This window comes from Peromyscus californicus, unplaced genomic scaffold (genome assembly GCF_007827085.1).
Source record: "Peromyscus californicus insignis strain IS unplaced genomic scaffold, ASM782708v3 Scaffold_2__1_contigs__length_46816999, whole genome shotgun sequence".
NCBI lineage: Eukaryota > Metazoa > Chordata > Mammalia > Rodentia > Cricetidae > Peromyscus > Peromyscus californicus.
In genome coordinates, this window is record NW_026294540.1 from 28376729 (window position 1) to 28443007 (window position 66279).

General features: G+C 46.0%; 3 protein-coding genes and 1 pseudogene across 4 annotated transcripts in view; all 4 read right to left on the minus strand.

Annotated features, from left to right (window-relative positions):
• The window catches only part of LOC128120298 (paired immunoglobulin-like type 2 receptor alpha), a 23408-nt gene extending 3589 nt beyond the window's left edge, over positions 1-19819 (minus strand). Inside the window, exons 1-7 of the mRNA XM_052754109.1 lie at positions 19640-19819; positions 18924-19325; positions 8774-8974; positions 5678-5708; positions 3889-3926; positions 3644-3675; positions 1-3274 (exon numbers count right to left, since the gene is read on the minus strand). The exon at positions 1-3274 is cut by the window's left edge and continues 3589 nt beyond it. Coding sequence (XP_052610069.1) covers positions 3149-3274; positions 3644-3675; positions 3889-3926; positions 5678-5708; positions 8774-8974; positions 18924-19325; positions 19640-19688 — 879 coding nt within the window. The 5' untranslated portion in view covers positions 19689-19819 and the 3' untranslated portion in view covers positions 1-3148. The remainder of the gene's footprint in view (positions 3275-3643; positions 3676-3888; positions 3927-5677; positions 5709-8773; positions 8975-18923; positions 19326-19639) is intronic.
• Positions 19820-33311: 13492 nt separating this feature from the next.
• Positions 33312-37054, minus strand: LOC128120677 (paired immunoglobulin-like type 2 receptor beta). Of its 2 annotated transcripts, XM_052754829.1 has the most exons (3): positions 36433-37054; positions 35731-36117; positions 33312-33505 (listed from the first exon to the last, which is right to left on the minus strand). In XM_052754829.1, the coding sequence occupies exons 1-3, from the start codon at positions 36479-36481 to the stop codon at positions 33312-33314; spliced, it is 630 nt and encodes a 209-aa protein (XP_052610789.1). In that variant the 5' UTR covers positions 36482-37054. The 2 variants fall into 2 exon arrangements, 1 of the variants encoding a protein (XP_052610789.1); XR_008221928.1 differs by lacking the exon at positions 35731-36117 and having other exon boundaries at positions 33393-33505.
• A 699-nt stretch (positions 37055-37753) lies between these two features.
• LOC128120789 (paired immunoglobulin-like type 2 receptor alpha) lies at positions 37754-47540 on the minus strand (annotated as a pseudogene).
• A 1976-nt stretch (positions 47541-49516) lies between these two features.
• On the minus strand, positions 49517-57665 carry LOC128120790 (paired immunoglobulin-like type 2 receptor beta). Its single transcript, XM_052754998.1, has 6 exons — positions 57578-57665; positions 56877-57263; positions 54558-54747; positions 54486-54504; positions 53197-53253; positions 49517-49633 (listed from the first exon to the last, which is right to left on the minus strand). Exons 1-6 carry the CDS (start codon positions 57663-57665, stop codon positions 49517-49519), a joined length of 858 nt encoding a protein of 285 aa, XP_052610958.1.
• Between the last annotated feature and the right edge of the window lie 8614 nt (positions 57666-66279).

The window sequence follows — 66279 nt, forward strand, 5'->3', positions numbered from 1 at the left end:
CCAGTGAGTCGGGCTGGGTGACCAGCTCAGTCTCTTGCTCCTCTCCATGAAGTCTCCCAGCTTCTGCAGATAGCCAAGGCCAGACACAGAAACTCACAGGTCACTGAGCTTGAGGTCACAGAAATGGAGAAACGCCCAATTTCCTCTTCAACATTATATATATTATTTAAAAGAAAATATTAATTGTCACAGAATTTGTTTATGTGAATCTAAAGAGAAAACTGGTGACGTCTTCAAGTTCTCTGTCTCCAACCAAAGTGAGCTAATGGATGACCAGCCTCCATGACCTCTCTGGATTTTTATGAGATTTGCTGTTTGTTTGGTTTTGAAACAGAGTCTCACGTAGCCCAGGCTGGCCTCTAACTCAGTAGGTACTAATGGAGCCTCCAATTCATGGTCTTGCTATCTCTACAGTCAATCATTGGGATTACAGGAATATGCCACTTTGCCTGGCTTCTTCTAGTACTTCTTTTAATCGCCTGGCTCTGGCCAGGAAACACAAATCCCCAACACTGGTAGCCATGCTAGAAGCCATGTCTGCTCCCCATTCCAACAGTGATGTTCCTTCACCCTAAGGGGATTTGACCTAAACGTTGTTGAGAATGTTGGTTCAGTGAAGTCTTTGCTGTGGGCTCCTTTGCTGTTTGTCCTTTTTGAACATTGGAAACTGATATGGCAAGTCACATGACCCCTGGAGTAACAGCTTTGAGGCTCCTTACCTGTGCCCAGTTGTCTGGAGGGAGGAGATGATGAATGGACACTCCCATAGATGACTGGCCAGACCATTATCCTGGTTGTCGGCTTGTGTGAACACCCCAGGGATGCTCAGAGGAGACACCACCTCAGCTGACAAGATCCCTGTGACCGTGGCTGCTTCTGAGTTCAGCTCTCCTGGTCCTTTGCCCTTGTCCATGTCCTTCTCCCTCTGCTTCCTTCCCCTGCCTTGAACTCATGTCTCCTCCCTGCTTTCCCTGCTCTGCACTCACCAAGCCTCCCTTTTGTCTCCCTAGAAACTGGCTCTCTAGCTTTCCCTGTGAGTGCAGGCTGCTGCCACCCTGCAGATTCAGCCTCAGGGTTTGAATCCCAGTCGGACTTCTGCTGCCTCTCAGGCTGCTGCTCTCCAGCTCTCAGATGCTGCTCTTACCTCCTGGAGGGCTGAGCCCCTAGGAAAAACTGGGAACTTATATTTGATTCATATGTATCCAGGCAAACAGCCGTCCACACAAAATAGAATTATACCTTTTGTAAACAATGCCAGTAGCTTCTCAGCCTGTAGTGAGATTTCATGCCCTTTCCACACTGAATTTTATCTGTTTAAGCTTGTGTAGATCTTATACCTGCTGTCACAATCACTGTGAGTTCATTTGTGCAACTGCCCTGGTGTGTTCAGAAAATACAGTTTCCACTACCTCTGGCCCTTATACCGCCTTTTGTCCTGACCCCCCTCTTTTCTTAACGATCCTTGAGCCTTGGGAAGAGGGATGTGGTATGTCCCTATGAGGACTGAGGTGCCACAGTCTCTCATTCTCAGGACGTTGACCAGTTGAGTGACTCTGTTAATTGTCACCTGCTGCAAGGAGAAGCATCTCTGACAAGGTTGAGAGACGCACAGATCTGTGGGGACAGCAGTGAAGTTGTTAGAGTCACTTTAATTCTATGTCCGTTAAGTAGAGGATGGGAGTGGATTTTCCTTAGGGCCTAGGATTTGTCTACACACAGGTTCTTGGACCTGTTAACAGTGCCAGGTGTGGGTTCCAGTCTTTTATAAGAGCAGCAAGCTGTCCCAACTGCTGATCCATTCTTCCAGGCCCTTGACATTTCAGATAAAAATGTACTAGGTAAGGCTCAGAAGTGTTCAGATTTGTTCAAGACCCATGTTGAACACACAGCTAACACAAAGCTGGAGTCCAAGAGTGACATGAAAGTCCATGTTCCTCATTCTATCCTTTCAGACGCTTTAAACATAAGAATCCAGAAATCTGGCTTGTAAAACATCAGGATAGGTTGACTTAAAGGGACTCTCAAAATGTCCTTTGTTCTCTTTAGGCCCTAAAAAAATTTAAGTCTCCCGAAAGCAAGGCCTCAGTGACCAACTTACCTGAGGAGAAGGAAATTAAAATTGTATCAAAGTGCCCTGGTCCACCAGCTCCACACGGGGCTTGTCCATGGGGAAAGGAAGGTCCTGGACCTCAGGAGCCCCTGACACAGGAGGCAGCAAGGATCCCCCCTGAAGATGATGGTCCCAGTGACCTGGACTTGGAGCAACTCATGGGAGACATTGGAGAGGCAGAAGAGAGAGGGGAGTCGCAGCAGGGGGATGGCTCAGAGGAGTTCCTGGCGGGCCTCTTTGAGGAGTAGTGTGCTCTGGTCCTTCTACTGCTAACTACCTCTCAGTGATCCTGAGCAGATGTTGAATGTCGGGGTTGGTGACCTGCTCCAGGCTTCAGGTCAGAGCTGTGCATCCTGGGTAATAAAGCAGGTCTATGGGGCCACTGCTTAGGCTGGGCTTCCTTTCATGTCCCTGTGGCACCCTGCTTTCTCTGGAAAGTATAGGAGGCTGGGGACAGCAGCAGGACCCAGGCCTGGGGAACCTTCAGAAAAGCATGTCTGTGAGTCCTGGCTCCCCAACTTCCTGGGAGCAACATGGACTTAGGAAAGCATTGTGACCATTTGCTGTTTAGTTCCCTGTCTCACACATCTATCTAGGGTTGTTGCCGATGTCCAGTGTGGTGGTCCATGGGAATCAGTCACTGTGTACTGGTTATTACCCTCCCAGATGTGAGTGTACATCATGTAGACTGGCTGCCAGCATTTGGGGCATCCCCTGCCTTGGGCAGCTAGAAAAAAGTGATAGAGGAGGGGATCTTAGAGGGCCAGAAGTTAAGGGTCATGTGAGTGACTCTAAATTAGATTCATTTAGGCTAATTCTGTAGATTTTTATTTTTGTGAGAAAGGTCTAGGAAGTTAAAAAGGGAACTGAGAATTTCTCATTTTCTCTCAGCTCAAACGTCCTGACCTGTGAATTTCTGTCTCTGGCCATGGGTATCAGTGACCCAAGAGATTTTGTCTCTGGCTGTGGGTATCAGTGGAAGCTGGGAGTCTTCCTACTAGAAACAGAGGTGACTCTGAGATGGTCACCCAGACCCACTCATTTGGCCTTTACGATGGAGTACACAGTCTCTTCCTGGGGGTTCCCATGGACGGGCTGGCAGGGTGGTGTTCCCTGAGAGGCTGAGCTTGAGAGGGCAATGGAGGCGTACACAATGTTGTTATCCTGTGGGGACAAGAGGTTAGATGGCAGCAGTGCAGCTGTGGCCACCATAAAGCAGCAGCTGCAGCCTGAGTGTCCTGCCCACACCTGCAGCAGCTGCAGCCTGAGTGTCCTGCCCACACCTGCAGCAGCTGCAGCCTGAGTGTCCTGCCCACACCTGCAGCAGCTGCAGCCTGAGTGTCCTGCCCACACCTGCAGCAGCTGCAGCCTGAGTGTCCTCTCCACACCTGCAGCAGCTGCAGCCTGAGTGTCCTGCCCACACCTGCAGCAGCTGCAGCCTGAGTGTCCTCTCCACACCTGCAGCCTCCCCCCTTCTGCCTCCTTCTTCAACATCCCTTTAACTTCCCTCAGGCCTGAGTCTGAGTGGCTTACCTTGGGGTTCTCTTTGGGGTCCATATATTGCCCTAGAGAAAAAAGAACATGGAGTGCTGAGGTCAAGCTGTGACAGGAAGGGAGACAGATGGCTGGGAGTTCCAACAGTGAGCCGAGGACTTTGGTTATGTGAAGGGACAGGGTGAAGGAGGGAAAAGATAAATATGAGGGTGCTTATGTAAATGTGGAGTCTTAGGAGAAGAAGGCAGAGCCCAGTGGGGATACAGGAAGCTGGCAGAATTTACCTTCAGGTTCAACATTCTCAGTGTTTGCAATGAGGTCCCTGAATAGGAACAAATGGACAACATATCAGAATCTGGACAGGAAAGAGTTAAGACACCAGGTGCTGGGCTGCAGAGATGGCTTAGTTAGGAAAGTAAGTGTCACATAAACAGAAGTCCTGATTGCAGACCCAGGACCCACAGAATGCTGGATGCTGGAGAAGCAGAGACAGGCAGATAAATCCCTGGAGTTCACTGGCCAGCCTGGACTAACAGATGAGCTCTAGATTAGGTGAAAGACCCTGTCTCAAAAAATAAAGTGGAGGGCTGGAGAGATGGTTCAGCTGGCAAAGTGCCCACTTCCCAAACACGAAGACACAGATTTAGATCCCTAAGGATCCATGTGAAAAAAGCTGGACACGATGTGCCTGGAGAGTGGGGTGGAGAGAGGAGGATCCCTGAAGTTCATTGTCTGGGCAGCCTGGCCCAACTGATGCGCTTCAGGTTAATGAGAGACCCTGCCTGAGGGGAGTCACCACATAGACTCTGGCCTCCACACACATGCACAGGTGCACACACACACACACACACACACACACACACACACACACACACACACACACATACACACACACACACACACACACACACACACACACACACACACACAAAACAAACAAACAAACAAAAAAGCAAACCATTTATGCAGGAACACAAAATAGATTGGAGAGCAATTTAGGAAGACACACCATTGATCTCTGGTTCCTAACCTCCTGGGCACATGTGGATGTGCACCTGCACATGTACTCACACAGGAACATGTTAAAACATACACAGAACTGGGCATGGTGGTGCATGCTTGTAATCTCAGTGCTCAGGAGGTGGAGACAGGGGACTCCTCTGTTCACTGACCAACCAACCTGGTCTAACTGTGAGTTCCAGACTAGTGGGAGACCCTGTCTGAACAAAACAAAACAAACCCCCAAACAACCTGAAGTGTGTCAGTAGGACTGGAAGAAGGGCATCTGGTCAGAAAAGCCCCAGGGAGAGGAGAGATGGGGGAAGCTGGGATGTAGTGTGGCTAGTGGATGCTTCAGTTATACGCACAAGGCCCTGGGTTCCATCCCAGCATGTCATATACCTGGTGTGGTACGTTGCCTGTCCTTCCAACAGTTGGGAGGTGGAGGCAAAAGATCAGAAGTTCAAGGTCATCCTTGGCTACAGAGTGAGTTCGAGGCCAGCCTGGACTAAATGAGACCCTGTCTCAGAAAAAAGGGGTTGGAGGAGGAAGGGTGAGAGCAGGCCATGTACAGTAGGAAAAGAAGAGGCAGGAGAGAAGGGTGGAGAGGTTGGGAGGCGGAGAGAAAAGGGCAGAGATGTGGAAGATCTGGAACAAAGGATTCTGGGGCAGTGGGGCTCACTGACCATAGAGACAGACAGACAGAAGAAAGGAAAAGGTGGGAGAGCTGTTGAATCCAGGCGGATGTTCAAGGCTGAGAGGAACCAGAGACAGAGAGGGAAGCCCAGGAAATGGAAGGAGAGAGGGAGGAAGTCTGAGGCCTAAAGGGGGTGTTGTTCTGGGAAGGAGACTCCTGAGACCCTCTGCACTCCTTGTCAGTGAGAATCTGGTGCCCTGAGGAGCCTGAGGTCATAGAGGACAAGGAGGGAGCAGACAGGATGAGTCAGTGATTAGGGAGGTGTGAAGAGTCCTGAGTGTGGTTCTCCTTTTTTTATGTTATTTGAAGGGCCTGGAGAGATGGCTCAGTGGTTAAGAGCACTGGCTAGTCTTGCAGAGGACCCGGATGTTGCTCACCTGGCTGGGGTTTCAGCTTTAGTCCTCTGTCCTGTGGGGAAGAAACAGTGTCAGTGTGACATCAGTGCTGATCCTCCATCATCCCTCTCAGCTGTCCTGTGTGTTCAGACCACCTTCAGAGGACAGGGGAGCAGAGAACCTGCCCCAGGCAGTCAGAGAGGAGCCTGAGCTCCCTCTGCTGGGCTGTGTCCTACACAGCAACCCTCCCCAGATCTCTGCTAGGTCCATGTCCACCCCTGTCTCCTCTGCTTCCTTCACCAACCTTGAGTTCCCCTCACTCCACCCCTGCCTCATCTACTCTGCATTCACACAACTTCCTTTGTGTGCCTTTAGAGACCGCCTCTTTCTGGATTATATTTCACTCTACTGATCTATTTGTCTTGGTGCATACTTTGCTGTTTTAATGACCACAGTTTTTTCCCACTTATTTATTATATGGTAGGGGGTGTGCCGCAGTTTGTATGGAGGTCAGAAGGCACTTGCAGTAGTCGATTTCCTTCACCATGTGGCTCCCACGGTTGGACACTGACACCTTTTACCCTCTGAGGGCTACCGTATTCTTTAGAAAAACTTATTATTCATTTATTTATTTAGCTACCATAGCTTTTAAAGTTTTTTGTTATTGTTTTGTGTGGTGGTATTGTGTTTCCCAAAATATTGTGCACCCTAAAATTAATTTCTCTGGGGCCAGAGAACAGACAGCTACTAGATACAGAGGCCAGAAAATGGTGGCACTCACACCTTTAATCCTAGCATTCCAGAGACAGAAATCCCTCTGGATCTCTGTGAGTTCAAGGCCACATTAGAAATAGCCAGGCATGGTGACACTCACCTTTAATCCCAACAAGTGAGCTTTAATCCCAGGGAGTGATGGCAAAAACAGAAAGATATATAAGGCGTGAAGACCAGAAAGGAGAAGCATTTGGCTGGTTAAGCTTTTAGGATTCTAGCAGCAGTTCAGCTGAGATTCATTCCGGATGAGGACTGAGAGGCTTCCAGTCTGAGGAAACAGGATCAGCTGAGGAACTGGTGAGGTGAGGTAACTGTGGCTTGTTCTGCGTCTCTGATCTTCCAGCATTCACCCCAATAACTGGCCTCAGGTTTCATTTTATTAATAAGAACTTTTAAGATTCTTGCTACTTTTTGTTTTTAGAATTTTAAATTTATGTGCCATGAGAGTAAAGCCTGTGGGATTCAGGAGAGGGCTTCAGACAGGCCTGCAGCCAGAGTTATAGGGGGTTGTCAGCTGCCTGATGTGGGTGCTGGAGCAGAACTCGGGTTCTCTGCCAGAGCAGCCAGTGTTCTTAACTCTCTGTGTTTTCTCTTTTGACTTACAAGTATACTTTTCTTTTTGTTCTTTTTTTTTTTCCTACAACTCCGTGAGATCCACACAGCACTTCAAATACAACCGAAACTCAGCTGGTCATCCCATCCATGTGCAGGTTTGAGTGAAAAATCTTCACCACAGGCATACCTATTTGAAATCTTTGTCGTAATTGGGAGGTTATGGACCATTTAGGCGGTGCAGCCTTCTGGAAGAGTTATGTGTCACAGGAGGTGAGTTTTGAGAACGTATTGCCCCGCCTCACTTCCAGCTTTCTCCCTGGTTTTCTGCATGTGTTGAAGATGTGACTTCTCAGTGTCCTGCTTCAGCTGCCCCTCCACTATTAACCTTCCTTCTGGACCACAAGCCAAATCCAATTCTTCCTTCCACAAGTTACGTTTGATCATGATGTTTTATCACCACAGTGGAAAAGTAACCGCCATTACACACTCTCAAACACACTTCCTCTTTCAGTCCCTATATGGCTTGGTGGTTTCACCAGAGTGTTTCTCAACACACTCAGACTTGTTCCTGTTCTCTGTCCCCATGTCATCCATCTAATCACTGAGTGTTTGTTTGAGGACTTCTGCACCCAGGGATGACTTTGAACTACTGATCCTCCTGCCTGCCCCTTCCACACACTGGAGTTACAGACATGCACTACCACACCAGGCTCATCACAAAGTCTGAAAGCTTTTGCCTCAACATTTTCCTGGTTCTGGCCATTCATCCCCATGTGCAGGTCTACTGTGGCAAAGTGACACAGCCTGGCCCCCTCCAGTCTGTTCTCTACACCCTAAGACTGTAATGTCAGAACCAGCTGCTGCTCAGGCCACATCACCGCCCTTCACCTCTCACAGAGACACTGTCCAGACACTGTTCTCTCCAGCTGACCTGCTTCCATCCAGGTCCCGGGTTTCTCACCTGGGAGTGATTTTAGTCAATGATGGTATTAGTGTCCACACATACTGTTCCCTTTCCTGCCTCCTTCCTGGTTCAGCTTGTGCAGTGAAACCACCCCTATCCAAAGCAGGATATAAAAAGAACCCCTCTTTCCTCTTTGGAGTCCTTGCCATGTTGGTGAAGCCTGAAATCTCCTTAGAGTGCCCTACCATGTTGGTATCTACATTTCTGTCTGTCCATGGCATCGATAACTTTTAGTAAACTCCTTCCTCCCTGGTTATCTGTCCCAGTGACCCTCTTGAATCCCCATCTGAGACCTTTCACACACACTGATGTCATCATAGCACTTCATTTGTCCTCTTGTATCAGAGGCTTGGGGACCTGATTTACCAGTTTCCCTCTGGTCATCTCCTGCCTCCTTTACCAGCAGGACACTGCTCTCGAGTTCCTGAGATGTTTTCCCTTTCCTGGAAGGCCAGAGAGTGTCCTCTACACCACTCCCAGCCCTTTCTGAGCTATTTTGTAGAAGGAGGAGGGTTGAGATAAATTCTTATATAATCCAGGTTAGTCTTGAACTCAAGATCCTCCTGCCTCCACCTCCCAAGTGCACTTACTGAGGTGTGGATCACCATTGGCTGTCATTGTTTTCATTTTTTAATTGTATTAGATTATTTTATTCACTGTGTATGTGAGTGTGCACACTCCAGTGTGTTAGAGGACAATGTCCAGGACTCAAGCTCTTTCCTGACTCAGCTATCCCCTGACCCTCCCATCTGGGCTGTCGTCAATCCCCTTCCAGGACTCTGGTGTAGACTGTTCTGTGGAAACACTCACGAAGTGTGATGGGGGTATAGTCTTGGACCACTTACCTTTCCTTCTCCTCCACCCGAGGAACACTATCAACCCCAAAACCCCAGCCAGGAGCACAGCAGCAGCCACTGCCAACCCAACTGTGGTTCCCAGACCCAGGGGCTGATTCTTCCCACTGTTCTTCCCTTCTGTGGCTGTAAGAGCAGTTCTGGTGAGTGCAGAAGTTGCAGTGGTGGGGCTTGGAGAGGTGGTCTTGGGGGCTGGGAGGAGACAAAGGAAGTTAGCATTGAAGGTGATTGGGAAGTGTAAGCCATATAAACCTTTTCCTCCCTAAGTTCTTTGGTCATGGAGTTTTTCACAGCAAGAGAAACTCGAACTAGGACACCTGCTGTTCCCTGAATCCCAAGTCATGGGCTCTGTTCTAGTTTCAAGTCCTCTGTTGAATCCCCATAGGGACCTGCTGTGGGATGATTTCTGTCCAGGTTGGTGCCATCAGTCTCCTACAGTGCCAACTCCATTTCCCCAATAGCGGTGACTGTACCCTGCAGCCATGCTGCTATCACAGGTGTCGGGCACTTCCATGGAAGAGCAGTGTGGGGCTTTGGTGTAAGTGGAAGTTTCTGTCCCTTCAACAACTCCCTAAACCTGGCAGCTACTTCCCAAATTACCACCCAGAGACTTATGTAATTAATATATATTATATTATATATTAATATAACTATATATAAATGCACTGCTGGTAGCTCACGCTTATTACTAACTGGCTCTTACACTTAAATTAACCCGTAATTCTTATCCATGTTTAACTTGGTACTTTTTCTCAGTAGGGCTGTCTCATCTTGTCTCCTCTGCATCTGCCTGAGGACTCCTGACTCAACCCTTCCTCTTCCCAGCATCCCCAGGGACCTGTGTGTGTTGCCATGCACTTGTAATCCCAGCACTTCAGGGGAAAATAGGCAGATCTCTGTGGCTCACTGCCAACTGTCCTAGCCCACTTTGTGAGTTCAGCTTAGAGAAAGACCCATCAAAGGAAAGATAGGAAGAGAGGGAGAGGGAGAGAGAGACAGAGAGACAGAGAGCTAGAGAGAGGGAAAGAGAGACAGAGAGAGAGAGAGAAATCTATCACTAGGGGTCTCTTTGCTTAGACATAAAATAGAAAACGTGCAAAGGAGAGTACTATTGAATTGGCTATAAAATTAAAATTATGGAAATAGAATTAATTTGTCAATCACAGTGTTCTTTTCAATACTTGTTGCAAATATTTCTCCAGGTGCGATATCTTTGCCCTAAATGAGGATATTTTGCTTGGATAAAACATTTCTTTTGGAGTCTGTGGATGCAGCTCAGTGGTGGAGTGCTTGCCTAGGGTGCACAAGGCCCTGAGTCCATCTCAAACAGGGGACACAGAAGTGGTAAAATAACTTTTGGTCCCAGCCCTTGGGAAAGAGTTCAAGGCCATCATAGGTTATATAGCAATTTGAGACCTGCATGGACACATGAGACTCTGTCTTAAAGAAATGGAAAAAAAGAAAAATGTGTTTTTATTGTTAATTTTAATATTTTTAAAACAAGGGGCAGGAATATTCAGTTAATGAATTAATTTTTAAAATGCTGATTGAAAAAAATACTGGTGGAAGAACTCACAGTGGAGATGAGGAGTAAGTCAATGACAGAGCCCTTGTCTAGTGTGCACGTGGCCCTGGGGACAAGAAAAAAGACATAGTGGTTCAAGGATGAAGCTAAAAACATAGAAAAACAATGGAGGGATAAAGGAATACAAGTCTGCCAGGATCAGCTTATTGGAGAAGGTCAATATGCGTTTGCACAAACACAATGTTTATATGATGTCCAAACCCTAATTTTATGTTGAACGGCAGCCTTGAATGCATGGGACAGAGTTGAGGAACCAGGAAAAAAACTGAGTCATTTACAAAGGTTATACAAGGCCCAAAAGAATCTTTCACAGATTTTTTACAAAGACTGGCTTCAGCAGTAAAGAGAATGGTCCTGGATTCAGAAGCTAGTCAGATAATAATTGAACCTTTGGCCTTTGAGAATGCAAATGCAGCATGCAAAAGAATAATCAGGCCATTAAAGGCAAGATCTGCACCTTTGAAAGATTGGATTAGAGACACGGTTAATGTTGAAGCTCATGAGCATGATGCTATGTGGGTAGGAGAAGCAATTTCAAAAGGTTTGAGGAATGTTAGATGTTTTGGATGTGGAAAGCAAGGACATTTGAAAAGGGACTGTAAACAGGTCATTCTTGAAACAATGTTTCTTCAAGGAACAATGGCAACAGAATGCCCCTTCCTTCTGGAGTATGCAGAAGGTGTGGTAAGGGAAAACACTGGACCAACGAATGTAGATCAACAAGGGACAGACAGGGTAATCCTTTGCCTCAGTGTTCGGGAAACTCCCAGAGGGGCCTCATGCAGGCCCCAATAGCAAATCCAGTTCAAACCTTTCCTGCAGTCATAGATGAAACCCCTACTCAGAGCAATTAAATAACCAAATGCCTATTGGAATAAGTCATGCTGGTCAGGATGATGAAACAGAGAGAATAGAAAATTCAGGAGAAAACATAAAGAAAATTTTTTGGCAAACTTCTATTAATGAACAAAGACCAAAATTATCAATAAAAATAAATGGTGTTTTGTTGTCTGGTCTGGTAGACACAGGTGCGGATGTTACCATAATTGCACCAAAATTTTGGCATCTAACTTGGCCTGTTCAGGAGGTAAATGTTCAACTGTTAGGAATTAGGACATTATCGCAGGTGAAACAGAGTGCAAGATGGCTCGAATGTATAGGTCCAGAAGGACAGAGAGCAAAATTAAAACCATATGTGGCTAACATAGCTATGAACCTGTGGGGTCGAGACTTGTTGCAACAATGGAATACTCAGATTAACATCCCTCCAATCTCAGAAACAAATCATAAACTAGCACATGTTTCTGAGAGAAATATTAGAAGGCATTATTCTGAGTGGTCACCAGCCATCCATATTATACAAGAACAGGGCACAACAACTGATAATCTTCCAAAGACACCAACAGCTCTACCTTTAAAATGGTTAACAGACAAGCCTGTATGGGTCCAGCAATGGCCTTTAACAACAGAGAAACTACAGGCTTTAGAAGAGCTGGCAGAAGAACAGTTAAATGCTCATCATATTGAAGAATCAACTAGCCCTTGGAATTCTCCTGTATTTGTTATTAAAAAGAAATCTGGTAAATGGAGAATGGTACCAGACCTTAGAGCAATTAACAAAGTAATTCAGCCAATGGGCTCTCTACAATCTGGAATTCCTTTGCCTACTCTGTTACCAAAAGGATGGCCTCTCATAGTTATTGGTTTAAAAGACTGTTTCTTTTCAATACCCTTACAAGAAAAAGACAGAGGAAGATTTGCTTTCACAGTGCCTACTTATAATAATTCTCAACCAGTTAAAAGATTTCAATGGAGGGTCCTCCCACAGGGAATGTTGAATAGCCCAACTCTGTGGCAATATTTTGTACAACAGCCATTGGAAGTGATACGTAAAAAATTTCCTAAATCTATAATTTATCATTATATGGATGATATTTTACTAGCTGACTCAAATGCAGATACTTTAGAAAGAATGTTTGAAGAAGTAAAGAAAATTTTGCCTTGCTGGGGATTACAAATTGCTCCTGAAAAGATACAAAGAGGAGATTCTATTAATTATTTAGGATATAAAATAGAGTTACAAAAAATTAGACCCCAAAAGGTGCAAATTAGGAGAGATAGACTACAGACTCTTATTGACTTTCAAAGATTATTTGGAGATATTTCTCATCTACAAACTATTGTTGGGGTAAAAAATGATGAACTGCATAATTTGTTCAAAACCTTAGAAGGTGACAAGGACTTAAATAGTCCAAGAGAATTATCACCTGAAGCTGAGAAAGAATTGGCCTTGGTAGAAAAGAAAGTACATGAAGGGCACGGGGATTGTATTGATCCAAAGCTGGATTGCATTTTCGTTATTTTACCTTCTAGGCATTCTCCTACAGGAATATTAATGCAAAGGGAAGATATTATATTGGAATGGATGTTTTTACCAATTAAACCAAATAAAAAATTAAAAACTTATGTGGAAAAAATCTCTGACTTGATTTGGAAAGGAAAATTGAGACTTTGTCAATTAGCAGGAATAGACCCAGCAGAAATTGTCGTACCTTTAACTAAGGAGGACATTGAAAAATTATGGACAGAAAGTGAACCTTGGCAAAGAGCTTGCAGCAATTTTTTGCGAGAAATTAACAGCAAATATCCCAAAAGTGATAGAATTGATCTTATAAAGAGAGCTGATAGGATCTTGCCTCGAATTGTATGGGGAAAAAACCCATATCTGGAGTTCGTACAGTTTATACAGATGCCAACATACAAGAAAAGGCAGGTTACAAATCAGAAAATTTAAGTAAAGTGGTTCAAAGTCTTTATAATTCAGTTCAAAAATCAGAATTGTATGCTATTCTGTTGGTATTAATGGATTTTTCAGAAACTCTGAACATAATAACTGACTCTCAGTATGCTGAAAGAGTAGTATTACATATTGAGACTGCAGAATTTATCCCTGATGCTTCACAATTAACTTCACTATTTATTCAATTACAAGATACAATCAGGAAAAGGAGTCATCCTTTATATATAACTCACATTCGATCCCATACTGGTCTGCCAGGCCCTGTAGCACAAGGCAATGATGAGATTGATAAATTATTGATAGGAAGTGTGCTGGAGGCCTCAGAATTTCATAGAAAACATCATGTCGATAGTAAAGGTTTAAAAAAGGATTTTTCCATAACCTAGCAACAAGCCAAAGAACTAGTAAAGAAATATCCTACTTGTTCCTTCTACAATCAAACGCCGTTACCAGCAGGATGTAACCCAAAGGGTACTCAGAGGAATGAAATCTGGCAGATGGACGTGTTTCACTTTGCAGATTTTGGAAAATTGAAATATGTACACCATACCATCGATACTTATTCAGGATTTCAATGGTCAACTGCTTTGAGTTCTGAAAAAGCTGATTCTGTAATCACTCCTTTGCTAGAAGTTATGGCCATCATGGGTATACCTGCACAAATCAAAACTGACAATGCTCCATCATATGTCTCTGTTAAAATGAAACAGTTTTTTGCTTATTACAATATAAAGCATATTACAGGCATACCACATAATCCTACAGGTCAAGCAGTTATAGAAAGATCAAACAGAACTCTAAAGGATATGCTAAATAAACAGAAAGGGGTAACAAAACCCCCCAGAAATAGACTGCATAATACTCTATTAACTTTGAATTTTCTCATTGCCAATGAGAAAGGAACAACAGCTGCAGAGACATTGGATAATAGAAAAAACTACAGAATTAAATCAACCTATATACTTTAAGGATGTGCTGACCTCAGAATGCAAACCAGGGTATGTGTTATGTTGGGGACGAGGTTTTGCTTTTGTTTCTACAGGAGAAGATAAGCTGTGGGTACCATCAAAATTGATAAAGGTTCGATTTGAACAAGAGAAACCTCTTAATTAGAGGAGGTGATAGTTCTTCAACCAGCATGAACATCCAATTTAAACTAACTTATACCAGTAACACATGCCTTTTCATTCAATCAGATAATAACTTGCCAAAAAGGAACATCCCCAAAATTAGTCTTGGGGAAAGGTTTGTGTTTTTGTCTTTTAGGAGAATGAAGGTTAAGGAATTTGAAGAACACTGGACAAATGAGACAACTGAAGAAAAGGGACAAATCATCTATTCCAGGAAACAGAGTGAAACGGCTTATGCATATATATTATCTAAAAAATTTTATGTCTTCCTAAATGTTTGTTTCTGCTTTTCTTTATAGATTTAACACTATTGGTCTTCTAATAGTCCCAGTTCAATTAAAATTTAAAGCTGACTTTGGAGTTGGGAATGGCTCTCTCCTTCTTTAAATTCAAGCATGTTGTTAAAACGAAAATGCAAACTCCCTGTATCATGCCAGAATAAAAGAGCCATCTTCTGCTATGGGACAGGAGAAAAGCCAAATTAATTAAGGGACTATTCGATTACTAATCTCAACTCTTTGATTCTATTCTGATTCTTTAAACTTTTCTTAAAGTATGAATTTTATATCAAAATTTATAAGATTAATATATATAGATATATAGTTATATATACATTTTAAACTTTGTTAAGATATGAATGGTCATATAGAGTACTAATTAATTCTAGAAAAAAGGCTTCAATTAGCTGCATATATATGTCTTTGTGTTCGAGTCTCTTATCAGTTTTCTGCAGGAATTCACGGCCAGGCCTAACATCAACTGAAGTCTCCAGGAAGACGATGGGGCCCCACAACAACAACAATTCCACATGGACAATAATAATATCACTAAGCTGTCAAACATCATCTACAGATCAGCTTTGAACTACAAGGTGCTTAGAGCAATTTTGAGATGACTAGCTGAGATGATCCAGTCTCAAAGACTACTTGAATAAGGACTTGAGATAAACCCTGAACTTTGGCATTATACACAGACTGGATAATGAAGGATATAGTTACCTTTCCTAGAATTTGACAATTAATCCAAAATTTTTCTTTCAGGATAAAGATAACTTCGCCCATACCCAGCAGGAAGCAATATTAAGAATACGACTCCCACATTCCCAAAGAAGTGGTGTGGGGTGGGTGGTTTTTTGGTCTTTTTAATGGGTTTTGGTTCTGGGATAATTTTCATTGTTTAGGGGGGTTGGTTACAAGTTGTTGTCAAGGGTTAGAAAAAGGCTAAGCAAAGGAGATTAGATTTAAGGTTCTTGTTTTGAAAAAAAAGAGAGAGAAAGAAAGAAAAGAAAAGAAAAGAAGAAAAAGACAATTACTAGTTTTAAATACTTTACATTGGATTGGATTGTTTTATATTGTATGCAAATTATATTGAAATTGATATTGTTAGAAAATGCTATATGTATATTTCTAATTGTACTTATACTGTTCATTTAACAATGCAATTTTCTGATCCTTGAATGTTATTATTACCAACTATTAGGATATAAAGAAATGAAAGTTAGTAGTTAGACATTACAATAGAACTTGTATTCATATTAGATATGTTTTAAAAATTGAGCAGATATATTTTAGACAGGTCATCTTCAAACCCTTCAGAGATCTGCAGAATATGGCATTTAAAACGTTTTAATAACTTAGAAAATTTTTCTTTTTTGTTATGACTATGAGACATGTTGGCTCCTGGCAGTACCAATCTACTTCAGAGAAAATATGGGCATTGAAGAAACTGCATATGGAGTTGACTTTCATTGTGGCAAAAGTTAGCCACTGGACAACAAAGTATCCTCAAATCAACAGGACAAAATGGACAGACAGGACATGAAACAAAGGACTACTGATTTTTGCCAAAACAAGTGTGGTTATGGCTTTATCAAAAGGCATCTTCTGAGGCCAGGACAATATGGCACCATCCCTGAAGTGGCCTTCACAATTCAGAAAAGGTACAGTGCCCTTTTCTTCGAAGGCAGCTGAACAGGCAGTGGGCCGATGGCTTCTGATGTGTTATGGAACAGCAGCTGAAACAGTTATTCTTGAAGAATAACTAAGCTCATGCCTCTCAATAGTAGACTGGCATTTGATAGAGGGATGTGGAGAAGAACAGAATGCTGAGATGAAGCCATATATACACAGCCAAGAAGAATGGACAGCTGAATTAAAAAAACATCAACAATTTCCAGAATTTAAAATCCTGAATCATGACATGATACTAGTGGAATTCAGGTGTTTCTGGTACATGGACTGCTCTCACCCAATGTGAGGTTGAACTGTTGACCTTGTGTACATCCTACTTCACAAATGAGTCTGTCAGATGCGCTAAGCCTATAGGCTGAAGATGATGCCCCAGCACTGTGGAGAAACCTCAGGTGACTGTCCAGAAAGCTGGCTGTTTCTGTCAACTCACAAATTTTTTGGAAGTTGCTTGCATGCACTTCCTGTTTTTATTTTTGTTAGCTAATATTATTTCCTTCTTGGGTCTCTGAGGGAGTTGAAGATTAGTTAGTTATAGTTGAAGGTTAGTTATAGTTGAAGATTAATTAGGATAGAAAGTGAATTAGATACATTTTGTACTTACCAAAATAGGATAGATAATGAAATTATTTTCTCTGAATTTGTCAAATACAAATGGACTAGACATTGTTTAAGTATTTATTACTTGTATATATTGTATATAGTTATTGTACTTTTGTATATAGTTTTTTTGTTAGTTATAACCTTTTTCTTTTTTTCTTTTTATTAAAATAGAAAAGGGGAAATATGGTGGTATTTTACTTGTACTGAAATGTGATTTTAATTGTACGTTAATAAATAAAGTTGCCGGGGGGTCAGAGTTATTAGAGCCATATCAAGAGTGTGGCGGTGGTGGCGCACGCACTTAATCCTAGCACTTGGTAGACAGAGCTAGGTAGATCTCTGTGTGTTCAAGGATACAGCCAACATTGGAGACACACGCCTTTAATCTCAATACCATAGAGGACCTGGAGGCCTGTACATACAGGCAGTGACGAGGCAGTCATGTGTTTGGGTTTACAACCAATGAGAAGGCAGAACAGAAAGACTATAAAGACAAACACACAGGAAGTAGCTCCCTTTCGGAGAGCTCTCTTGGTTGAAGAGGATCACTGAAGCAGGAAGGGTGAGGCTCTTAGCTCTGACCCCTTAGCTTTCTTCTCTGAATCGGCTCTGTGTTTCTTATTTAATAAGACGGTTGTTTACATCTACACATGGCTGCCTTAAATTGATCATTCTACAAGCACCTAACAGATTACCGCCAAGGCTGGAGACATTGGTAAAGGAGGAAGAGGGAGGAGGCTGGAAGAACAGAAGCCATTTAGGAAAACATGTAGGAGACACAAGAAATGCAGATGTAAGGTGCCTGTCAAGTCTGTCTGTGGAGTTTATCCTGAACCAGTACAGGGTTAAGATGAGGAGTGGTTTGCCAGGGGCAGGCAGGTGGGTCTAATTTGGAAGGGACAAACCCACATTTCACTGGAACTTCTGACATTGGACAATGTAATTAATGATAATTGATTATTTGACTATTAATTTCATATTTTATTTTCTAAATTTTTTTATTAAATTTTTGCATGTGTGTGTGTGTTTGTGTGTCTGTGTGTGTGTTTGAATGTGTGTCAGAGGTTAACCTTGGGTGTTCCTTCCTCAGATGTCATACATCTTATTTGTAAGACAGACCATGTGAGCACCTGTAACCACAACACCATGGGAGATGGAGACAAGAAGATCAATGGGGGGCTTCACAGCCCATCAGCCTAGCCCTAAACAGTGAGCTCCAGGTTCAGTGAGAGACCCTGCCTCTAGGGAATAAGGTGGGTCTAATTAGAGGAGGACTCCCAATGACTATCCACCTCTGGCATTCCCAAGCACAAAAATTAAACACCCCCCCCCACATGAACCTACACAAACATACATGCACACACATGCACATATATACATGCTTACACCATATATACATGCTCCACATAATCAAGACAGAAGGCAGGCAAGCAATAGTGTGAAGTCCACAGAGGCCACGTGTCTACTGCTTGAGAGATGTTTGGAGGTTCATGAGGGTCTGTGTGGGAAAGGTGAGGGATGGGGAGGAAGGAGAGGAAGAGGGAAATGAGGGAGGGAAAAAGAACCTGGAGCAGGGAGAGGTGAGGGATGTGTCTAGAGACTGGTGAAGTGGGGGGACCCAGAGGAGGAGGGGTTCACGTGACCAGAAGGCACCTACTGTGGAAGGCACGAGATATGGTGTAAAGTCTAGATATAACGGAGACCCTGACATGGGACCAGGTGAAGGCCGCTCCATCCTGGAGAGGTCAGATCCACGTGGATTTGTGTCAACGAGGGTGGGGTGGGCAGGGCGGTAGTCAGTTTGGAGAAAGGAGCAGGAGACTGGGCCATCTGGGAAGAGCTGAGGCTGGGGGTGGGGTGGATCTGAGGCCAATGAGGGGCAGCTCAGAGAGAGCAGCTAAGGTTTGTGGATGGTTGTGGGGAAGAGGAAAGGTGGAGTTGTCAGAGCTCTGGGGAGAGGACAGAACACATGAGAGGAATCTGAGGAAAGGGTCAGAAGTGTAAGATCTCTAATGACATGTATGGTACAAGGAAGCCAGGGCTACCAGGGCCTGACCTGGGATGTGCTCACCAGGAGTGATGGTGAGTTGGGTCCCTTCAACTGGTTGCCACTCCTCCACGCCATGTCTTGTGTTCAGACTAACACGGCAGAAGTACTTTTTCTGGTCCTTCTTCTTCAAGTTCAGGATTCTGAGGACTCCAGATGTCTCAGGCTGTGTCCAGTTCTGGATGAGCCTGTTCTTGAAATGTTTATGTATGAAAGGTGGCGTGGAGTTGTAGATAAATTCCCCACGGAAGTTCTTCCATCTCCAGAGAATTCTCATCTGTGGATCCTCTGCCAACTCCCAGGGATAGTAGAAGGAGAAGGGGATCTCGATGGAGCCGCCCTGGACACCAGAGAGTTTTGCTGGTTGGTCGACCCCAAAGGCATTTACTCTGTTAGATCCTGCAGAGTTACCTGGGAAGTACAGAGAGAATCTGAAGCTGCTGCAGGGATGGAAAGGACAACCCAAAGCTTCCTGAGCCTTCACCCACAGGCAGGTGTGGGGCACAGGGCAGGACTGTCCTTATGTCCACTGTCCCATATGGACAGAACAGACAAGGAAGGGTTGGGATGGACCCACTCTGAGGATGAGCTCTCTCTTGGGGCACAGAGGACTGACTGGCTCCTCCAGCAGACATCTGTCCACATGACAGCCTGCTCTTCCCAGCTCCACTGACCCCTCCTGTGGTTAGGGCAGAGTCCCTGCTAACAAGGTCCCCACCACTCACCAGCTTGCAGACATGCAGCTGACAGCAGCAGAAGCAGGATCCAAATCATGGCCTGATTCCCTCCCAGAAGTTAGACCAGCAGAGCCATGGGGAAGGAGAGGAGCCCTGTGCAGGGACCCTGGGGTACTCAGGAGTCAGGAGAGAATCAGGGTAAAGTGGAACACAACCCTTGGGCCTTCTCATGTGGAGGACTGAGTCGGGGAAGAACCTCCCCATCTCCACCTCCTTGTGACCAGCAACTTCCTTCATGATTCTGGCTTCTTCTTTCTCATGTTACAGAAGATCCGCCCTGTGGTCACAGACAGGATGGCCATGCCCTTGAGCCCAGATCCCATTTTTGACAGAAAGATATGGAACTAACCTCACCATGCCGGGTACTCCTCTCTTCCACCTTCAACTCCTGTCTTACCCAGTCTTGTCCATTTCCCATGTGGTCTGTCATCACTGTTTCCTCACCTCCAGATTTCCTCCACTCCTGCCTTCGCCCCATCAATCTTTTTCTCAAGGTATCTCCAACCATACTGGTTGTCTGTCTGTCTGTCTCTCTAATAACCTCAGGCACAGAAGTGGTCAGTTTCTGCTCACTTCAGACACAGCGAGGATGGAGGTGATGAGGAAATACATTCCGTCCCCAACCCTAGCTCGGTGTCCCCACCACCATCTGCTCTTTGTCCTCTTCTTGTCCTTCAGGGACTCTTCACAGCACCCGGCAGAACCAAGGCCCAGAGGACACTCTCACCCTGGCCTGCTCTCTGCTGCCGAGTCTGTAACCACCCTGGGTTTCCTGGGTGATCGTCTCCCTTCCCTAGACAGTGACTCCAAACTACTCCAGTGTCTGAAGGAGCCTTTCTACATCCCACCAACCTTCATACACCTCAGAAGAGGATGCCAAGGATCAGAGAAGCCCTGGCACATGTCACATGACTGCCACATGGCAGGTTGACTGGACTTCATCCCATCAAGTACTTGTAGTCCTCCACTCCACACAGACTTCAGCCTGCCTGCTCCATGCAGCATTTGAAAACCCCTCAAAGTTGACAGATCTGCTGCTGTGCTTCCATGAGTCTGTTCTCACAAAGCACTTGAGTGACTCCTTCTAGCTGTGGCTGTTCTAGAACCTTCTTTGGATGAAGTTGGCAAAGAAGGCTCAGAGCAGCAATGTGTCACTCATGACATGCTGCCTGGGACATCTCTGACAGTGGACACACTGCCCCGTGACTGGGGTGGAGATGTGAGGGGTAGGGGTAGAGGCTGTGGTGACCTCAGGGCTGGTCCTGTAGGAGGGTCATCCTCCCCTTCCTCAGACAAGGTTCCTTCAGTTCTGTGGAGGACAAGATTGTACCAGAGGAAGTGGCATCATTCTCCCTGAGTGACATGTGCAGAGGCGACTTCCCATTTCCTTAGATTCCTGCACTGAAGGCCTTCTCCATGCTTCCCTGCAGGGGGCTGTGCAGCCGCCTCTGTCACATCTGCTGTCCCTGCCGTCCTCATAATCCTCACAGTCCCCATGGTCCTCAGATTCCCTGATCTGAGCCAGGCACAATCTCCCAGGGCCTTAATTCCCACTACACAAGGACACACATCTGTATTCATTGAACCTTTGGATAGGCCAAGGCCAGAATTTTTTTTTTTTTGGTTTTTCAAGACAGGGTTTCTCTGTGTAGCTTTGGTGCCTGTCCTGGAACTCACTCTGTAAACCAGGCTGGCCTCGAATTCACAGAGATCCGCCTGCCTCTGCCTCCCGAGTGCTGGGATTAAAGGTGTGTGCCACCACCGACCAGCAAGGCACAGAATCTCAGAGATGAATTGGCCACAGTTGTACAGTCAGTCAGGACAGGGGACAAGGCTATTGTACGTTTCCAAGGATTTTTTTTTTTTTTGCAAGGAGGATGGAGTCTCATGCAGCCCAAGCTGTGCTCCCAAGTGCTGGGTGACAGGTGTGCCCTGTTTGTGCCCCGTTATCTCCTTCTGGATATAAAACCTAGGGTTGTGTGTGTGCCAGGCAGGTAAGCACTCTACCAGATGAACCACATCTTTATCCTCAGTGAGGTCTGAGAGTGTGTCCTCCTGGTCATGAGTACTCACCTCTAGGTTTTATCTGGCTCTGCCCTACTGTCTGGGGTCTGTGAGTAAAACTTCACCAGTTTCTAAGTCACCAAGGAGGGGCTGGACCTGACGAGGCGGCCATGTGTCAGCTGCTGGTCCCCAGCTTTTTTACACAAGTGGGTCTGGTTGGTCCTTCAGGATCCCAGCTGCCCCTTGTGCTCAGTCTCACTGCTGCCACCTGCTGGACCCTGAATCCTAAGTCATGGACTCTGTTCTAGTTTCCAGTTCTCTGTGGAATGCCCATAGGATCTATGCTGTGGGATGATTTCTGTCAAGGATGCTGTAATCAGTCTCCTGCAGTGCCAACCATGTTTTCCCCAACAGCAGTGTCTGGGCCCTGTAGCCATGATGCTTTCACAGGGGAGGGGCACTTTCTGTGGAAGAGCAGCCTGGGCTGTGGTGTGCACATGTGGGTCTTCTGCACACATGCGACCATGGGAGTGTCAGACTGCAGTGTGAGAACCTGACTGCTGCTCGGGCTGTAGCACATGTGTGCCCTGCTCCCACAGAATAGGTAAGTGTAATTTTAAATATTTACACCCAGGGTGGGCTCAACATAGGGATGCATGCCTTTTATTATAGTTTTTGGGAGGCAGAGGGAGAGACAAATGGATCTTTTTGACTTTCAGGCTCTCAAGGTCTACATATACAGTTTCAGGCCTTCAAGAACTATATAGTTAGATCTTGTTTAAAAAAAAACAAAAGCAATCAAACAAGCAAACAAAAACCAAAGCAAAGAATATAAGCCTACAAAAAAGAACCGAAAACCACAAGGTGAATGGTGTCCTGAGTAGTAATGCCTGAGGTTGTCCTCTGGCCTCCACATACATGAGTACACACTCAATGCACACACATGCACATGAACACAGACACACATAATCATGCAAGGTACCTTTCACAGCTGATCTGCCATCACACCTTTACCCAGTCCTCATTCTGAGTAAACATGGCCTCTCCAGGCATGGCTGTGTGACCCTTCAGACTCCAGTTCCTGACAGTGTCCCCAGCATTCAGACTCTGATTTTATACCCAGCTGTGTTTACCCTTGACAGTGGTGGAAGAGAACAGGCTCAACCCTTCCTATTTCTGTCAGAACCATCCAATTCCAGAAACTTCTCTCAAATAACCCACAATGCAGGTCCTGTAGTTCCTGACTCAGCAGATAAACTCACTGATGAAAACTGTCCATCTGTCCACCCCTCCTGTCACACCACCTACCCTCTCCCTCATGATTTGTTTACCCCAGTGACAACATACAGACCCAGAGTAACCTGTGCAGACTGTGTCCTGAGGAGAGTGGAGGAGATGCTAGAGAGGGTGGAAGGATGGTGGCTGGTGGTGTAGACAGGACACTCAGGCTGCACCTGAGACTTTACATTAGCACAGTTGCCCCGCCCCTGTCTGACCTCTTCTTTCTCCCCTAGAATGACATCATCATCTTCATCTCCCTCATGTACTGCCCAACCTTGGCATGAGCAACTCCCTGCACCCCTGCCAGGGGAGCCCCAAGAAGAGACTCTATACTGTACTAAAGGCCCAGTGACTGGGGCTGGGTGACCAGTTCAGTCTCCTGCTCCTCTGGTAGGAAGACTCCCAGCTTCTGTAGCTAGCCCTGGCCAGACACAGGAACTCACAAAACACTGAGTTTGAGGTCACAGAAACAGAGAAACTATCATTTTCCTTTTCAACATTAAATATTCTGCTTATATGAAACTATTAATAGTCACAAAATTTGTTTAAGTGAACCTAAAGAAAAAAATGGTGACATGTTCAAGTTCTCTTTCTCCAAACACAGTGAAGTAACAGATGACCTGCCTCCATGACCTCACTGACTCTTTGGAGCTTTGGTTATCTTTGCTGTTGGTTTGGAATTGAGACAGGCTCTCATATAGCCTAGACTGACCTCAATTCAATAGGTCCTAATGACAGCCTCCAGTTCATGGTCTTGCTATCTCTACTGTCAGTCATTGGGATTACAGGCATATGCCTCCATGCCTGGCTTCCTCTAGTACTTCTTTTAACTGACTGGCTCAGGCCAGGGAACACAACTCCCAAAGAGTTAGCTAGGCTAGAACCCATGTCTGTCCCCATTCCAATAGTAATCTTCCTTCACCCTGAGTATATTTGACCTAAACGTTGTTGAGAATGTTGCCTCTTTGTGAAGTCTTTGCTGTGGGCTCCTTTGCTGTTTCTGCCTTCTGAACAGTGGAAACTGACATGCAAGTCACATGACTATTGGAATAAGAGCTTTGAGGCTCCTTCCCTGTGTTTAGCTGACTGCAGGGAGGAGATGATGAATGGACACTCCCATAGATGACTGGCCAGACCATCATCCTGGCAGCCTGCTTGGGTGAACACCCCAGGGATGCTCAGAGGAGACACCACCCCAGCTTACAAGATCCCTGTGACCATGGCTGCTGCTGAGTTCAGCCTCAGGAGGCTTGGATCCAGTTACACCACTGCAGACATCTCACAGCTGCCTCAGGAGACTTCACTTCAGCCATGCGAAGCCTGGGTCACTTCTCCATGACCCCTCCTATCTTCAGCTAGCCTCATGGTGTTGGGAACAGTTTCTTCACAGACTCTGCAAAGCTTCAAGTCTATACACAGTGAGTCATGTATTAAAAAGTATTATAGCCGGGCGGTGGTGGCGCATGTCTTTAATCCCAGCACTTGGGAGGCAGAGCCAGGCGGATCTCTGTGAGTTCAAGGCCAGCCTGGGCTACCGAGTGAGTTCCAGGAAAGGCGCAAAGCTACACAGAGAAACCCTGTCTCGATAAACCAAAAAAAAAAAAAAAAAAAGTATTATTAATGGGCAGACAGGAACAGTACCATTGTGCTATCAGGAACAGAGAAAGGCAAGATGACCTCAGTTCCAAGGAGAGGAAATCAGAGCTTATGTTAGGGTCCTGGAGAAGTCCCATGTATACAATCAGCAAGAGCATTTTTATTCCAGCATGCTGGGACCTGCCATCCCACACAAAGGAAAATGGCAAAGACCACAAGAGGGATATGTGGGCTCATTTTAAGCACAGCTGAAGGGGCTTTCCTAAGGCAGTTAAGTCATTTTAGGTATGATTGGCTTAAGTAAGTGGCAATCATATTAGTATGTTCTAATTGGCCAGGGCTAGTCAGGGGCTGGTTAAGGCTACAGCTTTTCCATTTTAGGGCAGGCTTGGACACCAAAGTTTTGTCCTTATTTGGTTGTCTGCTGACTGTGGAGGCTGGCTGACCTAGTACTGCAATTACCAGGCTTCCTCGTCCTTGCCTTCAGGGATGATGGAGATTGCTGGTCCTTTGCTTGTGACTCTTCCTCAAAACCTGCCTGCTCACTTCCAAGAAGGAGGGACTGAAGCCTAGTTCTTAATTGAGTTATAAGGGCATACTATGATGATGTTTTCTTGTCCATCTAACCCACATGGGTTCTCTACTTACACCTGTCCAAGGACAGGATGTTTCACAGCACAAGACTGCAGCCATGTTCTCTGATTCCCAGGCGGGAGGCATAGAAGGGAGTGAGATGCAGGATATGTGGTCATCAATCCCTATTTTAATGTAAACTGACCTCCCTGGTAAGAGATCCTGAATTCTGGAGGTTTATTAGCTGGGGACTAAAAGACAAAGTCTATCCCTAAGAAGGGGAGGATGATTTTCCAGAGTCAGTTTTCTCCTTGCACCATTTGGGTTCTCAGATTCAAACACAGGTCATTGGCCTAGGCTGCAAATACCTTTTCTCCCTGAGCTATCTATCTGCTCCCCACTTTTCTTTTGTTTATTAATATGTAATGTTGAAATGCTTCATTTAAAATAAATTTGGAAAACGATATGATCATGATTTATCCCCTTGAGGAATCCACATTATTTTTTAATGACATGGTCTCTATTGTTCTGGATCTCAGCAATAAGACTAGACTAGCTGGACAGACAGCTCCATGACTCTGGCTGTCTCTTGCTTGTACAGGGCTTCCCATCACCTGCTTGGCTTATAATGTGGGTGCTCCCAATCAAACTCAGGTCCTCCAGCTTGTATACAACACTTTTCTGATGGAATTATCTCTCTAGCTCCCTGGCATGATTCTTATAAAAAAAATTCCCCAAATAGCCTGTCTTAATCAAAGTTTCATTACTGTGAAGAGATATCATGACCACAGCAACTCTTATGAAGGAAAAAATTTAATTGGGGTTGGGTTGCAGTTTCAAAGGTTTAGTTGATTATCATCATGGTATGAAAGGTTGATGGTATACAGGCAGATATGGTGCTGATGAGGTAGCTAGGTAGTTGAGCATTATATATCCAGATTGGAGGCAGCAGGAAGAGAGAGGGAGACACTGGTCCTGGCTGGAGCATTTGAAAAGGGAAAACCCACTCCTAGTGAACCACATCCTCCAACAAGGCCATATTTCCTATCGCCATTGCCTGGTGACAAAACAGACAAATCCATGAGTGTAGGGGGGCCATCCTTATTCAAACCACCACACAGCCCCTCAGCTGCTCCTTGGGATGACAGGCTCTCCCCTGACTGGGGTTCACCTTTAGTCGGCTGGCCTGTAGGAGAAGAAACAGTGTCACTTTGGCAGCCATGCTGATCCTCCATCTGCCTCTCAGCTCTTCTCTGTGTTCAGACAACATTAGGAGCCCAGGGCAGCAAACAGCTCTGTAGCAGCCATCCAGGGACAGCTCTGAGAGTCACCAGGACCTGAGGACAGTCTTCAGCTGTCCTTCTGTACAGCACAGCCAATCAGAGGACAGCTCTCCTGGTCCTTTGTCCCTTGTCCATGTCCTTCTCCATCTGCTTCCTTCCCCTGCCTTGAACCCATGTCTCCTCCCTGCTTTCCCTGCTCTGCACTCACCAAGCCTCCCTTTTGTCTCCCATTGGCTCTCTAGCTCTTCCTGTGAGTGCAGGCTGCTGCCACCCTGCAGATTCAGTCTCAGGGTTCGAATCCCAGTCAGACTTCTGCTGCCTCTCAGGTTGCTGCTCTCCAGCTCTCAGATGCTCCTCTTACCTACTGGAGGGCTGAGTCCTTCGGAAGACCAGGGGCCACATCTTCAAACTTTAGTTCTGCTCTCTCTATTACACTCCACTTGTCTCTGTACCTTTCCTGCAGTCTTCTTCCTAACATACCATTAAATCTGCTCTGAAGCCAGTCAACACTTGTTTTGGTGTGTGTGTGTGTGTGTGTGTGTGTGTGTGTGTGTGTGTGTGTGTGTGTGTGTGTATGAGTGTACAAGGTCTCATGGGTCCAGGTTGGCCTTTAACTTGCTGTGTAACCGCAGATGACCTGAACTCCTGAACCCCCTCTCTGTATTTCCGTAGTGTTGGATTAGGGTGTCCCCCCACTGTGTCCCCATCTTTGCTTCTTCCAAGCCTTAGGAATTTTAGAAGACAAATCATGTGTCTCTACAAAAATGCAATCAGGGGTTGCATTAAATTTTTAGAGTGTTTTGCACTTTAAGGACTTATTGTATAAATTTTTCCATTCTGTCAGAGACCAAACAAGGACCATGGAAAAGTACTAGCTAAGCCAGAGAACAAGCCCCTACCCTAAACCGGATGCCCCTGAAGATAAAGAACAGGTCAGGCAGGTCAGGTAGCATAGCAACAGAACAATGGGCCCTGACCAGTGACCTTACCACCTAGCAGCCTCACGACTTGCACGACTTGCACGTAGCCCCTCACCTGCATGTCCCCCTTCACCTGCACGTCGTGCACCCCTTCCCTCCTCCCCTCCCCCTCCCATACTATATAAGCCTTGCTGAGGAGAATAAAATTTGCAGCTTGATCAGAACACACTATCTTGCTGTCTTCTCTCATGTCTCCCCCATCCCTCTCATTCTCTCCCACAGGTGGGTCACCCCTGTTGACACCCCGCTGGCCGGGGCAACTGGCGCCCAAGGTGGTGGCTCGACCCTCGCCTTGTTGGGAGTTGAATGTCCTTCTCCAGGAAAGCCCAGAAGTCTGGTGGAGATTTTTGCTCAAACTAAATGGATCTAAGGACCAACTTGAGCCTAAACTTCTAAATTGCTAACTAGGAGCTCACTCCAGCAGCCATCATTTAAATAACAATGCAAGGGCCACAGCCAGAGCCAGTTTAAAAACTAATGGCAACTCCCAGCTCTCCTAAAAACGTGTCTTTTTCTCTCTCTTTCCTCTTTCTGGGTTGACTTTTAAGTTCTTGGTAATTTACAAAAATCTTGGCCAAGTACAAGAACTTCAGTTAACTCATTGCAAAAACAGGTCCTGCTTAGGGGACGCCCTGCTACGACCTGTATGGATTCAACAGACCCCCAAAGACGTTTGGGGGTTGGAATCCCAAACATCTGCCTTCTTCCCTCTGAACCTAACTATCTGCTATCTGCATCTCAGCTCACTTCTGCCTGTGAGTCATCTCCACCCTTCTCCTCACCTTGCCATTTCCGGTGGCTATCTGGCTTGATATAGACTGGGTGCAGCTGCTACAAAAAAAAAAAAAAAAAATCCTCCTTTGTTTTACTGTTTTACTATGCTTATCTCATTTCTTGATACTCCTTAAAGGATTTATTAATGTGTTACTCTCCTCATATATTATATTTTTGAATAAGAGTTCCTGTTTCTATATTAAAATAACTTCAGTTCAAACTTAATATTTTTAAGGCTAAACTGATGGGCATATCAATTCATTACTTAGCCCCCTAGCATTTAAAATGTTTAAGCTTTGGATAAAACTGTCATAACCCTTATTGTAGGGGTTTTGTCCAAACTATGCATTGAGATCATTTAGATTATATCCCCATTTACCAGGCCTAAAAGATAATTTGCCTTGCTATCCAAATTCATAGAAAAGGTAGCTTGCCAAACAGATTTCAAAATAAACTTTGACTGTTCCTTTGTTTAAAGGAATTCATCACATTGGCTGCTCTCAGTAATCAATCACCTATATCTCCTGATGAATTAAATACAAAAATGCTTTTAGATGTAAAGTTTTTATAAGGATATAAATGATTAGATATAAAGAATGTTTAAGAACAAGCCGGGCGGTGGTGGCGCACGCCTTTAATCCCAGCACTCGGGAGGCAGAGCCAGGCGGATCTCTGTGAGTTCGAGGCCAGCCTGGACTACCAAGTGAGTTCCAGGAAAGGCGCAAAGCTACACAGAGAAACCCTGTCTCGAAAAACCAAAAAAAAAAAAAAAAAAAAAAAAAAGAATGTTTAAGAACATTAAGAAATAGTTTATTATATGTGTAATGCAAATAATTGGGATAGAGAAATATAACATATAAACATCTAGATATGTTATAAATAATACATAAATCTCAATAAGTAACCCAGAGATACTGAGGATGTATGCCTAAGTTAGATCTATGGATAAGGTTTTTATTGAGGTCTGAGATAGATATATAGGCTTTAAAAATAAACTTATGTATACCTTAATACAAAAGTCTATGGACCTCCTCAGAAGGGACACTGGGGCTAATTATAGGCCGTAGCTCCTCGACTGTACAAGCAAGGTTGCCCTAGGGATGTGCTATTCTGACTTTACTGGAGAGATTAAGATCATTGTACAATTCAGATTCATATAGGGCAGCGCCTAGGGGAGCTGCTGATGTGGATTCTAGTGATATGGCCTTCTGGGTTCAGGAATTTAAATATTCCAAACAACTAAACACTTAAAATATAGGGAAAGAAGATAATTTGCTTGCTAGACATAAACATAGATGTTTCTTATATTTCAGAAAAAGATTGGCCAAGTACTTAAGACGACTATTACCTCTTTGTCTCTTACAGGCGTAGGTCAAGCTAATAATGTAGCCAGAAGGTCAGGAAAATCTAATGCTCCTATCTGGATCAAACAATGGCTTTTAAATGCTGAGAAAATTATAATTGCTACCTGTCTGGTGGAGGAAAAACTTAAATATTGGGCATATAAAGTCCCCACCAGCCCTTAAATTACCCCAATATCTTTTTATTTAGGAAAATCAGGCTTATAGACTGTTACAGGTCCTTAAAAAATTAAATAAAATTTATTAAAGCCAAGGAAAGTCTCACAGCCTGGCTTGCCATCTCCCAGGGCCATCCCCAGAAATAAAAAAAAAAAAAGTCATTGATATACAGGATCGCTTCTTTACCATACCTCCTCAACCTAAAGATTGTCAGCATTTCAAATATTTTTAGCTTGCCTACTCACCCTACCATGATGGAGGCCAAAGCTGACATACAGAGCAGAAAATGCGAGTTCTGTTTATCCAGGACTAATTCATTGAGCAAAGTTCCTCATTATATATACAGATTAACTATCAAAACTAACTGTCATTTATAGCTTCCTCACAGTCCCCCAACCCATATGTATGTATACATGTATATGTATATACATATATCTTATAATACATTTATTGTACAGATGATATATTTATATCAAACTATGAAACTTGTGAGTCTATAGAATGGCAGCTAGCTCTACAGGATACACCTTTTCATATGTCTGTTCAACAATTATAAATTCTCTCCCTATGGAAGCTTACCCACGAGGCTTATGTCCTTATGATTTATAGTTATAAAATAAAAAAAAAGTAATACACCATTTCTTTCACTGCCTTTTAATTTTAGGAATGCCTGGAGCTCATATATAGACAACAGCCTTACATATACTTCAAGAGCTCTTAAGAATTGGTGCTTGATTTTTCATATCCCCCACTACAGGTATTCCTCATCACCACCAGGCCAAGTCACAAAGTTACACCTAAGCCTCTATGATCTCCTCACTGATATTTAAAAAGGCCCTGATGTTTTCATAATGTCGGGAGGAGGATACATGTCTTTATAGGACACTGACCCGCCTTTATGAATCCTGGTTTGCTTGGTCACACCATATATTGGCAGCTGCAGGACAAAGGCGCTCTAAAGCTGCCAGTCTAAATACAGGCTGTTATTTACCTCTAGATTCTTAAATATTGAGCCTTAAATATAAATAAATTGATACAATTCCAGATCCTTTTGATGAACTGTTCATCAAAACTTATAGAAATATGATTAGAACTAATCTGTTCTAAATGTATTTTATTAATTTTTGTCAAAACATATATGAGACTTGAGAGATATATAAATGACACATTTCAGATTTCATTTTCTGGCTATCCTGATGTTTTGTTGAGGCTCCAAGGACTCATAATTTTGCTCTGATAAAGTTCACCACTGTTATATTGCTAACATGTCTAAGATTTTGTCTATTAAGAAGGTTCTCATAAGCTTCAGGAGATCATGCTGGCGGTGATGGCGCGCGATCAACATTTGCCAATGCCCACAAGCCAAGAAGGACTGGGAGGAATACAACCTGACTACAGTTTATATCTCCCACTTACAAATTTTCTTTTTCTTCTCTGGGGGTGGGGTCAGACTGCCCACAATTGCAAAATTTATTGAAGGGAGGAAAGCGTAGGATGCCCCAACCCGTGACTGTAGTCATTCTGGCTGTCCTCCTGGGGGCCGGAGCTGCAGGGGCCGGTACTGGCATAGCTTCCCTGGTTTTATCTAATCAACATTATTCAGAGCTTAGAATTTCCATAGATGAAGATATAGGGCAGCTTGAGCGAGGCATTTCTGCCCTTGAATCCTCCCTCACCTCCCTTTCAGAGGTGGTCCTCCAAAACCGCCAAGGGCTCAACCTCCTCTTTTTACAGCAAGGAGGTCTGTGTGCCGCTCTTAAGGAAGAGTGCTGCTTTTATACTGATCACACAGGAGTAGCAAGGGATAGCATGGCCAAAGTCCGGGAAGGCTTAGAGAAGCGCAAAAAAGAAAGAGATCAAGAGCTAGGCTGGTTCCAAAATTAGTTCTCTGCATCTCCCTGGCTAATCACCCTCCTGCCGTCCCTTCTGGGACCCTTGGTTGGCCTCATTCTTGTCTTGACATTCGGCCCTTGGGCCTTGTCTCGACTAACTCGATTTGTGCGCGGTCAGCTGGCCGAACTTCAGGCAAAACAAATTCAGGTTCATTCCCATCGCCTGGATCTCCATGATCGTGTTCTCGATGAACCAGATAAAGACTCCATATCAGCACAGGCCCCTCTGCCCAGGGGAGGATGCACCTGTGCCTGGGAGCTGGAGCCCACTGCATAGGGGATTGAGGGTGCAGCCGGGACTGCAGAAGGCAGGGAGACTAAAGTGCTCCACCGTCCTGGGTGCCTTGGATGACAAGCTCTATTGCATGGCGGTTATGCAGACCCTATACCCTTTCCTCCCGAATTCAAACCCGCCCCCTGTAAAACACTGCATCGTTCCAGCCTCCTTCGGGGCATGTGGAGACGCCTGCATGGACCGACAGCCGATAATGGAACCTATCAGGGATAGAGCCTCTGTCACCCCTCTCCCGTCATGGCAAAAACATTTGGGCCTCCTTTCTTTGTTTTGCTATACGTATAGAAGGGGGAGATGTCAGCGACCAAACATGGACCATGGAAAAGTACTAGCTAGGCCAGAGAACAAGCCCCTACCCTAAACCGGATGCCCCCAAAGATAAAGAACAGGTCAGGCAGGTCAGGTAGCATAGCAATAGAACAATGGGCCCTGACCAGTGACCTTACCACCTAGCAGCCTCACGACTTGCACGACTTGCACGTAGCCCCTCACCTGCACGTCCCCCTTCACCTGCACGTACGGCACGTCGTGCACCCCTTCCCTCCTCCCCTCCCCCTCCCATACTATATAAGCCTTGCTGAGGAGAATAAAATTTGCAGCTTGATCAGAACACACTATCTTGCTGTCTTCTCTCATGTCTCCCCCATCCCTCTCATTCTCTCCCACAGGTGGGTCACCCCCGTTGACACCCCGCTGGCCGGGGCACCATTCTGCAAATATCCTTACATTTATTTCTCTAATTTTTTAAAAAAATTATTATTGTGCAGTATGTATATGTATGTGTACATTTGCATAAGTGTACACACATGTGGATTGTAGATGACAACCTTTGCTATCATCCTGAATGTCTTGGGGCTCACCAAGTAGGCAAGCCTGGCAGCACAGTGATCCTAATGTCTGCCTGTCCAAGTATCGGCAACATTCGAAACTTTATGTGGTTCCTGGGATGGAACCCATGTCCTTGTGTTTGTGGGACAAATAATTTACCAATTGACCCATCTCCCAAAAACAGTGTTTTGTTTTTAGTATAATTTTTTTTGCCCCTTTCAGTGTATGTTCTTCCCAGACATGTTTTTTTCATCTGTGGGTTATTACACACCATTGTCTTAATTTCTGTGTTAATTCCATATCCCCAAGTCAAACAGTTCTCTTTCATAAGTTCCACTTTCTATAATATCTTGTCCCTGAATGCTGGTCTACCTCAGGCCTTCTTTAGAAGCCACAGCTCTTTACAAATGAACACTTAGCCCCTGAGGAACTCACAGGCTCTGTGTTCATCTACATTTGTTACTATAATTTCCAGGTGGTCTCTAAAGAAAGTAGGAACACATTGTGTCCCTGTTCACATCCTTTCTGTTCTTGTGTTCTCTGGACTCTGTCCTGCACAAGCTCGTCCTTCTGCATCTCCCACAGCTGAGAAAACTCAGAGGGTAAGCTCAGGTGAGGGCCTGTCCTGGATCACTTACCTTTGCTTCCTCCAGAGGAAGACCATCAATACACAGACGGGGGTTATGAGCACAGCCGTGGCCACCACCACCCCGATCGTGGCTCCCAGGTTCACAAGTGAAATTTTCCTCAGGCCCCCTGTGTCCTCCAGGCCAGATGTGGTGACTGCAGAGGTGACTATGAAGGAGCTCTGCATGGTGGTCCTGATACCTGGGAGAGATGAAGATTAAGCAGATCCCCCTGGATGAGGGAGGGATGGGGTGAGTGTCACACCTTGTCTCCTCTGTGGGATGTGGGATAGGGAACAGCTGTTAGAATTTCACAGAGAGGGAACACATGCTGAAGGCTGAGACTCCAGGAGAGCAAGCTCGAATGCACACTCTCCACCTGTCCTGGAGGTGTGTCCTAAGATTGTCATCTGGTCACAGACAACTAAGCCACAGAAGTACTGTTGTTCTTGTCATAGATGTAGATAACATGCAGGTATGACTCAGTCCATAGTGTTTGTTGCTCAGGCCATAGAACCTGAGGTTGATCCCTAGTATCTGTATCAAGAGCCTGCTGAACTGGGTGTGGCCTTCAATCTTAACCCTAGAAGCAGAGGCACCCAGATCTCTGTAAGTTAAAGCCAGCCAGTCTCTACACATTTAGCTCAACACCAAACAAGCTGAGTAAGATGTAATCCCTGTACTGAGGAGCTGGAGACAAGCATGTGTCTATGGCTCACTGGTCTACTGGTCAACCTAGTCTACTTGGCAAACTTGAAGCTAGTAAGAGACCCTGTCTCAAAATAAGGGAAGGACACCTGAAGTTTTCCTCCAGGTCGATATGCACACTAAGAAATGTGAACATTCTCACACTCACACACGCACAGAAACAGACAGACAGACAGACAGACATACAGACACACACACACACACACACACACACACACACACACACACACACACCTGAATTAACAGACCACCCACATGTTAACACACCATGAATACATAAAAATGTATAACAGAAAATATATAGTTTTAGTCAGTGTAGGGCAGAGTACATTCATCTCTCTACAAACATCACTAAGGATAATTTCCACAACATTTACTTATTTGGAAACACTAGACCAACAGTTTCCAACCTGTGGTTCGCCACATCCACAGTGGTAGATATTTACATTGTGATTCATAACAGTAGAAAAAGTACAGTTATGAATTGTCAATGAAAATAATTTTATGGTTGGGAGTCACCACAACATGAGGAACTGTATTAAATGGTTGAGAACCACTACTCTAGACCCATGAAAAAACTCCTTTCCCTCCTGACCCTGAGCCCTGGCAGCTGCTGGTTGACATTACATCAGGTCAACATGGCAGCCATAGAGACTGTGCAGAGAACTCTGCTGTGGGTGTCCTCTCACAGGTTGGCTTAATCCAGTCCAGAGCCACTGCTGGATGTGGTGGCACCTGAGTCTAATCTCAGCAGTTGGGAGGTGGAGGCAGGTAGATTTCTGTGAGTTCCAAATAACCAGGGCTAAATGGTTAGACCCTGTATTATAATAAAACAAAACACCAAATATAAATATAAAAATATACAAAATCTAAAAAAAGCAACATAGCAAGACTGTGATCAACAACTAAGCACAGAGTCTCCCAGCTGCTGCGGGGCCATGTGAAGAACACAGGGGTAACAGTCACACAGTGACGAGGCTGGACCTCAGTGTTCCCTGTGCATGGGACTCTAGTTATTTCTGCTGCAGAGGAGAGGCAAGGATCAGAAGACAGAGCAGCCACATCATGAAAATGGGGACATTATTTCCTAAGACCCTTGGAGCTTGTGTGGGAGAGGTGAGGGAAATAGAGTAAGAAAGGAGACAGGGGGGGTTGGGAAATGGAGAGGAGACAAGGGAGTGGGTAGGGAGAGGTGAGTGATGTGGGCTGGGGAGCTAGGAGGGGAAATGGGGAACTGTGGTGCTAGATGGGTGTTTACACTTGGACTGGAGGACTCAAAAAACATCCAGTGGGCACCTGCTGTTTGTTCTGGGCTTAGGTTGGAGCTGTGTGGAGATGCTCCATACAGGGACTCACTACAGCCCTGCCTCAGGACCAAGTGAGTCAGTTACATCCTGGAGACGTCACTCAGTTGAGGTCCTGGAGAAGTGGCCTGGCCTGCAGTGTTAGTTTGGGACTGTTAGGGGGTAAATTGACTAGGGGGGGGGGCATGCTGATTCATAGAGAGGATGTAGGGTTCCATCTTATCAGAGAGTGACAGACAAGGTCAGAGGAGGCAGCAAAGGCTTGTCACAAATACAAGGTAAAGATCTGTTTGCAGAGGCCTGGACAGAGCCAAGGGAAAGGAATATGAAAGAAATCTCAGAGGTGTGGAGCCTGAGGTGACATCTAGGGGACAAGGAAGCCAGAGGAATCAAAGCCAGAGCCAGGGTGGCTCACCATGGGTGATGGTCAGCTGGGTCCCTACAATTGACTGCAAACTCTCCATGCCTCGTTTTGAGTTCAGTTGAAATTGGCAAAAGTACTTTGTCTGGTCCTTCTTCTTCAAGTCCAGGATTCTGAGGACTCTGGATGTCTGAGGTTGTGTCCAGTTCAGGGTGAACCGGTTCTTGAAATGCTCATGTATGAAAAGTGGGGTGGAGTTGTAGATAAATTCCCCATGGAAGTCTTTCCATCTCCAGAGAATCCTCATATCTGGATCCTCTGCCAACTCCCAGGGGAAGTAGAAGGAGAAGGGGATCTCGATGGAGCCTCCCTCGACACCAGAGAGGTTTATTGGCTGAATAACATTTAAGAGTCTTTCTCTGTTCGGTCCTACTGAGTGACCTGGGAAGGATGGGGAAAATCTGAAATCTCTGCAGGGGATAGAAGGGACAACCCAGAGTTTTGGTTGAGCCATCATCCACAGGGAAGGATGGGACACAGGACAGGACTGTCCCTATGTCCCACTGTCCCATATAGGACAGGACAGACAAGGAAGTGTTGGGCTGGACCCACTCTGAGGATGAGCTCTTTTAGGACAGAGAAGACTATGGCTCCTCTATCAGACACCTGTCCACATGACAGCCTGCTCTTCCCAGCCCCACTGGCCCCTCCTGTGGTTAGGGCAGAGTCCCTGCTAACAAGGTCCCCACCACTCACCAGCTTGCAGGCATGCAGCTGACAGCAGCAGAAGCAGGATCCAAGCCATGGCCTGATTCCCTCCAGGAAGTGAGACCAGCAGAGTTATCAGGAAGGAGAGGAGGACCTGTGAGGGACACTGGGGTGCTCAGGAGTCAGGAAGAATCAGGGTAAAGGGACACAAAACCCCACAGTCTTCTCAGGTGGAGGACAGAATGGGGCAGGACCTCCCCATCTCCACCTCCTTGTGACCAGCAACTTCATCATTCTGGCTTCTTCCTTCCCACACCGCAGAACATCCTTCCTTGTGGTCACCGACAGGATGGCTGTGCCCTTGAGCCCAGAACCCATTGTTGACAGGAAGATATGGAACTGACCTCACCATGCCGGGCTCTCCTCTCTTCCACCTTGACCTCCTGTCTTATCCAGTCTTGTCCATTTCCCATGTGGCCTGTAATCACTGGTTCCTCACCTCCAGATTTCCTCCACTCCTGCCCTCCTCATCATCATCTGTTTCTCATTGTGTCTCCCACCATACTGGTTGTCTGTCTGTCTGTCTGTCTAATAACCTCAGGCACAGAAGTGGTCAGTTTCTGCTCACTTCAGACACAGCGAGGATGGAGGTGATGAGGAAACACATTCAGTCCCAGCCCTAGCTCGGTGTCCCCACCACCATCTGCTCTTTGTTCTCTTCTGTGCTTCCTTTCATGTCGCTATGGCAACCTGCCCTCTCTGGAGGGTATAGGAGGCTGGGAATAGCAGCAGGACCCAGGCCTGGGGAACCTTCAGAAAAGCATATCTGTGAGTCCTGACTCTCCTACTACCTGGGAGCAACATGGCCTTCGGAAAGCATTGTGACCATCTGGTGTTTAGTTCCCTGTCTCACACATCTATCTAGGGTTGTTGCCGATGTCCAGTGTGGTGGTCCATGGGAACCAGTCACTGTGTACTGGTTATTACCCTCCCAGATGTGGGTGTACATCGTGTAGACTGGCTGCCAGCATTTGGGGCATCCCCTGCCTTGGGCAGCTAGAAAAAAGTGATAGAGGAGGGGATCTTAGAGGACCAGAAGTTAAGGGTCACATGAGTAACTCTTAATTAGATTCATTTAGGCAAATTCTGTGGATTGTTTTATTTTGTAAAGAAATTTTAGGAAGTTAGAAAAGGACACTGGGAGTTTTTCAGTTTCTCTGAGCTCAAACGCCCTGACATGTGAATTTCTGTCTCTGGCCATGGGTATCAGTGACCCATGAATTTTTGTCTCTGGCTGTGGGTATCAGTGGAAGCTGGGAGTCTTCCTACTAGAAACACAGGTGACTCTGAGATCGTCACCCAGACCCACTCATTTGGCCTTTACAATGGAGTACACAGTCTCTTCCTGGGGGTTCCCATGGACGGGCTGGCAGGGTGGTGTTCCTGGGGAGACTGAGCTTGAGAGGGCAATGGAGGTGTACATGATGTTGTTATCCTGTAGGGACAAGAGGTTAGATGGCAGCAGTGTAGCTGTGGCCACCATAAAGCAGCAGCTGCAGCCTGAGTGTGTTTCCCACATCTGCAGCAGCTGCAGCCTGAGTGTCCTGTAACACCTGCAGTAGCTGCAGGCTGAGTGTCCTGCCCACACCTGCAGCAGCTGCAGCCTGAGTGTCCTGCCCACACCTGCAGCAGCTGCAGGCTGAGTGTTCTGCCCACACCTGCAGCAGCTGCAGCCTGAGTGTCCTGCCCACACCTGCAGCAGCTGCAGTCTGAATGTCCTGCCCAAACCTCCAATCTCCACCCTTCTGCCTCCTTCTTCAACATCCCTTTAACTTCCCTCAGGCCTGACTCTGAGTGGCTTACCTTGGGGTTCTCTTTGGGGTCCATATATTGCCCTAGAGAAAAGGAACATGGAGTGCTGAAGTTAAGCTGTGACAGGAAGGGAGACAGATGGCTGGGAGTTCCAACAGTGAGATGAGGACCTTGGTTACAAAGGAGGGACAGAGTGAAGGGAGGAAGGGAGAAAATACTGAGGGATGCTTATGTAAGTGTGGGGTCTTGGGAGAAGAAGGCAGAGCCAGGTGGGGAAATAGGAAGCTGGCAGATTTTACCTTCAGGTTCAACATTCTCACTGTTTTCAATGAGGTCCCTGCATAGGAACAAATGGACAACATATCAGATTCTGGATTGGAAAGAGTTAAGACATTAGGTGCTGGGCTACAGAGATGGCTCAGTTAGGAAAGTAAGTTTCACATAAACACGAAGTCCTGATTGCAGAGACAGGATCCACAGAACGCTGGATGCTGGAGAAGCAGAGACAGGCAGATAAATTCCTGGAGTTCACTGGCCAGCCTGGACTAACAGGTGAGCTCTAGATTCAGTGAAAAACTCTGTCTCAAAAGATAAAGTGGAGGGCTGGACAGATGGTTCAGCTGGCAAAGTGCCCACTTCACAAACACAAAGACCCAGATTTGGATCCCCAAGGACCCATGTGAAAAAATCTGGACACGATGTGCCTGGAAAGTGGTGGTGGGGAGACGAGGATCCCTGAAGCTCATTGTCTGGGCAGCCTGGCCCAACTGATGAACTCAGGTTAGTGAGAGACCCTGCCTCAAAATAAATATTAAATAACGGTGGGAGAAACTGAGGGGAGTCACCACATAGACCTCTGGCTTCCACACACATGCACAGGTGCAGACACACACACACACACACACACACACACACACACACACACACACACACACACACCCATTCATTCAGGAACACCAAATAGATTGGAGAGCAATTTAGGAAGACACACCATTGATCTCTGGCTTCCACACACTGGGCACATGTGGATGTGCACCTGAACATGTACACACACAGGAACAGTAGCAACACACACAGAACAGGGCACTGTGGTGCATGCTTGTAATCTCAGTGCTCAGGAGGTGGAGACAGGGGACTTCTGTGTTCACTGGCCAACCAACCTGGTCTAATTGGTGAGTTCCAAACCATTACAAGACTCTGTCTGAACAAAACAAAACAACCGCCCATAAAACCTGAATTGAGTCAGCAGGACTGGAGGAAGGGCATCTGGTCAGAAAAGCCCCAGGGAGAGGAGAGAGGGAGGAAACTGGGATGCAGTGTGGCTAGTGGATGCTTGAGTTATATGAACAAGGCCCTGGGTTCCATCCCAGCATGTCATATACCTGGTGTGGTACAATGCCTGTCCTTCCAACAGTTGGGAGGTGGAGGCAAAAGATCAGAAGTTCAAGTTCATTTTTGGCTACAGAGTGAGGTCGAGGCCAGCCTGGGCTAAACGAGACTCTTTCTCAAAAAAAAAAAGGGGTTGGAGGAGGAAGGGTCAGAGCAGGCCATGTACAGTAGGAAAAGAAGAGGCAGGAGAGAAGGGTGGAGAGGTTGGGAGGTGGATAGAAAAGGGCAGAGATGTGAAAGATCTGGAACAAAGGATTCTGGGGCAGCGGGGCTCACTGACCATAGAGACAGACAGAGAGAAGGAAGGAAAAGATGGGAGAGCTGTTGAATCCAGGCGGATGTTCAAGGCTGAGAGGAACCAGAGACAGAGAGGGAAGCCCAGGAAATGGAAGGAGAGAGGGAGGAAGTCTGAGGCCTAAAGGGGGTGTTGTTCTGGGAAGGAGACTCCTGAGACCCTCTGCACTCCTTGTCACTGAGAATCTGGTGCCCTGAGGAGCCTGAGGTCATAGAGGACAAGGAGGGAGCAGACAGGATGAGTCAGTCGTTAGGGAGATGTGAAGAGTCCTGAGTGTGGTTCTCCTTTTTTTATGTTATTTGAAGGGGATGGAGAGATGGCTCAGTGGTTAAGAGCACTGACTGCTCTCACAGAGGACCCGGATGGTGCTCACCTGGCTGGGGTTTCGGCTTTAGTCCTCTGTCCTGTGGGGAAGAAACAGTGTCAGTGTGACATCAGTGCTGATCCTCCATCATCCCTCTCAGCTGTCCTGTGTGTTCAGACCACCTTCAGAGGACAGGGGAGCAGAGAACCTGCCCCAGGCAGTCTAGAGGAGCCTGAGCTCCCTCTGCTGGGCTGTGTCCTACACAGCAACCTCCCCAGATCTCTGCTAGGTCCATGTCCACCCCTGTCTCCTCTGCTTCCTTCACCAACCTTGAGTTCCCCGCACTCCACACCTGCCTCATCTACTCTGCATTCATCTACCTTCCTTTGTGTGCCTTTAGAGACCGCCTTTTTCTGGATTATATTTCACTCTACTGATCTATTTGTCCTGGTGCATACTATTCTCTTTTCATTTAGTGTAGCTTTTTAAAATTGTCACTTATTTATTATATGGTCGGGGGTGTGCCACAGTTTGTATGGAAGTCAGAGGACAACTTGCAGGAGTTGATTTTTTCCACCATGTGGCTCCCAGGCTTCCACACTGACTCACTTTACCCTCTGACGGCTACTGTAGCTTTTAAAAAAATCTATTGTTCATTCATTTCTTTATATTTATTTAGCTACTGTAGCTCTAAAAGTTTTTTGTTGATGTTGTTTTGTTTTGCTTTGCTTTAAGAAAATTATCTGCACCTCTTTTGGTGTGGATGCCATGAGAGCAGATGCCTGTGGGATTCAGGAGAGGGCTTCGATCGATATGGCTGCAGCCAGAGTTACAGGCGGTTGTAAACTACCTGATGTGGGTGCTGGAGCAGAACTCAGGTTCTCTGCCAGAGCAGCCAGTGCTCTTAACTGCGGAGCCATCCCTCCAGCCTCCTGTTGCAACTTTGATAAACTCTGGGATCAGGCAGCGGGAGTGCTTCTTTATTGGCCATTTTTGTTGTTATTTCATCTCATTTTGTTTTCCAGAATGTACGTGAATTTGAGAAGATGAATTGTTTTTACAAAACTCCCATTGTACTTTAGATAAGAATTATATTGAATTTACTGATTATTTTTGTAGTACAGACATCTTTTTTTAAAAAAACCTTAACTCATTTTCATTGTATGACTATTTGCCTGCTGGTATGTCCGATTGCCACACATGTGTCTGGTCCCTGTGGCAGTCAGAAGAGGGCGTCAGATCCCCTGGAACAGCAGTTACAGGTTATTGTGAAACATTGTATGGGTGCTGGAATCAAAGCCTGGTCCTCTGCAAGAGCAGTCAGTGCTGTTAACCAATGAGTCATCTCTCCAGCCTCCTAATATAGACATCAGAACTAATTTTTCCACTTTAAGAATGAGATGATTCCTACTCACCTGCTTCCTCATTCTTTCAACAATGTCAGCCACTGTGTTTTGGAGAACACGTCATTTGGTGCTTTAGTTTAGGCTTTTTTCCCTATTTTTTTCTTTTTTCCTGGCGACAGAGTTTCTCTGTGTAGTTTTTTTTGGGGTGTCCTGGAGCTTGCTCTGTAGTCCAGGCTGGCCTTGAACTCACAGAGATCCACCTGGCTCTGCCTCCTGTGTGACAGGATTAAAGGCGTGTGCCACTGTCCACTGGCCTTCCCTAAGTGTTTTTAGATTATAATTTTAGTTTTAGAGATTTATTTTCATTTGTGTGTGTATATATGTGTGCATGATTGTGTATGCCATCCTGTTCCCATGCCCAAGGGGCCAGAAGAGAGCGCTGGGTGCCTGAAGCTAGAGTTACAGGAGGTTGTGAGCTGCTCCATATGGGTGCTGGGACTGAACTTGGGTCCTCTGCCAGAACAGCAAGTGCTCTTAACTCCTGAACCATCTCTCTCTTTTTTTCTTTTGACTTACAAATACACTTTGTTTGTTTGTTTGTTTTTTGACAGCTCTGTGAGATCCACACAGGCACGTCAAATAGATCCTCAACTCAGCTGGTTAGCCCACTCCTAACTAACCCAAACAATTAAATTGTTTTCATTTTTTAATTGTTTGGGTTAGGTTAGGGTTAGATTTGAATGAAAATCTTCATAACAGGCTCACCTATTTGTAATCTTTGTTGTATTTGGGAGGTTATTGACCATTTAGGAGGTGCAGCCTTCTGGAAGAGTTATGTGTCACTGGAGGTGAGTTTTGAGAACGTATTGCTCTTCCTCACTTCCAGCTTTCTCCCTGGGTTTTCTGCATGTGTTGAAGATGTGACTTCTCAGTGTCCTGCTTCAGCTGCCCCTCCACTATTAACCTTCCTTCTGGTTCCGCAAGACAAATCAAAGTCTTCATTTTACAAGTTACTTTTGATTATGAAGTTTTATCACCGCAGTGGAGAAGTAACCGCCATTACACACTCTCAAACAGATTTCCTGTTTCAGTCCCTATATGGCTTGGTTGTTTCACCAGAGTGTTTTTCAGCACACTTAGACTTGTTCCTGTTCCCTGGTCCCCATGTCATCCATCTAATCACTGTTGGTTTGGGGTCTTCCGCACCCAAGGACGACTTTGAACTACTGATCCTCCTGTCTGCCCCTTCCACACTCTGGAGTTACAGACATGCACTACCACACAAGGCTCATCACAAAGTCTGAAAACTTTTGCCTCGACATATTCCCGGGACTGACCATTCATCTTCATGTGCAGCCCCACTGTGGCAAAGTGGCACAGCCTGGTCCCCCTCCAGTCTGTTCTCTGCACCCTAAGACTGTAATGTCAGAATCCAGCTGCTGAACAGGCCACAGCACCGCCCTTCACCTCTCACAGAGACACTGCCCAGAAACTGTTCTCTCTAGCTGACCTGCTTCCATCCAGGTCTAAGGTTAGAGGACCATGTCCAGGACTCAAGCACTTTTCTGACTCAGCTATCCCTGAGCCCTCGCATCTGCCCTGTCACAATCCCCTTTGAGGACTCTGTTGATGGGGTGCACTCTTGGACCACTTACCTTTCCTTCTCCTCCACCCGAGGAACACTATCAATCCCAAAACGCCAGCCAGGAGTACAGCAGCAGCCACTGCCAACCCAACTTTGGTTCCCAGATTCAGGGTCTGATTCTTCCCACTCTTCTTCCAATCTGTACCTGTAAGAGCAGTTCTGGTGAGTGCAGAATTTGCAGTAGTAGTGCTTGGAGAGGTGGTCTTGGGGGCTGGGAAGAGACGAAGGTAGTCAGCATTGAACATGATTGGGAAGTGTAAGCCAAATAAACCTTTTCTTCCCTAAATTCTTTGGTCATGGAGTTTTTTTTACAGCAATAAAAACTCCAACTAGGACACCTGCTGGCCCTGTATCCCAGGTCATGGGCTCTGTTCTAGTTTCACGTCCTCTATTGAATCCTCATAGGATCCCTGCTGTGGGATAATTTCTGTCCAGGATGCCGCAATCAGTCTCCTGCAGTGCCAACTCGATTTCCCCCAATAGCAGGGACTGGACCCTGTAGCCATGCTGCTGTCACAGGAGTCGGGCACTTCCTGTGGAAGAGCAGTGTGGGGTTTTGGTGTAAGTGGAAGTTTTTGTCCCTTCAGCAGCTCCCAAATACCTGGCAGCTGCTTCCCAAATTAACACTCAGAGACTTACATAATTAATATACATTATATTATATATATTAATACAATTATATATAAATGCTCTGCTGGTAGCTCAGGCTTATTACTAACTTGCTCTTACACTTAAATTAACCCATAATTCTTATCCATGTTTAACTTGGTACCTTTTCTTAGTCTCATTTTGTGTCTTCTGCATCTGCCTGAGGACTCCTGACTCAACCCTTCCTCTTCCCAGCATCCTCAGGGACCTGTGTGTGTTGCCATGCACTTGTAATCCCAGCACTTCAAGGGGAAAATAGGCAGATCCCTGTGGCTCCCCGACAGCTGTCCTAGCCCACTTTGTGAGTTCAGCCCAGAGAAAGACTCATCAAAGGAAACATAGGAAGAGAGAGAAAGAGAGAGACAGAGAGAGAGAGAGAGAGAGAGAGAGAGAGAGAGAGAGAGAGAGAGAGAGAGAGAGATCACTAGGGGTCTTTTTGCTTAGACATGAAAGAGAAAACGTGCAAAGGAGAGTACTATTGATTTGGCTACAAAATTGAAATTATGGAAAGAGAATTAATAAGCCAACCACAGGGTTCTTTTTAAAACATGTTGCACATATTTCTCCGGGTGTGATATCTTTGTCCTAAATGAGGATATTTTGCTTAGATAAAACATTTTTTTTGAGGTCTGTGGATGCAGCTCAGTGGTGGAGTGCTTGCCTAGGGTGCATGAGGCCCTGAGTCTATCTCAAGCAATGGATACAGGTGTGGTGAAATGCCCTTTTGGTCCCAGCTCTTGGGAAAGAGTTCAAGGCCATCTTTAGTTATACAGTAAATTTGAGACCTGCATGGACACATGAGACTCTGTCTTCAAGAAATGGAAAAAAAAAAGAAAAATGCCTTCATAATGTTAATTTTAATATTTTAAAAACAATGGGCAGGAATATTCAGTTAATGAATTAATTTTTAAAATTAGTGATGAAAAAATTCTGATGGAAGAACTCATAGTGGAGGTGAGGTGTAAGTCAATGACAGAGCCCTTGTCTAGTGTGCACGTGGCCCTGGGGACAAGAAAAAAAACATGGTGTGTCTGCCTGAAGCAGAGAAAGGCATGGCTGCCTTAGATTGATTGTTCTACAAGCACCTAATAGATTATTGCCAAGGCTGGAGACATTAGGAAAGGAGGAAGAGGGAGGAGGTGGAAGAACAGAAACCTTTAGGGAAACATGTAGGGGACACAGGAAATGCAGGTGTAAGGTGCCTGTCAGCTCTGGCTGTGGAGTTTATTCTGAACAAGCACAGGGTTAAGATGAGGAGTGGTTTGTCAGGGGGAGGCGGGTGGGTCTAACCTGGAAAGGACAAACCAATTTATCACTGGCACTGTTGAGAATTGGTGATATAATAAATGATAAGTGATTTTTATTTGACTATTAATTTTATATTTTATTTTTTAAAAGTATTTTTTATTAACTTTTGGCACACACATAATGGCGCATGAGTGTGTGTGTGTGTGTGTGTGTGTGTGTGTGTGTGTGTGTATGGCTGATTTTTGTTTTGTTTTGTTTTTTCCAAACAGGGTTTCTCCTTTTAGTTTTGGAACCTGTCCTGGATATCACTCAGTAGACCATGCTGGCCTTGAACTCACACAGATCCACCTGACTCTGTCTCCTGAGTGCTGGGATTAAAGGTGTGCTCTACCAGCGCCAGCATGTGAGGCTAATCTTAAGTGTTCCCTTCCTCAGATGTCATGCACCTTATTTTTAAGACAGAACGCATGAGCACCTGTAACTGCAACACCATGGGAGACAAGAGGATCAATGGGGCTTTACAACCCATCAGCCTAGCCCTAAACAGTGAGCTCCAGGTTCAGTGAGAGACCCTGCCTCAAGGGAATAAGGTGGGTCTTATTAGAGGAGGAACCCTAATGTCCACTTCTGGCCTTCCCACGAACAAAAATGGAATATATGTACACACACACACACACACACACACACACACACACACACACACACATACACACACACACACAAATGCACACATATGTGTGCACTTGAGTACAACATATATACATGTTCTAGAAAATCAAGATAAAAGAAAAGGCAAGCAACAGCGTGAACTCCACAGAGGCCATGTGTTTACTGACAGAGATGCTTGGAGGTAAAGGGTCCCGTCTGAGGCCTGTTCCTCACCAGCATGACCTTGGGCAGGTGTTGAATTCTGCTGGTGTCTGTGTCTCTCTGTATAATGACCACAAGAGTGCCCAGCAGTGGTGACGGGTGGCCGGGGTAATGTCCACACAGTGACTAGGCTGGGCCTGTGTGCACTCTGTGTGGAAGCTGCAGTTACAGCTGCCATGGAGGAGGAGAAGTGACCAGAGAACCTGATCATGGTGAGAACATGAGGGTCTGTGTGGGAAAGATGGGGATGGGGAGGAAGGAGAGGAAGAGGGAAATGAGGAAGTAGAAAAGAAACTGGGGCAGGGAGAGGTGAGGGATGTGTCTAGAGACTGGTGAAGTGGGGGGACCCAGAGGAGGAGGGGTTCACGTGACCAGAAGGCACCTACTGTGGAAGGCACGAGATATGGTGTAAAGTCTAGATCTAACGGAGACCCTGACACGGGACCAGGTGAAGGCCGCTCTGTCCTGGAGAGGTCAGATCCACGTGGATTTGTGTCAACGAGGGTGGGGTGGGCAGGGCGGTAGTCAGTTTGGAGAAAGGAGCAGGAGACTGGGCCATCTGGGAAGAGCTGAGGCTGGGGGTGAGGTGGATCTGAGGCCAATGAGGGGCAGCTCAGAGAGAGCAACTAAGGCTTGTGGATGATTGTGGGGAAGAGGAAAGGTGGAGTTGTCAGAGCTCTGGGGAGGGGACAGAACACATGAGAGGAATCTGAGGGAAGAAACAGAAGTGTAGGATCGCTAATGACATGTATGGTATCTTTATAATAAGAAGCCAGGGCCACCAGGGCCTGACCTGGGATGTGCTCACCATGGGTGATGGTGAGTTGCGTCCCACTGATTGACTGCCACATCTCCGTGCAGTTTTTTATGCTCAGTTGAACTCGGCAGAAGTACACTGTCTGGTCCTTCTTCTTCAAGTTCAGGATTCTGAGGACTCCAGATGTCTGAGGCTGTGTCCAGTTCAGGATGAGCCGGTTCTTGAAATGTTCATATATGTAACCCTAGGAAGAGTTGTAGATGAATTTCCCATGGAAGTGCTTCCATCTCCAGAGAATCCTCATCTGTGGATCCTTTGCCAACTCCGGGGGGAAGTAGAAGGAGAAGGGGATCTCGATGGAGCCGCCCTGGACACCAGAGATGTGTGCTGGCTGGTCGACTCCAAAAGCATTTGTCCTGTGACATCTTGCTGAGTTACCTGGGAAGGATGAGGGAGAATCTGAAGTCTCTGCAGGGGATGGAAAGGACAACCCAGAGCTTCCTGAGTCATCAATGCAGGCAGCTGTGGGACACAGGGCAGGACTGATCTTAGGTCCCACTGTCCCATATGGGACAGGACAGACAAGGAAGGGTTGGGATGGTCCCACTCTTAGGATGAGCTCTGTCTTGGGGCACAGAGGACTGGCTGGCTCCTCTAGCAGACACCTGTCCACATGACAGCCTGCTCTTCCCAGCCCCACTGGCCCCTCCTGTGGTTAGGGCAGAGTCCCTGCTAACAAGGTCCCCAAACTCACCAGCTTGCAGACATGCAGCTGACAGCAGCAGAAGCAGGATCCCAGCCATGGCCTGATTCCCTCCAAGAAGTGAGACCAGCAGAGCCATCAGGCAGAAGAGGAGGACCTGTGAGAGACATTGGGGTGCTCAGGAGTCAGGAGAGAACTGGGTTAAAATGACCGTCATCCACAGGGGCTTCTCATGTGGAGGACAGAGTGGGGCAGGACCTCCCCACCTCCACCTCCTTGTGACCAGCAACTTCCTTCATCATTCTGGGTTCTTCCTTCCCACGCTGCAGAAGATCCGCCCAGTGGTCCCTGACAGGATGGCCATTCCCTTGAGCCCAGGCCCCGTTTTTGACAGGAAGATATGGAACTGACCTCACCATGCCGGGCTCTCCTCTCTTCCACCTTGACCTACTGTCTTATCCAGTCTTGTCCATTTCCCATGTGGCCTGTAATCACTGGTTCCTCACCTCCAGATTTCCTCCACTCCTGCCCTCCTCATCATCATCTGTTTCTCATTGTGTCTCTCACCATGCTGGTTGTCTGTCTGTCTGTCTGTCTGTCTGTCTGTCTGTCTCCCCCTCTCTCTAATAACCTCAGGCACAGAAGTGGTCAGTTTCTGCTCACTTCAGACACAGCGAGGATGGAGGTGATGAAGAAATACATTCCGTCCCAGCCCTAGCTCGGTGTCCCCACCACCATCTGCTCTTTGTCCTCTTCTTGTCCTTCAGGGACTCTTCACAGCATCCAGCAGAACCAAGGCCCAGAGGACACTCTCACCCTGGCCTGCTCGCTGCTGCCGAGTCTGTAACTACCCTGGGCTTCCTGGGTGGTCGTCTCCCTCCCCTAGACAGTGACTCCAAAGGTACTCCAGTTTCTGAAGGAGACTTTCTACATCGCACCAACCTTCCCACAACTCAGAAGAGGATGCCAAGGATCAGAGAAGCCCTGGCACATGTCACATGACTGTCACATGCATGGTTGACTGGACTTCATCCCATCAAGTACTTGTAGTCCTCCACTCCACACAGACTTCAGCCTGCCTGCTCCATGCATCCTCTGCACTCCCCTCAAAGGTCAGGGATCAGCTGCTAGGCTCCCAGGAGGCTGTTCCCACAAAGCGCTTGAGTGACTCCCTTTAGCTGTGGCTGTTCTAGAACCTTCTTTGGATGAACTGGGCAAAGAAGGCTCACAGCAGCAATGTGTCACTCATGACATGTTGCCTGGGACGTCTCTGACAGTGGACACACTGCTCCGTGACTAGGGTGGAGATGTGAGGGTTGGGGGCAAAGGCTGTGGTGACCTCAGGTATGGTTCTGTAGGAGGGTCATCCTACCTTTCTTCATGACATGATTCCATGAGTTCTGTGGAGGACAAGATTGTAGCAGAGGAAGTGGCATCATTCTCCCTGAGTGACGTGCAGAGGCGACTTCCCATTTCCTTAGATTCCTGCACTGATTGCCTTCTCCATGCTTCCCTCAGGTGACTATGCAGTCGCCTCTGTCACATCTGCTGTCTCTGCCTTCCTCACAGTCCCCACAGTTCCCATGGTCCTCTCATTTCTTGACCTGAGCCAGGCTCAAACACTTATGGCCTCACTCCCAGCAGCACATGGACTCATTTCTATATCCATCCATCCTGTTTTTGGAGATGCAGAGACACAGAACCTTTGGGATGAGTTGGGCCCAGTCAGGAGAGGGTATTGGGGCCTATTGAATCTGTCAGAAGGGCCCCCCTAACCTTTATTGAATGTGGTCTCATGTAACCCAACAAATAGCCAAGATAACCAAAACTCCAAAGAGTCAGCCAGGTCATGGAGGCAGGTCATCTGTTACTTCACTTTGGTTGCAGATACTTGAAGATGTCACCAGTATTTTCTTCAGACTCAAACAAATTTTGTGACTATTAATAGTTTCATTTAAGCAGCATATATGTTGAAGAGGAAAATGATAGTTTCTCTGTTTCTGTGACCTCAAATTCAGTGACCCGGGAGTTTCTGCCATTGGCCTTGGCTATCTGCAGAAGCTGGGAAAGTTCCTACCAGAGGAGTAGGAGACTGAGCTGGTCACCCATCCCCACTCACTGGGCCTTTAGGACACTATAGAGTCTCTTCTTGGGGCTCCCCTGGGCAGGGGTACAGAAAGTGCTCATGCTGAGGTTGGCAGCACATGAGGAGATGAAGATGATGATGTCATCCTGGGGGAGAAAGAAGAGGTGAGATGGGGGCGGGGCAACTGTGCTAATGTAAAGTCTTAGGTGCAGCCTGAGTGTCCTATCTACACCACCAGCTGCCATCCTTCCAACCTCTCTAACATCTCCTCCACTCTCCTCAGGACCCAGTCTGGGTGAGCTAGTCTGGGGCTCCATCTGGGGTGTGTATCTTGTCCCTGGGGAAATGAAATCAAGGAGTGACAGGAAGGGTGGAGAGTTGGATAGTTTTCATCATTGAGATTATCTGCTGTGTCAGGGCCCACAGGGCCTTCACTGTGCGTTATTTGAGGAAAGTTTCTGGAACTGGATGGTTCTGACAGAAATAGGAAGGGTTGAGCCTGTTCTCCTCCACCTCTGTCATGGGAAAACACAGCTGGGTATAAAATCAGAGTCTGAATGCTGAGGACACCATCAGGAACTGGAGTCTGAAGAGTCACAGAGTCAGGCCTGGGAGGCCATGTGTACTCAGGATGAGGACTGGGTAAACATGTGGTGGCAGATCAGCTGTGAAAGGTGCCTTGTGTGATTGTGTGTGTCTGCGTGCAGGTGCCTGTGTGTGCAAGTGAGTGTGTGCTCATGTATATGGAGGCCAGAGGACAACATCCAGCATTACTACTCAAGTCACTATCCATCTCAGGTTTTTTGTTTGTTTATTTAATTGTTTGTTTTAGGTTTTTGTTGTTTAATTTGGTTTTTGTTTCTTTTTTTAGATTTGGGGGGTTTGGTTTTTTGTTTGTTTATTTTTTTTGGTTTGTTTGTTTGTCTTTTGAGACAAGGTCTATGTAGCCATTGCTGGCCTGGAACAGGACATATAGACCAGTCTAGCCTCAAACTCACAGAGATCCACTTGCCTGTGACTCTGTCTCTCAAAGTTAGAATTAAAGGCATACAACACCATGCCTAGCCCAACATGCTTTAAATTTTTAAAATTATTTTTTTATTCTGTGGGGGCAGGACACACACATGCTACATCCTGTGCAGCAGCCGGTTCTCACACTGCTGTCTGACACACCCATGGTCATGTGTGTGCAGAAGACCCAGGTGTGCACACCACAGCCCCAGCTGCTCTTCCACAGAAAGTGCTCCTTCCCTGGGAAAGCATCATGGCTGCAGAGCCCAGTCACTACTGTTGGGGGAAATGGGGTTGGCACTGCAGGAGACTGATTACAGCATCCTGGACATAAAAAATATCCACAGCGGGGTTCCTATGGTGATTCAACTAAGGACTTGAAACTCCAACTGAGTCCATGACTTTGGAGTAAGGATCCAGCAGTTGGCAGCCAGTGAGGCTGAGCACAAGGGGCAGTTGAGATCCTAATGGACCAACAGAGCCTGTTGAATAAAAATGCTGGGGTCCAACACCTGACATATGGCAGCCTCGTCAGGCCCAGCCTTTCTTGCAGAGAGTTAGCAATCCAGTGACCTTTTACCCACAGACCTCAGACTGTAAGGCAAGGACAGAAGAAGCCTGGAGGTGAGTAGTCATGACCAGGAGGATCTTCTCTCAGACCTGACTGAGCATAAAGACAAGGTTCATCTGGTAGAGTGCTTACCTGCTTGGCACGTACAGAACACTGGGTTCTATCTCCAGCAGGAGACAAAGGGACACAAAGGGACAAAATTGAGACAGTGTTTCATGTGCCTAGGCTAACCTCACACTCAATAGTTACTAATGACAGCCTCCAGTTCATGGTCTTGCTATCTCTACTGTCAATCATTGGATTACAGGCATATTCCACCATTCCTGGCTTCCTCTAGTACTTCTTTTAATTGACTGGCTCAGGCCAGGGAACACAAATCCCCAACACTGGTAGCCATGCTAGAAGCCATGTCTGCTCCCCATTCCAACAGTAATGTTCCTTTACCCTGAGGGGATTTGACCTAAACTTTGTAGAGAATGTTGGTGCTGTGAAGTCTTTGCTGTGGGCTCCTTTGCTGTTTCTCCCTTTTGAACAATGGAAACTGACATGGCAAGTCACATGACCACTGGAGTATCATTCATGAGGTGCATCTCTCTCACCAGCTACCTGGAAGGAGGAGATGATGAACGGATACTCCCTTAGATGACTGGCCAGACCATCATCCTGCAGCCTGCTCGTGTGAACACCCCAGGGATGCTCAGAGGAGACACCACCCCAGCTGTCAAGATCACTGTGACCATGGCTGCTGCTGAGTTCAGCCTCAGGAGGCTTGGATCCAGTTACGCCACTGCAGACATTTCACAGCTGTCCTAGGAGACTTCACTTCAGCCAGGAGAAGCCTGGGTCACTTCTCAATGACCCCTCCTGTCTTCAACTAGTCTCGTGGTGTTGGGAGCAGTTTCTTCACAGACTCAGCAAAGGTTCAAGTCTATACACAGTGCAACATTTGTTAAAAAGTGTTATTAACTCCATGGACAGACAGGAACAGAATAGATGTGCTCTCAGGACCAGAGAAAGACTAGATGATCTGAAAAGAGGAAATCAGAGCCCACACGGCAAAAGCTTGGCTTTTCTTCTTGTACCTGTCCAAGGACGGATGTTTTACAGCACGAACCTGCAGTCATGTTCTCGGATTCCCAGTCAGGAGGTAGGGAATCCAGTGAGATGCAGGATGTGTGGTCATCAATCCCTACTTTGATGTAAACTGACCTCCCTGGTGAGAGATCCTGGTCCCTGGAGGTCTAGTATCTGGGGACTGACAGACAATGTTTGTCTCTGAGAAGGAGAGGACAATTTTCCAGAGTCAGTTTCATCCTTGCACCGTTTGGGTTCCCAGATTGAACGCAGGTGACTGGGCTAGGCTGCAAACACCTTTTCCCACCGAGCTATCTAGCTGTTCCTACTTTTCTTCTGTCCATTAATATGTAATTGGGAAATACTTGTTTTAAAATAAATTTGGAAAATGTTATGACCATCATTTATCCCCTTTAGGAATCCACATTATTTTTTCTGACATGGTCTCTCATTGTTTTAGAACTCAGCAATTAGACTAGATTAGCTGGACAGACAGCTCCATGACTCTAGCTGTCTCTTGCTTTTCCAGGGATGAGATTACAAATGCCCATCACCTCCCTGGCTTATAATGTGGGTGCTCCCAATCAAACTCAGGTCCTCCAGCCTGTGTGCAAGGCTTTTCTGACAGAATTATCTCTCCAGCTCGCTTGCATGCCTCTCATAAAAAAAATTCCCCAAACAGCCTGTCTTAATCAATGTTCCATTGCTGTGAGTAGACACCACCACCTCGGCAAGTCTTATAAAGAAAACATTTAATTGGGGTTGGCTTACAGTGTCAAAGGTTTAGTTGATTATCATTATGGTTGGAAGGTTGGGGGTATACATGGTGCTGGGCAGGTAGCTGAGCATTCATCATCCAGATAGGCTGGCAGCAGGAAGAGAGAGGGGGACATTGTTCCTGGCTAGAGCATTTGAAATGAGAAAGCCCACCCCAAGTGACCCACTTCCTCCAACAAGCACACACATCCTAACTTTCACAGCATGATGACAAAACATACAAATCCTTGAGTCTATGAAGGCCATTTTTTTTCAAACCACCACACAGCCCCTCACCTGCTCCTTGGGATGACAGGCTTTCCCCTGGCTGGGGTTCATCTTTAGTCTGCTGGCCTGTAGGAGAAGAAACAGTGTCAGTGTGGCAGTCATGCTGATCCTCCATCTGCCTCTCAGCTCTTCTCTGTGTTCAGACAACGTTAGGAGCCCAGGGCAGCAAACAGCTCTGTAGCAGCCATTCAGGGACAGCTCTGAGAGTCACCAGGTCCTGAGGACAGTCCTCAGCTGTCCTTCTGCACAGCACAGCCAATCAGAGGACAGCTCTCCTTTGTCCCTTGTCCATGTCCTTCTCCCTCTGCTTCCTTCCCCTGCCTTGACCCCATGTCTCCTCCCTGCTTTCCCTGCTCTGCACTCACCAAGCCTCCCTTTTGTCTCCCTGGAAACTGGCTCTCTAGCTTTCCCTGTGAGTGCAGGCTGCTGCCACCCTGCAGATTCAGTCTCAGGGGTCGAATCCCAGTCAGACTTCTGCTACCTCTCAGGCTGCTGCTCTCCAGCTCTCAGATGCTCCTCTTACCTATTGGAGGGTTGAGCTCTTCTGAAGACCAGGGGCCACATCTTCAAACATTAGTTCTGCTCTCTCTATTACATTCCACTCTCTGCTCATCTCTGTTCCTATCCTGCAGTCTTCTAGTCACCATGGCTTTAAATCTGCTCTGAACACAGTCCACACTTGGCTCTTGTTTTGTGTGAGCACAAGGTCTCAACGAGCTCAGGTTAACCTGCAACTTTCTCTGTATCTGCAGATGGCCTTCAACTCTGGATCCTCTTGTCTCTATTTCCCAAATGCTGAGTTTAGAGATGTTCCCAGCTTGTCCCCATATTTGTTTCTCAGAATCCTTAAGAAAGCTGGAAGACAAGTAATTTGTCTTTACATAAATGCAATAGGAATTGAATAGGGATTGCATTGATTTCTATATTCTTTTTCAGTGTAAGGACTTAGAGTATACATTTTCCATTATGCAAATATCCTTACTTTTTTTAGTACTTCCTTAAATTTTTTAAAAATTTGTTTTTGGACTGTATGTATATATATGTATATATATATATGTATATGTTTGTATAATTGCATACATGCACACACATGCGGATGGCAGAGAACCACCTTGGTCATTGACCTGCATGGTCTGAGACATCCCCATATTCACTTGATATCCTTAGGAGCAGGCTCTGTGTTCATCTACACCTGATCCAGCTGGTCTCTAAAGAAAGTAGGAGACAATTCAGTCCCTGTTTAATTAAGTCACATTCCTGTTCTTCTGTTCTCTTTACTTTTCCCTGCACATCTTTACCTTTCTCCATGTCCCACAGCTGAGAAAACTCAGAGGGTAAGCTCAGGTGAGGGCCTGTCCAGGACCATTTACCTTTGCTTCCACCAGAGGAAGACCATCAACACATAGACAGGGGTTATGAGCACAGCCGTGGCCACCACCACCCCGACCGTGGCTCCCAGGTTCACAAGTGAAGGATTTCTCTGGTCCTCTGTGTCCTCCAGGCCAGCTGTGGTGACTGTAGAGGTGACGATGGAGGGGCTCTGCATGGTGGTGCTGATGGCTGGGGAGAGATGAGAAGTGAGCAGATCCCCCTGCATGAGGGAGGGATGGGGTGAGTGTCACACCTTGTCTCCTCTGTGGGATGTGGGATAGGGAACAGCTGTTAGAATTTCACAGAGAGGGAATACATGCTGAAGGCTGAGACTCCAGGAGAGCAAGTTCGAATGCACACTTTCCACCTGTCCTGGAGGTGGGTCCTCAGATGGTCATCTGGTCACAGATAATTATGCCATAGAAATACAGTTGTTTTTTTCACAGATGTAGGTAACATGCAGACATGTCTCAGTCCACAGAGCGTTGGCTGGTTGTTGCCTTAGAACCCGAGTTCCATCCCTAGTAGTCATGTAGAGAGCTGGATGAACTTGTCATGGCCTTTAATCTTAGCCCTAGGGGCAGAGGCAGGAGATCTTTGTGAGTTCAAAGCCAGACTCATCTATGTGCAGAGTTTCACACCAAAGAGGGCTAGTGAGCTGTAATCCCAGCACTTGAAACTAGTGAGAGACCCTGTCTCAAAATAAGGGAAGGACACCTGAAGTTGTCCTCTGGCCTACATATGCACGTGAAGAAATATGAACATTAACACACACACACACACACACACACACACACACACACACACACACACACCTGGAGTAACAGACTTACATGTTCACACACAGAGAATACATAAAAATATATAACAGAAAATACATAATTTTAGCCAGAAGTGTACAGTTCAATGCAGGACAGAGTACATCATTTGCTCTACAAACATCACTGTTATTAATTCCCATAAGTTACCTATTTTGAAACACTAGACCAACAGTTCCTAACCTGTTGTTCGCTGTCCCCATAGTGGTGAATATAAGACATCTTGCATATCAGATATTTACAGTATGATTCATAACAATATCAAAATCACATTTATGAAAGAGGAATGAAAATAATTTTATGGTGAAGGGTGGTCATTACAACATGAGGAACTGTATTAAAAAGTCTCTGCATTAGGAAGGTTGAGAATCACTACTCTAGACCAGAGAAACCTCTTCTTTCTCTCCCTTCCTGGAGCCCTGGCAGCTGCCGGTTGACGTTAAATCAGGTCAACAGGGTGGTCATAGAGACTGTGCAGAGAACTGTGCTGTGGGCGTCCTCTCACAGGGTGGCTTTAATCCAGTCAAGAGCCACTGCTGGATGTGGTGGCAGCTGACTCTAATCTCAGCACTTGGGAGGCAGAAGCAGGTAGATTTTTGTGAGTTCCAGAATAACCAGGACTAAATGGTGAGGCCCTGTATTATAAAAACTAAAATACTAAAATATAAAAAAAAGCCACAGAGCAAGACTGTGATCAACAACTAAGCACAGAGTCTCCCAGCAGCTGCAGGGCCATGTGAAGAGCACAGGTATAACAGTCACAGAGTGACGAGGCTAGACCTCAGTGTTCCCTGTGCATGGGACTGCAGTTACTTCTGCTGCAGAGGAGAGGCAGGGATCAGAAGACAGAGCAGCCACATCATGAAAATGGGGACATTATTTCCCAAGAGCCTTGGAGCTTGTGTGGGAGAGGTGAGGGTAAGAGGGTAAGGAAGGAGAGGGGGGGTTGTGAAAGTGGAGGAGACAGGGAGTTGGGTAGAAAGTGTGCTGAGGAGCTAGGAGGGAAAATGGGGGGCTGTGGGGACAGGTGGCAGTTTACACGTGGACCAGAGGACTCCAAGAACATCCAATGGGCACTTGCTGTTTGTTCTGGGCTTAGTTTGGAGCTGTGTGGAGATGCTCCATACAGGGACTCAGGGGAGCCCTGCCACAGGACCAAGTGAGTCAGTTACATCCTGGAGAAGTCACTCAGTTGAGGTCCTGGAGAAGTGGCCTGACCTGCAGTGTTAGTTTGGGACAGGTACGGGGTAAATTGACTGGGGGGGGGGGCAGGCTGAATCCTAGAGAGGGCATAGGGTTCCATCTTAGAAGAAAATGACAGACAAGGTCAGAGGAGGCAGGAAAGACTTGTCACAACAACAAGGGAAAGATCTGTTGGCAGAGGCATGGACAGAGCCAAGGGAAAGGAATCTAAAAGAAAGCTCAGAGTCATGGAGCCTGAGGGGACATCTAAGGGACAAGGAAGCCAGAAGCATCAAAGTCAGAGCCAGGGTGGCTCACCATGTGTGACGGTCAGCTGGGTCCCTTCAATTGACTGCAAAGCCTTCATGCCTTCTGTTGTGTTCAGTTGAACTTGGCAGAAGTACTTTGTCTGGTCCTTCTCCTTCAAGTTCAGGATTCTCAGGACTCCAGATGTCTGAGGCTGTGTCCAGTTCAGGATGAGCCGGTTCTTGAAATGCTCATGTGTGTAACCTGAGGAGGAGTTGTAGATAAATTCACCAAGGAGGTGTTGCCATTTCCAGAGAATCCTCATCTGTGGATTCTGTGCCATCTCCCAGGGGAAGGAGAAGGAGAAGGGGATCTCGATGGAGCCGCCTTGGACACCAGAGAGGTTTGCTGATTGGTTGACTCCAAAGGTACTTTTTTTCTTGGATCCTGGTGAGTGACCTGGGAAGGATGGGAGAATCTGAAGTCTCTGCAGAGAATGGAAAGGATGACTCAGAGCTTCCTGACCCTTGACCCACAGGCAGGTGTGGGCCACAAGGCAGGACTGTCCTTATGTCCCACTGTCCCATATGGGACAGGACAGACAAGGAAGGGTTGGACTGGACACACTCTGAGGATGAGCTCTCTCTCAGGACAGTCTATCTCTCTGGCTCCTCTAGCAGACACCTGTCCACATGACAGCCTGCTCTTCCCAGCCCCACTGGCCCCTCCTGTGGTTAAGGCAGACTCCCTGCTAACAAGGTCCCCAAACTCACCAGCTTGCAGACATGCAGCTGACAGCAGCAGAAGCAGGATCCAAGTCATGGCCTGATTCCCTCCAAGAAGTGAGACCAGAAGAGCCATGGGGAAGGATAGGAGCCCTGTGCAGGGACACTGGGGTGCTCAGGAGTCAGGAAGAATCGGGGTAAAGGGGCACACAACCCCTGAGTCTTCTCATGTGGAGGACAGATGGAGGAGGACCTCCCCATCTCCACCTCCTTGTGACCAGCAACTTCCTTCATGATTCTGCCTTCTTCCTTCCCACATTGCAGAACATCCTTCCTTGTGGTCACTGACAGGATAGCCATGCCCTTGAGCCCAGATCCCATTTTTGCCAGGAAGATATGCAATTGACTGTAGATGAAATTCTAAACAGTCTTATTAAAAGAAACACAGAGCCAAATACAGAGTTAAAGCCTAAGCGATCAGAGCAAGAGCCACGACTCCCTTTAGCTTACCAATAGCTGTCATCCTTCCCCTGAGAGAGAGACCTTCTTCCTGTGTGTGTTGTCTTTTACTGCTTTCTCGTTCTGCCTTCTCATTGGATCTAAGCCCAGCCACATGACTTCCTCATCACTGCCTGTCTATACAGACCTCCTGGTCGCTATGGTTGGTACTGGGATTAAAGACTCAAGGGTCACCACGCTTGGTTGTGTCCTTGACCACACAGAGACTCTGCCTGCCATGTGATTGGATTAAGGGCGTGGGCTACCACCACCTGAATTCTGTTCCTGGCTCACTAATGACCTCTGATCTCCAGGCAAACTTTATTTATTAACATACAAATAAAATCATATTTCAGCACAATTAAAATATCACCACCTTTCCCGTATTATTCTAATAAAAAGAAAAAAGATTAGAAAAAGTTATAACTAATGTAAGAAAAACTATATACAATAAGTACATTAACTATATACAATATATACAAGCAATAAATACCTAAACCATGTCTAGTCCATTTGCATTTGACGAACTCAGAGAAAATATTCCATTATCTATCATATGTTGGTAAGTCCAAAATGTACCTGATTCACTTTATATTCTAACTTGTATTACTAACAGAGAACTATCTTATAATGTATTCCAAATTTATACACTTAACACATCTTAGTGAGTTTCTTTTGTGAAATTCTTAACAAGGAAAACTATAACTATAACTATGTAATCTTCAACTTGCTATAACTATAACTATGTAATCTTCAATGCCCTCAGAGACCCCAGAAGGAAATTATATTACCTAAAAAACCAGGAAGTTTCCATTCGTTTGGCTATTTGTCCCTGTGCTTTATCCAACCTTGGTCTCAACTATTCTCCCTCATATAAACCCTCCTCATTCTCGCTAATTGGACTCCCAGAGATCCACCCGGGGCCTAGTCATGGATCTCTGCATCCAGATCCCTCAGTAGTTGGATGAGGTTTCTAGCACGACAATTAGGGTGTTTGGCCATCCCATCACCAGAGTAGGTCAGTTCGGGCTGTCTCTCGACCATTGCCAGCAGTCTGTTGTGGGGGTGTCTTTGTGGATTTCTGTGGGCCTCTCTAGCACTTTGCTTCTTCCTATTCTCATGTGGTCTTCACTTACCATGGTCTCCTATTCCTTGTTCTCCCTCTCTGTTGATGATCCAGCTGGGATCTCCCGCTCCCCCAAGATGAACTATGAACCAATGACTGAGGGGTCACCAACTGGATCAGGCCCTCTGAGTGGGTGAGACAGTTGATTGGCCTGATCTGTTTGGGAGGCATCCAGGCAGTGGGACTGGGTCCTGTGCTCACTGCATGAGTTGGCTGTTTGAAACCTGGGGCCTATGCAGGATTGCTTGGCTCATCCTGGGAGGAGGGGACTGGACCTACCTGGACTGAGTCTACCAGGTTGATCTCAGTCTGTGGGGAAGGCTTTGCCCTGGAGGAGATGGGAATGGGGGTGGGCTGGGGGGAAGGTGAGGGGGGGGGAGGGGGGTGAACAAGGGAATCCGTGGCTGATATGTAGAACTGAACTGTATTGCAAAATAATAATAATAAAAAAATAAATAAATAAATAAAACAAAACAAAACAAAAAACAAAAACCAGGAAGTGCATGTAAGCAGCTTCCAAAAAAATGTGAGTTGACAGAAACAGCCAACTGCCTGGACAGTCACCGAGATTTCTCCACAACATTGGGGCATCATCTTCAGCCTATAGGCTTAGCATATCTGACAGACTCAACTGTGAAGTGAGATGTACACATGGCCTACAGTTCGACCTCACATTCGGTAAGAGTAGTTCATGTACCAGAAACACCTGAATTCCAATAGTGTCCTATCATGATTCAGGATTTTAAATTCTGGAAATGGTTGATGTTTTTGAAATTCAGCTGTCCATTCTTCTTGGCTTGTGGTTGTGGCTTTAGCAACAGGCATCCTCTGAGGCCAGGACCATATGGCACCATCCCTGAAGTGGCCTTTGCAATCTGGAAAAGGTACAGTGCCCCTTTCTTCAAAGGCAGCTGTACAGGCAGGGGACCGATGGCTTCTGATGTGCAGTGGAACAGTAACTGAAACAGTTATTCTTGAAAGAGTAATTAAGCTGACAGAGTCTAACCTCTCAATGGTAGACTGGCATTTAATAAAAGAGTTGAAGCCACTGACAAGCCGAGAAGAATGGGATGCAGAGAAGAACGGGATGCCGAGATGAAGCTCAGAGCAGCAATGTGTCACTGATGACATATTGCCTGGAACATCTCTGAGAGTGGACACAGCTGATCTGTGACTGGGGTGGTGGCGTGAGAGGTTGGGGCTGTGGTGACCTCAGGGCTGGTTCTGCAGGAGGGTCATCTCATCTTTCCCCATGTCATGGATCCATCAACTCCCCATAGGACAGGAAGACAAGATTGTACCAGAAGAAGTGGCATCATTTTCCCTGAGTGACATGTGCAGAGGCGACTTCCCATTTCCTTAGATTCCTTAACGGATTGCTTTCTCCATGCTTCCCTGCAGTTGGCTGTGCAACCCACCTCTGTCACATCTGTCTTTTTTTTTTTTTTACAGTCCCCATTGTCCTCAGATCCCTTGACCTGAGCCAGACACGAACTCTCATAGCCTCACTCCCAGCTGCCCAAGGACACATTTGTATATTCATTGCACCTTTGGCCTGTCCATGGCACAGAATCTTTTTTTTTTTTTTTTTTTTTTGGTTTTTCAAGACAGGGTTTCTCTGTGTAGTTTTGGTGCCTGTCCTCAAACTCACTCTGTAGCCTGTGCTGGCCTCAAACTCACAGAGATCTGCCTGCGTCTGCCTCCCGAGTGCTGGGATTAAAGGCGTGCAACACCGTCCAGCAAGGCACAGAATCTTAAGGATGAATTGGCCACAGTTTTACAGTCATTCAGGACAGGGGACAAGGCTATTGTACTTTTCCAAGGGCTCTTTTTCCTTTCTTTTGGCGGGCGGTGGTGTCTCATATAACCCAAGCTGGGCCTTGAACGTGTTATGTAGCCAAGGATGACCTTAAACTCCTACAGATCCTCTTCTCTGTCCTCCCAAGTGTGACAGGTGTGACAGGTGTGCCACATTTGTGCCCCATTATCTCAGGCTAGATATTGATCCTAGGGTTCTGTGTGTGCCAGGCAGGTAAGTACTCTACTAGATGAACCACATCTTTATCCTCAGTGAGGTCTGAGAGTGTGTCCTCCTGGTCATGAGTACTCACCTCCAGGTCTTACTGGCTTTGCCCTACTGTCTGGAGTCTGTGAGTAAAACTTCAATAATTTCTAAGTCACCAAGGAGGGGCTGGACCTGACGAGGCTGCCATGTGTCAGCTGCTGGTCCCCAGCCTTTTAACACAAGTGGGTCTGGTTGGTCCTTCAGGATCCCAGCTGCTCCCTGTGCTCAGCCTCACTGCTGCCACCTGCTGGACCCTGAATCCCAAGTCATGGGCTCTGTTCTAGTTTCAAGTTCTCTGTTGAACCCCCATAGGGGCCCTGCTGTGGGATGATTTCTCTCCAGGATGCTGTAATCAGTCTCCTGTAATGCCAACCCTGTTTCACCCAACAGCAGTGACTGGGACCTGGAGCCATGATGCTTTCACAGGGGGAGGGGCACTTTCTGTGGAAGAGCAGCCTGGGGCTGTGGTGTGCCCACGTGGGGCTTTTGTATACATGTGAGGCCATAAAATACCTCTTCGGTTCTGCAGAAAGAAGATCAAGTGTCTTACTGCAGAACCATTTTAGTTAATAAATTCATCAATTGACAATTCTGAACCTATTTTCCTGGTATGTCAATGGTCATATAGTGAGCCTTTTTGTCCCCTATGCCAGGGAGTTTCTTTTTGACCCAGAATTTCAATCTATTTTGGGCAGGGAGCATGAGACATCCTATTCTCTTTTGGAACTGCTTCGAGCTGACACTGGGGTGTTGTTGTCAACGCCCAGAAATGTCAAAAGGCTAGTCAAAGGCTGGGCAATGGGGCATTTGTCAGGAGCTTGTGGTTATCTGACCCAGCTGTTGAGACAGGGATCAATCACATTGGCTGGGCTGGTCCACATCTGCTCTCCACAAGTCCAGAGACCATAGTCATTGGGGCAGTGTAATCAGCAACTGAAGCTTGGAGGTGACTGCCAGCCAAGTGGAAACCTGTTGAGACAAATTTAAACTAGGAACAGAAGTTAAAATTTGTGAACTTATTTGGAAGTTTCAGGCCCATAATCTGAGTAATTGGGAAGGGCAGGAGTCCCAAGACCAGGAGAGAGAAAAATACCATCCTTAGGAATAGACAAGTGGGGAAAATTTAAGCTGTACTTAATTGGAGTCCTTTTGACCTCTGTTTAGAGAATCCAAGTTTTGTGACTCTTTTTAATCCTCTGAGGCCTATATGAATTATCTTACAAAATGACATAAAAGTTTAGGATGCATTAGTATTACCAATCTGGACTGAAATCCATGTCATAGACAAAGCAGATAATGTGATCTGTAAAACAGCAGAAGTGGACTCAGACCATTTTTGAGTTCAAGCAAAAACTACAGATTTGGGTTGAAAACATGTGCATTTTCCTTCTGACCAGACATCCAGGTGTAGATTAGACAGAGATTTCTTTGGCCTGATGACAAGCACTTTTAAGTTTATATTTAGATGACAACCAAACTAAATCTAAAATGTTGAGCTTGTGACTGAACAGTAAGTAGTCACTGTTCTACCAGCTTATCAGAACTCTATTAAATGTTAAGCTCTGACCTTTTATATCATAGAAGGGGAAAGAGATCTGAAACATTTCTCATAATCTAAATCATTCATTTATATCTTCATCACTTGCATTTATAACTTAAATTATTTTCTGAGATCCTCAAAGCTTATAAGCGTTCATATCCTCCGACCTTTATATACTTTAAACTATTCTTAGACCCTTAAAACCTGCCTAGACATTCATATCCTCAGACCTTTTTTTCAGACCCATATTTAAACCTTTATAACTTATTTCAACACTCATATCTTAGAACATTTTCTTAAAAATGTGCTAACAAGCTGGCTATAGCCTTGTGGGAGAATCTGGTTGCCCGATGCTGCCAAGCTGACAAAGTAATAGCCAGCCTAGCCATCAATACTACAGAAATCTTAGAAGGATAAAATTATACCTTAGTGCAGATGAAGCAGCTTCTGAATCTATTAAAAATGACAGGGACCATCCATTCTTAGTTAGCCATACCCAGGTCTCCATAGCGGTGGAGGCAGAAATATCAAAACAGTATAAATCTTCAGCCCCAAGTCCCCTAAGGGGAGAGTTTTTTGTTTGGCAGAAGGACAAGGGGAAAGCTGACCTTATTTGTCTAGGCCAAAGGGGTATAATCCATTCTCCAGTGTCCTGCTGCTTGTCCACAGTCTGGACTGTGTCCTGGAGGCAGGTGTTGCATCAGGGCTTCTTGCCCTGTGGTTAGCATTGCCATAATCCAAGTGGAGACATTGTTGTGCCCCATAATCTTCTTTGGAGACCTTGAGTCACTGCTAGGATCTGGGAGTCTCTGTCTGATATAATAAAATTTTTAATCAAGATTTTTAAATGCCATATTCTGCAGATTTCTGAAGTATGAGGGCTGTCGAAGTATATCTGAGTAGACAAACATTGTTTCTATTTACTTCTTTTAAGCTCAACCTTGAAAACACTTGCAAGGGACTAAGTAAAGCTCATACCTATCATTAATTACATCAGTCCCATAGCCTTATAAATTTAAATATTTTTAAAAGTGTTCTTAAAAAGGTTAAAGTCTCTCAGATGTCTTCCTGCAGTATCAAAAAAGTAATCTCTTTTACTTCAAGAGGAAGAAAACATGGCATAACCATAATCAGTATAAGGTAAAACCAAGCTCCAAAGTGCACACAATCCCCAAGTTCAACATCTTGGATTCATTCACAATCCTTTTAATTGTTTAATTTGGAGGCTTGGCCTAAATTATTTCTTGACCTCATCCTTGGAAGCATATACATAGCTTGCCTTCTGTGAGAGTCACTAGGACCTGAAGCTGGTCCTCAGCTGTCCTTGTGCATGGCACAACCAATCAGAGGACAGCTCTCCTGGTCCTCTGCCCTTGTCCATGTCCTTCTCCCTCTGCTTCCTTCCCCTGCCTTGACCCCATGTCTCCTCCCTGCTTTCCCTGCTCTGCACTCACCAAGCCTCCCTTTTGTCTCCCTGGAAACTGGCTCTCTAGCTTTCCCTGTGAGTGCAGGCTGCTGCCACCCTGCAGATTCAGCCTCAGGGTTCAAATCCCAGTCAGACTTCTGCTGCCTCTCAGGCTGCTGCTCTCCAGCTCTCAGATGCTCCTCTTACCTGATGGAGGGCTGAGCCCTTCTCAAAACCTGGGCACTTCCCACATGTGATGCATATACATTCAGGGAAAACACCCATATACATAAAATTAAATTAAATCTTTTTTTTAAATGCCAGCAGCATCAGGCTGTAGTGAAATATCATGCCTTTTCAATAATGAATTTTATCTGGCCTAAGCTTGTGTAGATCTTATACTCTTTGTCACAATCCCTGTGAGTTCATATGTGCGACTGCCCTGGTGTGTTCAGAAAATACAGTTTCCACCAAATCTGGCTCTTATACAGTCTTTTGCCCTGACTCCTCTCTTTTCTCAAAGTTCCTTGAGCCTTGGGTAGAGGGATGTGGTATGTCCCAATGAGGACTGAGGTGCCACAGTCTCTCATTCTCAGGACGTTGACCAGTTGAGCGACTCTGTTAATTGTCACCTGATGCAAGGAGAAGCAGCTCTGACCAGGTTGAGAGACGCACAGATCTGTGGGGACAGCAGTGAAGTTGTTAGAGTCACTTTAATTCTATGTCCATTAAGTAGAGGATGGGAGTGGATTTTCCTTAGGGCCTAGGATTGTCACACACAGGTTCTTGGACCCTTTAACAGTGCCAGGTGTGGGTTCCATCTCATGGAATGGGCCTTAGATTTTTTTGTCATTTTATCTATTTATTTTTAATATACATATTTAAAATTTGTATGTGTATGGGTGTTTTGCTTGCATATATATCTGTGTACCACATGCATGCTTGGTGCTCACAGAGGCCAGAAGAGGGTGTCATTGTGGTGAGCCACAAGAATATGTGGAATATAATGAGTCCATCAGTATATAATAAATTATACCTTGACTGATCAAGTGTCCTTCAAGTGGGAAGCCATTTATCATGGAATATTTGGTGTTATTCAGCTTTATTATTCAGCTGCTCCTTGTGATGAATTTCTTGTGCTCATAATCCCCATAGAACGTGTATGTGTGAGCATCCTGCTCAGGCCAGTATTTGGGTAAGTTCACAGAGGCAGGGCCTTCTGCCTCGAGCTCCCTGTTCTCCTTTAGCCATTGAATTGAGTATCTGACTTCTACAAATTTCCCCTTTAGCTAGGGCCAGCCCCAAACAAAGCATTGAAGGACTGGGAGGGGACAGAATAGCTGAGACCATCATTTGCCATCAGGTCTAGTGGCATTCCAGAGCAACTGACTGAGAACAAAGGAGGTTTTTGCATATCTAGGTGGTGTGAGAGGTGGAACAGGATTCCTGGGAGACAGAATAATGTGGCCAGAGAGAAGGGAGGAAGACAGAGATTCTGTAGAGGGTAAGGCAGATCTTCACAGAACAGCTACTATATTAAATGTCGAGGATTAGGCAGTGGTAGCACAAGCCTTATATCCTAGCATTCCAGAGACAGAGATCCTTTTGGATCTCTGTAAGTTCAAGGCCACAGTGTAAACAGAACCAGGCAGTGGTGACAGACACCTTTAATCCCAGCGCTTGAGATCTCATGTCTTGCTTGGGATAACGTGCCTTTAATCCCAGGAAGTAATGTCAGGGACATAAGGCATGAAAACCAGGAACTAGAGGTTTTTTAAACTTTTAGGTTTTTGAACAGCATTTCAGCAGAGATCCATTTGGATGAGGACTCAGAGGCTTCCAATTTGTGGAAACAGGATCGGCTGAGAATTTGGTGAGGTGATGTTAGCTGTGGCTTGTTCTGCTTCTCTGATCTTTCTAAGGCTTTAACCCAAATTTCTGGCTCCATATTTTTTACTAAATAAGACCATTTAGAAATTCATCTACAGAGAGGAACTGAATGTGAGGATGGAGCTGAAGCTGTGTAGACAGCTTTGTCATAGAGGAATAAAGTAAATGGATAAAGAGTTGGTGAATCTAGATTCATTACCCCGATGTTGGTAGCGTCTCTTCTGGG

Excerpts from the sequence above, each read along its gene's own strand:
- LOC128120677 (XM_052754829.1), bottom strand. The coding sequence starts at position 36,481 with ATGGCTTGGATCCTGCTTCTGCTGCTGTCAGCTGCATGCCTGCAAGCT. Across the intron at positions 36,118-36,432 it reads AGCTGCATGCCTGCAAGCTG|GTCACTCAGTAGGACCGAAC; the intron begins GTGAGTGGTGGG and ends CATCCTTCCCAG. Across the intron at positions 33,506-35,730 it reads CCAGCTGACCATCACCCATG|GTATCAGGACCACCATGCAG; the intron begins GTGAGCCACCCT and ends CATCTCTCCCAG.
- LOC128120790 (XM_052754998.1), bottom strand. The coding sequence starts at position 57,665 with ATGGCTCTTCTGGTCTCACTTCTTGGAGGGAATCAGGCCATGACTTGG. Across the intron at positions 54,748-56,876 it reads CCAGCTGACCGTCACACATG|CCATCAGCACCACCATGCAG; the intron begins GTGAGCCACCCT and ends ATCTCTCCCCAG. Across the intron at positions 49,634-53,196 it reads CCTGTCATCCCAAGGAGCAG|GATGACATCATCATCTTCAT; the intron begins GTGAGGGGCTGT and ends TTTCTCCCCCAG.